Below are 71,762 nucleotides of genomic sequence, written 5' to 3'. Positions count from 1 at the left end.
TTTTACAGAGCTAGATGCAGAAAAAAATTATTTTCTTTTGCAACCTGATGGAGGTTAGTAGTATAAATGGACTACTAGAATAAGTCCCAGACACTGCTACAAGCCCCAAATTTTTTACAGAGCTAGATGCATAAAAAAATTATTTTTCTTTTGCAACCTGATGGAGGTTAGTAGTATAGATGGACTACTAGAATAAGTCCCAGAGACTGCTACAAGCCCCAAATTTTTTACAGAGCTAGATGCAGAAAAAAATTATTTTCTTTTGCAACCTGATGGAGGTTAGTAGTATAAATGGACTACTAGAATAAGTCCCAGACACTGCTACAAGCCCCAAATTTTTTACAGAGCTAGATGCAGAAAAATATTATTTTGTTTTGCAACCTGATGGAGGTTAGTAGCATAGATGGACTACTAGAATAAGTCCCACACACTGCTACAAGCCCCAAATTTTTTACAGAGCTAGATGCAGAAAAACATTATTTTTCTTTTGCAACCTGATGGAGGTTAGTGTAGATGGACTACTAGAATGATGCTATGCCCAAAAGGTTTTAGTTGCCTAGGTGCAGTGAAAAAATTTATATTCTATACACAGGTGGTGTAGCTTGCATCACAGATAGGCTACTCCACTGACTAACACACACTGCAAGAGGCAAAAAAGGATTTGCTTAGCTAGATTTAGCCAAATGCTGTGAAAAAAACTTGCACAGCACCGGTACAGACCTGCCTGGCAAAAAGTGATAGGAACTGCTGTAACCTAGCCCTCAAAAGGACTGCAATTACAAGGAGACCCTACTCTCAACCTATCTGTTTAACAGCACAGACCTGCCTGATAAAAGTCGTAGGAAATGATGTAACCTAGTCCTGAAAAGGACTGAAATCACAACTGTTCCCTACTCCCAAGCTATCGGTAGATTGAAGAGAAAACTGGCTTCAAATTAACACAAAGTATAGCGCACACAGCAGCAGCGGTGCCGTCTAACACTCAGCTGCAGCAGTGAGAAAATGGTGGCGATGGTGAACATGGCTGGGTCTTATAGGGCAAGGACATGTGACATATACAGCCAATTACACATGCCCTTGCTTGTGTGAAAATAAGCAGTTTGCTCCGTGTGTGCGCTGCTGATAGGCTGACAGACTGCACCTCCCCACTGTAAATGCGGGAAAGAGAAAAAAAATGGAGATCTTCTTCATTACTTATGCAGAGATCCATCCCCTGCCCCTCCCCCCTCCCCGCTGTACACTCAAACTCCGTAATAACATTAATTTTCAGCATTTCTGTGAAAAAATCCAGTTATGATTTTGGTGCACGAACAGTTATCGAACATAACCTCGAACAGCCGAATGTTTTGCAAATCGTTCGCGTTCGCCGATCGGCTCGAACAACGCCCAAAACAGCTCGAATTTGAGATTGGCGAACACTTCGACTCGAACACCGCTCATCTCTAATTATAAGCTAAATACTGTAACATCCCTGGCGGCGTGTTTGCATAGTGCACCACCTCCCAGCCTGCAAACCTTGCTCCAGTTCATGCTGTGTGCATGTCTCTTGTCTGACTGCTTAGGGCGGAGGCCCGGTTACTTCCTGATTCTTATAGCTGCTGTGGGCACACTCCTAATGTGTCCCCAGCCTATTGCTGTGAGTCACTGGATATTTAAACCCCCTCCACCCAGAAGGAGGTGCCTGAGCAACACTAACTTTCAGTGTGCTCCTTGCCTCTGAGTTGCCAGGTCTTGTCTTGTATCTTGTCTCTTGTCTGTTTCTGCCACCCTGGGGGCTGTATACCCAGGCCTGTTATTTCTGACTTCTAGTCTGTTTCCGCCACTCAGGGGGCTGCATACCCAGGCCTGTTATCTCTGACTTCTATTCTGTTTCCGCCTCTCTGGGGACTGTATACCCAGGCTCGTTCTTGTATCTCATTGCAGTAGCTGTTCCTGTCTGAACTGTATCCTAGCCTGTTACCTGTTTGTCTCTATATCCGTACCTTCTCTTTTCCTGCAATGTCTGAACCTGCACCTAACTCCAACTCGTTGTCTCTGTACTTCTGTTTGTGAGTTTTGTGTCCACTCGCTACTTCATAGTAAGTACCTTGTGTGTATCTGGTTCTGCTTGTCCCTTTTCCCTTCCTTTGTATCTTCCTCCTGTGTTCTAGCCATCTTCCTGTATTTTCCAGTTTGTTCCATGTGAACAGTGCCCTGTCCTCTCTGCCTGCACCTTCAGCCCTGTTTGGCTCTGCTTGCTCACCGCGCCAGCGGTTTCTCTCTGCTCTGACTTGCCCACGGCTCCGGCGGCTTCCCTATGCTCTGCCTTACCCACCGCTCCGGCGGCTTCCCTCTGCTCTGACTTGCCCACCGCTCTGGCGGCTTCCCTCTGCTCTGCCTTACCCACTGCTCCGGCGGCTTCTCTCTGCTCTGCCTTGCTCACCGCTCCGGCGGTTCCGCTCTGCTCTGCCTTGTCCACAGCACCTGCGGTTTCGCACTGCTCTGCCTTTTCCACCGCACCTGCGGTTTCGCTCTGCTCTGCCTCGTCCACCGCACCTGCGGTTTCGCTCTGCTCTGCCTTGTCCACCACTCCGGCGGTTCCGCTCTGCTCTGCCTTGCCCACCGCACCTGTGGTTTTCGCTCCGCTCTGCTTGCTCACCGCACCAGCAGTTGCTCTCTGCTCTGCCTTGTCCTCCGCTCCGGCAGTTTCGCTTTACTCTGCTTGTCTACCGCATCTGCGGTTCTGTACCTGTCTCAAAGTCTGTACTGGACCCTATCCAGCCTGCGCTCCAACCTGCTAGTACCTCCCTGTCTGTTCTCCAGCCGTGCTTGCCAGTGCCCACCTGTCTGCATACCAGCGCCCACGTGTCTGCATACCAGCCGTACTTGCCAGTACCCACCTGTCTGCATACCAGCCGTACTTGCCAGTACCCACCTGTCTGCATACCGGCCGTTTTTTTTGATTTTATGATTTTTTCCCCGGACCTTCAGGAGGGGAATACATGGCATTATCTGGTGCCTTGTATCCCTCCGGTACTGAAGGGGTTAAATGGAGGGAAGATGTTTTCCCGCTATTTTTCTTAGGTCACGTCAACAAGATGATAGGGTGATGTGATTGGTGAGTGGGTCCGGCCACTCAGGGGTCAGTAGTAGGGCAGACAGTATTTTTTTTTGCCCTGGTGACTGCCCCTGATTGGTCTGGGCTTTGGTTACTGGGGAAGTGCAGGGTGATATAAGTGGGCAGCGCCGGAGGTGTGTGTCTGTTCTCCGGCGCTGTCATACCTGGGAGCTGCAGGACATCTGGACATGGAAGCCCTCCTGGACGAGCTGCGGGTGAAGATGGGAGAAGAAGGAGCGCGGGCTGTAATCCAGCGGTGCCTTGCCGAAGCAAGCGGTGATGTTGCTGTGCCTGCGGTCGGAGCGTGAGTGAGCAGGGACCAGGAAGTGAGCGGGGACGTCACGGATGATGCGACGCCTGGTGAGGAAGCGTCACCAGGACCCGCCGGTGTGCGCGCTGGAGCGCGCATGAAGAAGAGGAGGATTGCCTTTTCACCACCACAGGGAACCGTGGCCAGACGGTCTGATAGGAGGAGGAAGCGGAGGGCTCCAGGAGAAAGTGCAGAGTGTCTGCGGGCTGGCGAGGACTCGGTTGACCTCCGGCTGCCTAAAGCCGTTGATGGTCCCGGGTCAGGCAGTGTGCAGGCTGGAGGTGCTGGCGGTTACAGCTGCAGGATCCAGGACAGCACAGCGGGTGGTGAGTACGACACTGCTCATCCCCAACTCCCCACTACCTTGTCTCAGCTAGCTAGTTTATTGGGGTCGCTGAAGGGTATGCTCCCCTGTCAGTCTGATATGTCAGCCTCTGCGAGCCGGTCTTCTCAGCTTCAGGATGCTGCTGAAGTATGGAGGTATTTGGATGAGGGTCTGGATGGGCCAGTGAAGGGTCATGACTCGGTAGTGACACCCATAGCATCAGGAGCCAAGGGGGTGGGGGAGACATGTTATAAAGAGGCACTAACGTGCGCAGTTTCGCCATTAGGTTATCATTTGCCTATGGCTATTAAAGAAAAAATATGGCGCAGTGAGTTTATAGATGTATTGTCATTACTACCAGCATCTAAAGAAGTGTTAGCACGTATAGAGAGGAAGCATGAGGAGGATAGGAGGAGACCTATTGCGAGGTCTTTAATAACTGGTTGCAGGCGTTTTGTATATACGCTAGCATAATGGGGGAAAGGTTCCCTGGCAGATGTTCAGGCTTATTCCAGCATGTAGATATTGTCCTTGAAGCATATAAAAATTTTAATGGATTAAGTTGGTTCTTCTATGATGAGAATTTCAGGCAAAAATTAGCTGTGTACCCGTCTTTGAAATGGGGGGTTAAAGATGTGGGGTTGTGGTTAAATTTAATGACACCTACTAAGGTTAATAAATTTCAGAAGCCACAAACCCAGGGGGTGAGTTCGGATACACGGAGTGCTTATCTGCTGAGAAAAGGGACGTGTTTTGCATTTATTGAAAATCAGTGTAAATGGCCTAACTAGAGATGAGCGTTGTTCGACTCGAACTGTTCGCCAATCTCAAATTCGAGCTGTTTTAGGCGGTGTTCGAGCTGTTCGGCGAACACGAACGATTTGAGAAAAATTCAGCTGTTCGAGGTTATGTTCGATAACTGTTCGTGCACCAAAATCATAGCTGGATTTTTTCTCAGTAATGATGAAAATTAATGTTAATACGCAGTTTGAGTGTATAGCGGGGTGGGGGGAGGGGCAGGGGATGGATCTCTGCAGGAATAAAGAAGATCTCCATTTTTTTTTCTCTTTCCCGCATTTACAGTGGGGAGGTGCAATCTGTCAGCCTATCAGCAGCGCACACACGGAGCGAAGTGCTTTTTTTCATACAAGCAAGGGCATGTGTCATTGGCCGTGTATGTCACATGTCCTTGCCCTATAAGACCAAGCCATTTTCCCCGTCGCCACCATTTTCTCACTGCTGCAGCTGCGTGTTAGACGGCACCGCTGTTGCTGTGTGCGCTATACCTTGTTAATTTCAAGCCAATTTTCGCACAAATCTACAGATAGCTTGGGAGTAGGGAATAGTTGTGATTGCAGTCCTTTTAAGGACTAGGTTACAGCATTTCCTACGACTTTTATCAGGCAGGTCTGTGCTCTTAAATAGATAGGTTGTGGGAGTAAAGACTAATTGTAATTGCAGTCCTTTTCAGGACTAGGTTACATGAGTTCCTATCAGTTTTTGCCAGGCAGGTCTGTGCCAGTGCTGTGCAAGTTTTTTTCACAGCATTTGGCTGAATCTAGCAAAGCTAATCCTTTTTGGCCTATTGCAGAGTGTGTTAGTCAGTGGAGTAGCCTATCTGTGTTGCAAGATATACCACCTGTGTATAGAATACCAATTTTTTTACTGCACCTAGTGAAGTAAAATCTTTTGGGCATAGCATCATTCTATTAGTCCATCTATACTGACCTCCATAAGGTTGCAAATGCAATATAATTTTTTTCTGCATCGAGCTCTGAAAAAATATTTGGGCTTCTAGCAGTGTGTGGGACTTGGTCTATTAGTCCATCTATACTAACCTCCATCAGGTTGCAAATTAAAAATAATTTTTATCTCCATCTAGCTCTGAAAAAATATTTGGCCTTCTAGCAGTGTGTGGGACTTGGTCTATTAGTCCATCTATACTGACCTCCATCAGGTTGCAAATTGAATATAATTTTTTTTCTGCATCTAACCCAGCCAATAGTTTTGGCCTAATACCACAGTTTGGCCACTCAGCTCTGCTCGGTTCCCATCCATTGTTTTTTTTGTGCAAACAACTCCAGAGTTGTGAATTAGTTAACCACCAAAATGAGTGGAAAAAGGCCTGCTGCTGGTGGAAAGGGGAATAGGCGTGTTGGGAAGGGGAAAAAAGGTTGTGTCCGTGGGGTAGGTGTTAAAGCAACAGTAACATCTGCAGAAGAAAGACCATCTTCCAGCCAAACTAAAATGTCTACTTCTTTTAGCGGACAATGTGATAAGATCCCTTTCTTACGGCCACGCCAATCGCTACAAATTCCAGATGAGGCACAAAAACAGCAGGTGCTTCAACGGATATCAAGTGCTCCTTTAAGTGGGCTCTCCTCCACATCAACTTCAACATCACAAATACTCCAGTCCTCAGAGGTGTCACCCCAATCGCACTTGCTTCCTCACAGCTCCCAAATCTCCAGCTGTCCGTCTGAGTATGGGGTAGAACAGATGGTTGAGTCTGCAGAGCTGTTTACTCATACTATAGCCTGGGAATCAGAGGTCGACTCCAGCGCTTCTGTGAATCCAGACGAGGAAATGATCTGCACTGATGCCCAGAATCTTTATGAGTCGGATCCAGGACCAGACGCAGAAGGTTCTGACCATAATGTAGACCCTCATTCCCAAACTGTATCTACTGTTGGTGGAGACAATGAGGAAGACGATGATGAGACTCAAATACCTGATTGGAGCGACAACTTTAGTTTTTTGTCAGGGCAGGAACAGGTTGGCTCTGAGGACGACGGGTGTGATAACGCACAGGGTGATGATGATGAGGTTGGAGATCCCACTTGCTGTCAACCCACAGTCAGCCAGTCGATGAGGTCAGCAGAGGAGGTGGAGGAGGATGCTAGTGACGACGAGGTCAGGTTGCGCCTTCCTGGACAGAGACGTAGTACTGGAAGCACGTCAACAACTGCATCCTCAAACACAACTCTGCCTCTCACCACAAGTCGTGGTGGCTCTTCAGGTCGCATGGGTGCTAAGCCTTGCATAGCCTGGGCATTTTTTCAGATCGATAAAGATGACCCAACTCGTGTTATCTGTAACATTTGTCAGCAAAAGCCAAGTAGAGGCCAAAAAATACATAGTTTGAGTACTTCATGTGACTCGCCCCCCGGGCTATAGGGGAACGATGGGGGTAGTAGTGGCTACCCGGTTCCGTGGCTCAGGGTGGTCAGGCCAGTGGTAGTCCGTTATGTGCTGTTGATTATGTCCGACTACGCCACCCGTGGATTGTGGTTATTAGGAACCGCCGCTGCATGCAGACTGCTGGGGCTGATGAGGTGTGCCACACTTCCTCTTAGGTGCAATACAACTGTCTGTCCCTGCTCTGCTCTGGGACAAGTCTCAGTCCTGAGACAGGCCGTCAAGTTCTCTCTAACCCTGCCCCCAGTACCAGCTTTTATAGGGGCAGCCAGCTCCTCCTACTGGCCTGAGACAGGAGGCATTGCATGCTAATGTTCCCCTGACTAGAGAACCTCCCCCTTGCTCTCAGACACAGCTTTATTACATTTTGTGGCATCCAGGCCAGGGTGACACATTCCCCCCTAGTGAAATTTAGTACTCCGGGACTAAACAGTAAACAAAGACAATATGCATAACCATAAAACAATAACAGACAGACGATGCACAGATTGAGTTCTTAAGCTCACAGTGTGGCCTGTGACCGGGTGTCCATATCACCAGCACAACGGGGAGCCTTAACCAGGTGGGGGTCTGTCCTACCCCAAGTCCTTTACAGTCTTAGTTCATTCCTGGGTTAGGCTCCGAACGCAGTCCATACAAGGTCCCGGTTATTAAAAGTCCATAACCTTCGAGTCTGTACGGCAACTGTAAGGAACTGAAACACACAATTACTAATCTCGCATGTAACTTGGCAAACAATTCAACATTAGGCAACAGGGTCATTTACAATTTTAGTACACTCTATATTCTCCAGCGAGCGGGTATCTGCCCCTTTGTGCTCCTGGTTGACCTCCTTAACCCACTGTCTGGTGGTGGACCAACCTGGCTTTCCCCACTAGCGTTAGGGGTGCAGCTACCAGCTGGGTGTACAGGTAGGGCAGGCAGCTGTCTGCGGGTTCTTTGGCTTACCGCAGGCATGGCAGGCTCACTGTCAGCAGAGGATTGACTCTCCTGGGCTGCTGGTACAGGCTCTTCTGCCTCTGGAACCGCTTGCTCCTCTTCACCTTCCGGCTCTGGTGTTGGTTGTTGCTGTGCCGGTTGCAGGAAATGCAGGACAGGTACCACTATGGCATCATTTATGCGAGTCCAGGACTGAGGGAACTCTCCGAGAACGGTGCTGATCATTTCTTCCTTGTCCTCTGCGGGTTCAAGGTCACTCTGATCCTCTTCTGCACTACGGAGTTGCTCGGGGCACCTTTTGAGGTGGTCTCTGGAGACGACACTAGTGGTTTCTCCTCCGTCCTTGGTGATTACGCACACCTTTGGGTTGTCGTGGTCAGACTGCAGTACGGTGTAGGGTTCCCTTTCCCACTGGTCGTCCAACTTATGTAGCCTTCTCTTCCGCTTCAGGACTTGCTCACCAGGTTCTAGGGGACCAGCAGGGGCGTGTTGGTTGAAGAGTTTTTCTTGCCTCTGACGCGCCCCCTGGGCCTGTGCTGTGCAAGGAGATACCCGGAGCCGGATCGCTGGGGGTTGTAGTTCTCCGTGGCGGTGACCCGGTCCGTGCCCAGGGCGGTCAAACCAGTGGCAGTCTTAAGTACTAACAATGTCCGACTACACCACCCGTGGATTGCGGTCAGTGGGGACCGCCGCTGCGCTGCCGACCGCTGAGGCTGATGTTGTTTGCGCAGCTGAGTATGGGATGACTCCCCACGGGAGAAGTATTGCCTCAGGGCAGCTAATGTGGATGATGGTGGTGATGGTGTGAGTGTCCCAGTACTGATGGTGCTGGTGCGGCGAGGAACCACAGAGACGTGCAGTTGCAGTTTTCAATGCTTTACTCACAGTTCTTTATCAGGTCACTTGTGCGCAGTTGGGACCGCCCGAGTCATGCTGCGTCCACCAGGTGAGGGACTCGGTCAACTCCCAGGCAATTCCGGAGTGTGGTTCAGAGCTCCCTTCTCTTTCCTTTCTCTGGCCGTCCCCACCAGTGACCCACCTTTGTCCAGCTTCCTCGGGCCTTCTGTTGGCGAAACCTCTCTCCGGTTTCCCTGACCCTATACGGTATGCCTTTCTGGTGGATGTAGTGAGGGGTCGCACCAAGATGTGGTAACAACCTCCGGTCTTTGGCTAAGGAATCTGTTGCCTCCACCAATTTGGGTTCCGGTACCCTGTTCTGCCAACCCTTCACCCTGTATCTCCTCTGGGCATATGGGGTTCCTTCTGTCCTCGTGTCTCTGGGCCTTTCTCTGTGTTCCTTGCTTTCTTTCTCCTCTGTTCCAGTTCCTTTCCTACTTTCCTTTCTGTTCCTTCTTCTCTCTCTCTCTCTCAGGCTCCAGCCTCCTGACAAGGCCTGCCTGCAGAGCAGAGCCCATGCAGGGGCTCTGCTTCCTGTCTTCTCCTCAGACTGTCTCCACTGAACTGAACTGGACTGAACCCTGTTCTAAGATGGTGCCCACCTTTTATACCTCCTTCTGACACCCGAGCCCAGGTGACTAGCAACCAATGGGCTCCTATCTATGCCCAGAGTCCCACCCCTATCTGCTCCTACACCACTGGGTATTCCTTTCCCCGCCCCACTCCAGCCAGGGACAGAAGCTGTCGTGCCTGCACTTCTGTGGGAGCACCGTTGAGCTGTCCCTCGGAAATGGGGTGTGTGTGGTGCATGCAGCTAAACGAGTCCTGGTCCACACTCCATCCTTACCCGGGAGTGGAATATCACACCTCTGGTCTGAGGTGCAATACCCCTGTAGCAGCCTAGCCCTCGGGGTGCTACATTCCCCCCTGGTAAATCACAGCACGTCCTCGGGCTGGAAGAGAGCAAAGACAATTCAAAAACATGCAATACTTTTTCAAAACTTTTCACATTAGAAACCGGCCGGCATTATTCAACTTCCCTTTATGGGAAACACTTTCTCTTTACTAGACATTATACTGCACTTTTAATATTACTGGAACTCTTTTGTCATATAACAATTTCTTGCAGCATATAAAACTATTCAGCATATCAAACTTTTTCTGGTAAAACATTTTAATAGATTCTCTTCTTGACTGGCCACTGTGCAACTTGCGACCAGGTAAAGGTGCAACAGTCCATTTAATTCCGAGGTAGGCGTTGCAGTTTTTGTATAAAACCAGTAGGGGGCGCTTTAAGAAGCGCAACTATATACAAGGGATGGCCGCTCTCAGTCCTCGGGCAGTGGGGATAAGGGAGTGGCTGCTCACAGTCCTCAGCCTGGTTAGGGATTAGGGGCACACAGGTAACAGTTCTTTAACAGTTCCATACTAGTCCCAACGGGGACCACACTTCAATCAGCAACAGTTCTTGTACCCTGACGGGTAACTATATACAGTTCCACTTTACCGTTCACTGGTAACGGTGTCCTCCTCGCTCGTCCGGGTAATCTTCTGGTCCGTCCGGGCTGGTATGTTGCGCAAAGAGGTCTGCGCCCAGGGGTGGCACCACGGGCCTCGGTCGGGGAGCAGGGCCCGGGGGCACTCGGCCTTGCGACCAGGCCGGGGAATTTCCGGTTGGGTCTGGGGGTGGCACTGTTGAGGAAGAGGGCGCTGGAGGGGCAGCGGCGCCCGGGTTCACCAGGCCTTGCGACCAGGCCGGTGGTACTTCCTCTTTTGCCGCGCCCGGGGTCGAGGGGCGTGGCGCGTAACGGGGCGTGACCGCGGCTCCTGCCGCTTGAGGCCTAATTGGGAGAAGTGGCGGCGCGGCAACGGGTGTGGTGAGTAGGGCTTCGGGCTCTGCGACGGGAGGCTGGGGCAAGCTTACAGCTGCTGGGCTCGGGGTGATGACGCCCCCATTGCCTGCCTCAATCCTCGCGGCTCCCTCCGCGGCGTCGTCTCCGGCCTTCGTCCCTCCTGCACCATCCTCAGAGGCAGGCGTGCTCCAGGTTGCGGGTGGCGCCTCCTGCTGGCGGGTTCCAGCCTGCCGGGCCATCTCCCTTCTCCACTCGGCCAGCGCATCCTGCTGTGCCCGGACCATCCTCCAGTCCAAGTCCTCCAGCGCAGCCTGTGCACGCTCCGGGTCTCTGGGGAGCTGCGCCAGGATCTCCACCAGGCTGTCCGGCGGTGCGGCCTGCAGCAGGCTCCGGACCAAGGTGTTGGCACTGCTGGACGCTTCCTCCATTTCCGGGTGCGGTCTGTCCAGACTGATCCAGACCGCGCCCTGCCCCACAGTTTTCTTCACTTCCCGCCCCCATTGGGGGTGGTCCTGGGGCAACTTGGTGACAGTCAGTTTCAAGGGCAGCCCTCCCACGCTGATGGACATCTCCACTGCTGCATTCATGGCTGGTGGGGGCGGGCTCCTTCTTTGGCGCCACTCTGGGACCTGGCCCACGATGGGAGGTGGCTTCCTGCTGTCCTTTGGTGCGCACATAATGGCGTCCGCTCTGCCAGGGCGGGAAAAACGGATGAAGATGGCGGGAAACGGTCCAAGATGGCGTCCGATGGCGGGAATCGGCTCCGGATGGCGGGAAATGACTCCGGACGGCGGGAAACTTCTGGAAATGGCGGGAGACTTCTTTTTAAGGTACATGTGCAGTTTTCTTCAGGCACGCAATACCCGCTTGTGGCGGGTTGGTAATGATCCTGCCGACTACGCCAAAGTTGACGCGCCCCCTGGGCCTGTGCTGTGCAAGGGGATACCCGGAGCCGGATCGCTGGGGGTTGTAGTTCTCCGTGGCGGTGACCCGGTCCGTGCCCAGGGCGGTCAAACCAGTGGCAGTCTTAAGTACTAACAATGTCCGACTACGCCACCCGTGGATTGCGGTCAGTGGGGACCGCCGCTGCGCTGCCGACCGCTGAAGCTGATGTTGTTTGCGCAGCTGAGTATGGGATGACTCCCCACGGGAGAAGTATTGCCTCAGGGCAGCTAATGTGGATGATGGTGGTGATGGTGTGAGTGTCCCAGTACTGATGGTGCTGGTGCGGCGAGGAACCACAGAGACGTGCAGTTGCAGTTTTCAATGCTTTACTCACAGTTCTTTATCAGGTCACTTGTGCGCAGTTGGGACTGCCCGAGTCATGCTGCGTCCACCAGGTGAGGGACTCGGTCAACTCCCAGGCAATTCCGGAGTGTGGTTCAGAGCTCCCTTCTCTTTCCTTTCTCTGGCCGTCCCCACCAGTGACCCACCTTTGTCCAGCTTCCTCGGGCCTTCTGTTGGCGAAACCTCTCTCCGGTTTCCCTGACCCTATACGGTATGCCTTTCTGGTGGATGTAGTGAGGGGTCGCACCAAGATGTGGTAACAACCTCCGGTCTTTGGCTGAGGAATCTGTTGCCTCCACCAATTTGGGTTCCGGTACCCTGTTCTGCCAACCCTTCACCCTGTATCTCCTCTGGGCATATGGGGTTCCTTCTGTCCTCGTGTCTCTGGGCCTTTCTCTGTGTTCCTTGCTTCCTTTCTCCTCTGTTCCAGTTCCTTTCCTACTTTCCTTTCTGTTCCTTCTTCTCTCTCTCTCTCTCAGGCTCCAGCCTCCTGACAAGGCCTGCCTGCAGAGCAGAGCCCATGCAGGGGCTCTGCTTCCTGTCTTCTCCTCAGACTGTCTCCACTGAACTGAACTGGACTGAACCCTGTTCTAAGATGGTACCCACCTTTTATACCTCCTTCTGACACCCGAGCCCAGGTGACTAGCAACCAATGGGCTCCTATCTATGCCCAGAGTCCCACCCCTATCTGCTCCTACACCACTGGGTATTCCTTTCCCCGCCCCACTCCAGCCAGGGACAGAAGCTGTCGTGCCTGCACTTCTGTGGGAGCACCGTTGAGCTGTCCCTCGGAAATGGGGTGTGTGTGGTGCATGCAGCTAAACGAGTCCTGGTCCACACTCCATCCTTACCCGGGAGTGGAATATCACACCTCTGGTCTGAGGTGCAATACCCCTGTAGCAGCCAAGCCCTCGGGGTGCTACACCTCTCTCTCGCCTGGGCTAGGCTCTTCTCCACACTCTCCTGTACCTTCTTGTACTGCAGTTGCCTTTCCGTATCCCAGTCCGCATCTGGGGAGGTGTCCTCAGGTATTAGGACTCCCATCTCCAGGTCTACGGGCAGCTTACCTGGTCTGGCTCGCATCAGGTAAGCCGGGGTGCAGTTTGTAGCATTCACCGGGATATTGTTGTATAGGTCTATCAGGTCCGGCAGTTTTTCTGGCCACAGGCTGCGTTCTTCCAGGGGCAACGTCTTCAGGAGATCAATGACTATATTGTTCATTTTCTCACACATCCCGTTGGTTTGGGGGTGGTAAGGCGTTGTCCGAATCTTCTTACAGCCATAGAGGTTGCAGAACTCCTGGAAGATTTCAGCCTCGAACGCTGGACCCTGGTCTGTCAGGACCTGTTCCGGATACCCGTGTGGACGACAGAAGTATTGCTGGAAGGCTCTGGCCACTGTTTGGGCTGTCAAGTCTTTTACCGGGACCACCACTAGAAAACAGGAATAGTGGTCCACGATTGTCAGGGCATAGATGTATCCTGACCGGCTTGGAGCCAATTTGACATGGTCCAGAGCTACCAGCTCAAGAGGCTGCGTGGTGACGATGGGCCTCAAGGGTGTCTTCTGGCTGGTGCGGTCCTTCCTCCTCAGGTGACAAGGGCCACAGTCTCTGCACCACTTTTCTACAGCTCCTCTCATGCCGACCCAAAAGAACCTTCCTCTTAGCAGGAACTCCAGTTTCTTCCAACCGAAGTGCCCCGCTCTGTCATGGTAAGCCCCCAGGACCATAGCTGCATCCCGCCTTGGAACCACGACTTGCCAGGTCAGCTCGTGCGTCCGGTGGTTGACAATCCTTCTGCACAACTTGCCTTCGTAGAGGAATAGCTTGCTCTTCTCTTTCCATAGCTGCTTGGCTTCCTCTGGAGCATCCGGATCTATGCGGGCATCTTCCTGGGTCAGCAGATCTTTCACCAGGCGGATGGCAGGGTCACTATCTTGGGTCTCGGCCCAGCTGTGGTGAGGTAGGGGATTTATCATCACGGTTGTTAGATCCTCCTCCTTCACGCGGTGGGAGTATTGAGCGGCTCCATACCGGTGAAACGCGGGGAGTTCTACCTCCTCCAGCTCTTCAGGGTCTTCGTCACCTTCAAGTAAGTGAGGCATTCTTGATAGGGCGTCCGCGTTGGCATTGGTTTTGCCTGCCCGGTACTTGATCACGAAGTCATAGTTGGAGAGACGGGCCATCCACCGCTGTTCCAGGGCACCCAGTCTTGCATTGTCCAGGTGTGTCAACGGGTTGTTGTCCGTGTACACGGTGAACTTTGCGGAGGCCAGGTAATGCTTGAAGCGTTCCGTCACGGCCCACACCACTGCCAAGAATTCTAGCTTGAAGGAGCTGTAATTCTCCGGGTTCCTCTCGGTGGGCCTCAGCTTCCGACTGGCGTACGCGATCACCCATTCTCTGCCCTGTTGGTTTTGGGACAGTACGGCTCCCAGTCCCACATTACTGGCGTCTGTGTGGAGGATAAAAGGCTGGCCATAGTCAGGGTAGGCCAGGATCTCATCCCCCGTGAGGGCCATCTTCAACTGGCGGAAGGACTCCTCTTCCGGTTTATCCCACTTGAAGGGTGGCTTTTGACTCCTGGACTTAGACTGTCCGATCAGGAGGTCCTGCATAGGAGCTGCCATCTTAGTGAACCCGGGGATGAACCTTCGGTAGTAGCCTACCAACCCGAGGAACTGTCTCACCTCTTTGATGTTCGAGGGGCTTGGCCAGCTCTTGATTGCCATGACCTTGTCAGGGTTGGGGGCCACTCCTTCCGCGCTTACCACGTGCCCTAGGTACTGGACCTTTGGTTTCAACAGGTGACACTTCGATGGTTTCACCTTCAGGCCATAGCCTGCCAGGGCTTCGAACACCTCGGCCAGGTGCTTGAGATGGTCCTCGTAGGTCTTCGAATAGACGATCACGTCGTCCAGGTAAAGGAGGACCGTCTCGAAGTTTCGGTGCCCTAGACAGTATTCCATCAGCCGCTGGAAGGTCCCTGGTGCGTTGCAGAGCCCGAAAGGCATACAGTTGAATTCGCTCAGTCCCATCGGGGTGGTGAAGGCGGTCTTCTTGTCAGCCTCTGCCACAGGAACCTGCCAGTACCCGCTAGTAAGGTCCAAAGTAGAAAAGAAGTTAGCTGATTTTAGTGCGGCTAAAGACTCCTCTATTCTGGGCAGCGGGTATGCGTCTTTGTGGGTGATACGGTTGATTTGTCTATAGTCTACGCACATTCTCATGGTGCCGTCTTTCTTTTTGACCAGAACCAAGGGGGCTGCCCAGGGGCTACAGCTGTCTCTAATAACCCCAGCTTCTTTCATCTCTCTTAGCATACCCTTGGCATTCTGATAATGTGCAGGGGGTACAGGTCTGTGTCTTTCTTTTATCGGTGGGTGGCTCCCTGTGGGGATGTGGTGTTCTATCCCCTTTACTCTGCCGAAGAGTAGCGGGTGCTTACTAAAGACTCTCTCGTACTCCTGTACCACCCGGTAGACTCCTTGTTTTTGGTGCAGGGGAGTGGAGTCAGCACCCACATGGAGTTTCTGGCACCAGTCCTCCTTTTGTTTCTGGGAGCCATTACCCTCCACCTGTGGAGATGGAGGCAAGGGTTCCACAGCCCTGATAGCTTGGTGTTCGACAACAAACAGTTTGGCGAGTGTAGCGTACCTGGGTAAGTGTACTTCCCTCTCCCCAATGTTGAGGATGCGGACGGGCACCCTCCCATGACGGACATCAACCACCCCCCGGGCTGTCAAAATGGTGGGCCTGCTGTCTGAGTACACGGGTTCTACTATGGCTTGGTAGTCTCTACCTCTCAACCCGATTGCAGTCCGACACCAGATCATCATTTCACTTTTGGGAGGCATGGAAATGGGGAATTGGTCACTCAGTCTTACGCTACCGATCTCACCACCAGACAGTTCTACCTGCTGCCGTCTCATCAGGGCTTTTATCTCCTTGTTGAGGACTCTCTGTTGGCTGGAACTAGCATTCACTGCCACCTGTTGTAGAATTACAATTACCTCTGAAAGACAATTTTCAATTACGTTAGTACCCACAGTTATTTTAGGGTGACTTTCACGACGGTCAATGTCCACAATAATCACTCCCTGTGCCGGCAGTTCAACTTTACCAATTTTAATGGTCATCTCCTTGAACCCCATCTGCGGCACGGGTAAGCCATTACTGGCGATGATGCTCAAGTTACTGTCTGGATACCGTGTGATATCAGCATCAGTCCAATACTGCTTAAAAAGTACATAAGGGATAGTGGTTACTTGCGACCCAGTATCCAGCAAGGCACTCATGGGGATACCGTCCAGCACCACGGGTAAAACCGGGCGCCCCCCAACGTACTTATCACGCCAATTATAAGGGCCTGGTGATCTTATGCCTGGGGGTTGGCCCTCTGCCCCAGGTTGGACCCGTTTAAATTACAGTACCTGGAAATGTGTCCGGGCTGGTTGCATCGACGGCAAATGGGCTGTCCATCCTCGGCGTAGCGGTCTGTGGGCCTCCCTCGGAACGACGGGATCCTCCTCTGTCGACGCCACGGGACATCCTCCGGACTTGAAGCCAGCTCGATGGGTCTTGACGGGTCCAATTGCAATGCCTGGACGGTCCTGGTCAACGCTGCAACGCTCCTGGTCAGCTCCTGGACTTGGTGGTGCAGGTCTTTCGACGGGGCTTGGTTCAGGGCCTGTGCGTCAGCCTCCACGGAGTCCATAGAGGAGGGCGCCGCCTCCTGGTGGTAGGTGATAGCAGGGCGCCGGGGGTTTATAGCGCCACTGGTTGCGGATTCACGGAGCACCCTTATGGCCCTGTCCTTAAATTGGGCAAAGGTCAGATCAGGGTCCTGAAAGAACATGAGGCGCAGCTGGGCCCTGTGGGCGCTGGACAGCAGTCCTTCTATGAATTGTTCTGTTAGTAACTTATCCGTTTCCTGCACACTGCCAGGGTCAGTTTGTTGAATAGCCCTCAAGGCTTCCTGCAGATTTAGGGCATAGTCTCTGATGCTGTCCTGTGCCCGCTGCTTACATCCATAGAACCTCATTTTAATTTCAGCGGAGGTACGTGTGTCAAAGGTACCCCGCAGCCGGGCCAGAATACCCTTCACAGTCCTTTTCTCCTCAGTGGCCCATGATTTTACCTCCCTTTGGGCTGCGCCAGTTAACAGCCCTGTTAGTATGCTGACCTTCTGTTCCTCTGTCAGGGGGGAGACTTGGAACAAACTGTACAGCCTTTCCTTAAAGTCAGTTAGGGCATGGGGCTCCCCTGAGTACTTGGGCAGCCAGGCCGCTCCAGGGATGTAGGGCAGGGAAAAGGGCATCACCGCCGCTGCAGCTGCGTTGGTGGTAGTGGGCGCCTCTGTATTCGACATCTTCCTCCCCCCCTAGTTAAGCGTGGCCTACCTTCCGACGATCCTCTTCTGTAGGCCGCGGCTCCGCTGCTGCTGCTATGGACGAGGACCTGGCGTCGCGTCCTGATGACATCAGCGTCGCTCTCTCTCCCTTCCAGGACCTTGCGCAGCGTCGGTGCTTGGGGCGGAGCTTCGGATCTCGCGCGGTTTTGACGTCCATGTCCCTCTTCTTCCCGCGCGGCGTCCTGAAGATGGCGTCCGATGGCGGGAAGCAGCTGCGGATGGCGGGAAGACGGCAGAAGACGGCGGGAAACTGTCCAAGATGGCGTCTGATGGCGGGAATCGGCTCCGGATGACGGGAAACGACTCCGGACGGCGGGAAACGGTCCAAGATGGCGTCTGATGGTGGGAATCGGCTCCGGATGGCGGGAAACTTCGCCACAGGTAAGTTACAAAAGTCTTTTTCAGGCACGCAGTACCCGGTGGTTGCGGGCACGAAATCCTGCCGACTACGCCAAAGCTGACTCGCCCCCTGGGCCGTGGGGCACTCGGATCCGGGCAATAGGGGAACGATGGGGGTAGTAGTGGCTACCCGGTTCCGTGGCTCAGGGTGGTCAGGCCAGTGGTAGTCCGTTATGTGCTGTTGATTATGTCCGACTACGCCACCCGTGGATTGCGGTTATTAGGAACCGCCGCTGCATGCAGACCGCTGGGGCTGATGAGGTGTGCAGCTAGGGTAGTGTGACTCCCCACGGGAAGAGTGCGGCCCCAGGACAGTATAATGGATGTTGGGAGTGATGGTAGTGAGAGTCCCAGTGCTGATAGTGCTGGAGGAGCAAGCCTTGTACGGCTTTACTGGTCCCTTCGGTTGTGGCAGGGCCTCCAGGCTTCTTAGGCCAAGGAATATACAGTCCCTTGCGGACTGGTTCTCTGCTGGGGGATGTGGAATCCTCCCAGCCTCAGACACCAAAGTCTGGTAGATTAAGTCCGTTATCTGCCAAGACAGGCTCTCTTCGCCTCTTGTCTCTGACTTGTGGCTCTCCTACTGCCACACTTCCTCTTAGGTGCAATACAACTGTCTGTCCCTGCTCTGCTCTGGGACAAGTCTCAGTCCTGAGACAGGCCGTCAAGTTCTCTCTAACCCTGCCCCCAGTACCAGCTTTTATAGGGGCAGCCAGCTCCCCCTACTGGCCTGAGACAGGAGGCATTGCATGCTAATGTTCCCCTGACTAGAGAACCTCCCCCTTGCTCTCAGACACAGCTTTATTACATTTTGTGGCATCCAGGCCAGGGTGACACACATGCATGAACCGGCACATGGACATGAAGCATAAGTTGCAGTGGGAAGCTCCCTGTGCTACAATGCGACCTAGCCGGCCGGGCCAACCACCGTCTGCCATATCTTGTGCATCCGCGGCCTCTTCATCCTCTGTGACTGGGGGGACAGCAGTCACACCTGTTTTGGGGCGCAGACCTGCCACCTCTTTACCCGCAACAGCCAGCGTGATTGGCAGGTCATCATTTTCTTTGGAGGTGGTAACACCAGCTGGTCTTGAGCGCTGTCCGACATCGATAGCACCACCTTTGGATCAAGGCAACCTAACATGTCCGCCTGCATCTTCCTCACAGACCGGCAGTTTGCCGGGGACACCCTTATCAACCCCATCTAAGCACAATAGCCAGCCCTCGGTCCCTCAGATGTGGACAAGTAAAAGACCATTTCCTCCTAGCCATGAGAAAGCTAAGAGGTTGAATTTCACCATCTGCAAGCTCTTGGCTACAGAAATGCTGCCTTTCCGCCTGGTGGACACAGAGGATTTTCGAGACCTTATGTCCGTCGCAGTGCCCCAGTACCAGATGCCCAGTCGGCACTACTTCTCAAAGAAAGGTGTGCCTGCGCTCCACCAGCATGTCACACACAACATCACCGCTTCTTTGAGAAACTCTGTGTGTGACAGGGTGCATTTCACCACAGACACTTGGACGAGTAGGCATGGACAGGGGTGTTACACGTCGCTGACTGGGCACTGGGTAACTATGGTGACAGCAGGACAAGGGGCTGCTGTCCAAGTCTTGCCGTCCCCACGAGTTGTGCGTCAATCCTCTTTATCTCAAAGTTCCTCCACTGCTTCTGCCTCCTCAACCTCCTCTCGGTCCTCCACCTGCACCCAAAGCCTGTCTGGTCATGCCACAAGCTTTCTAACTGCGCAGAAGGGATCCTGCACACCTCCTTACTATGCTGGCAGCAGGGCTCAACGTCATCAGGCAGTTTTTACTTTGAAATGTCTGGGAAATGTGAGTCACACAGCTGAGGAGTTGTGGTCAGCTCTGGAGAACCAATTTCATTAATGGTTGTCTCCACTGGACCTGAAACCAGGGAAGGCCGTGTGCGACAATGCTGCAAACCTGGGTGCGGCCCTTCGCCAGGGCAATGTCACACACGTGCCTTGTATGGCTCACGTGTTGAACCTGGTTGTCCAGCAATTTTTAGCCCACTATCCCAGACTAGATGGCCTTCTGCAGAGTGCACGGTCGCTGTGTGCTCACTTCCGCCGTTCGCATCCCGCAGCTCAGCGACTTACATCTCTACAGAAGTCGTTGGGCCTGCCACTTCACCGGCTAAAATGCGATGTGCCTACCCGGTGGAATTCAACTCTGCACATGTTGCAGCGACTGTGGCAGCACCGACAAGCCCTGGTGCAATTACATAGTTACATATGTAAAAAAAGACAAGCGTCCATCCAGTTCAGCCTATTTCTTGTGCACTGCAGCTATTCCGCAGCGTTGATCCAGGGGAAGGCAGCAAAAAAACATGCGGTATAGGCCAATTTACATCATTGAGGAAAAATTCACTTCCCGACACCAATCTGGCAGTCAGATTAAATCCCTGGATTAATTAACTAAGCATAAGATGTAATTTTATTGTTCTCAAGAAAGGCGTCCAGGCCTCTCTTGAACTCATTAAGTGAGTTGGACATCACCACTTCCTCTCCCAGAGAGTTCCAGAGTCTCACGGCTCTGACCGTAAAGAATCCCCTTCTATGCTGGTGCAGGAACCTCCTTTCCTCCAGACGCATAGTGTGCCCCCTCGTCTTTGTCACCATCCTTGGTACAAACAGGTCATGGGAGAGATCTCTGTACTGCCCCCTGATGTATTTATACATGTTTATGAGGTCTCCCCTAAGCCTTCTTTTCTCCAACGTAAATATGCCTAATTTTGACAACCTCTCTGGGTATTCTAGTCCCTCCATTCCCTTTATTACCTTAGTCGCCCTCCTTTGTACCCTCTCTAGCTCCAATATGTCTTTTCTGAGCACCGGAGCCCAGAACTGTGCACAATATTCTAAGTGCGGCCTTACCAGCGCTTTATACAGAGGAAGAACAATGTTCTCATCATATGCCCCTATTCCTCTTCTGATGCATGCCATGACTCTATTTGCCTTCGCAGCTGCTGCCTGACACTGGGCACTCCAATTTAATTTGCTATTAACCAAGACGCCCAGGTCCTTCTCCATGTCAGATTTCCCCAACGGTTTCCCATTTAATATGTATGGGTGACTGCTGTTTTTCTTTCCCATGTGCATGACCTTACATTTATCGGCATTGAACCCCATTTGCCATTTTTTGGCCCAACTCCCCAATTTATCTAAATCCTCCTGTAGCTGTGCCCTATCCTCATCTGTATTAACTACTTTACAAAGTTTAGTATCATCTGCAAATATTGCTATTTTACTATGCAACCCTTCCACTAGATCATTAATAAATATATTAATATATTACGTTCTGACGTATAGCCTGGGCCAACGAGATCCAGAGGTGGGGAAAATCACGCTGGAGGAGTGGTCTCAGATCAGGGACCTATGCACCCTTCTGCACAGTTTTGAAATGGCGACGAAGATGTTTAGTGCTGACGATGCCATTATCAGCATGACTATTCCAGTGATTTACATGCTGGAGCACATGTTAAACAGAATTCGGAGTCAGGTGGTGGCACAAGAGGAGGTGGAGGAAGTAGAGGAGGAGGAGTTGTATGCGGAAGGGCTAACATCTGCAAGGTCCAGACGGTCGGCAGCACCAAGGCAGCAGGCATGTGAGGGTGGGGGAGATGGTTTTACCAGGGCGCATGGTGGCAGCCAAACTAGTGAGGAAGGTGCAGGAGCCCAGGAAGAAGTGGAGGACGGACTGATGGAAGACTCATCAGATGAGGGAGACCATGATCACATTTCTGTTGTGCGAGGTTGGGGGGAGAGGACAGAGGAAGGAAGCATGATTGTTACCTCGCCACCAACACAACAGGGACTTGGTGCTCCTGGATGCGCAACACACATGAGTGCCTTCTTGCTGCACTACCTGCAACATGACCCTCGAATTGTGAGAATTAGAAATAATCCTGACTACTGGGTTGCCACACTGTTAGATCCCCGGTACAAAAGTAAATTTGCAGAAATTATTCCTGCCATAGAAAGGGATGCACGCATGCAGGAGTATCAGCAGAGACTGTTGCAGAATCTTACATGTGCTTTTCCACAAAACACCAGTAGTGCACGTAGTGAATCTCACGGTTCCAACTTGCCAACCGTGGGACCGTCGAGTGTTCAGCACTCAAACCGTAACAGAACCACAGTATCTGCTGGTAACATCAATTTTGCGGAATCATTTCACCACTTTTTTAGCCCATCCTTTGCAAGGCCACAGGAGACAAGAAGTCTGACACATAGTCAACGCCTAGAGACGATGGTACAGGAGTATCTCCAAGTAAACATTGAAGCCATGACTGTGTCACTGGACCCTTGCTCTTTTTGGGCTTCCAATCTGGATAAATGGCCGGAGCTAGCCACTTACGCCTTGGAGATCTTGTCATGCCCCGCAGCCAGCATTCTGTCTGAACGTGTGTTCAGCGCTGCTGGTGGTGTGCTGACAGATAAGCGCACGCGGCTCTCCACTGATAATGTAGATAGACTCACGTTCATAAAGATGAACAAATCATGGATCCGAAACGACTTTTCTACCCCTGTGTCATCCTGGGGAGAGTAAAAGCTTGATGATTGGTTAAAATCACCTCACCAACCGTTTTAAGCTTTCAAATTACTAATCATGTTTATCTGTATCTTGGCTGGAAAATAATTTGGGCTTTGTAGCAGTGTGCAGTACTGATTCTATTAGGCCATCTATACTAAGCTCCACCAGATTTAAAATTAATAATAATTTTTAGCTGCATCTAGCCTGGAAAATAATTTTGGGGCTCCGAGATGCGCAAGACACATAAGTGCCTTCTTGCTGCACTACCTGCAACATGACCCTCAGATTGTCAGAATTCGAAGTAATCCTGACTACTGGGTTGCCACACTCTTAGATCCCCCACACTCTTCGATCAACCTTTTCATTTTAATAAAGACCAAAAAAATGGTCATTTTTGAAATTATAAGCATTAGCAGGTTATTAGAAACTGAAATCAAACAGTTTTCAACTCAAAACTTTATTCTAGGTGATGTTACATTTGCACATAGGACCCCTTGTTCGAAAGGAGCTTCTGAACTCTCTCGTCCATTGAATTTGTCAGGTTTTGGATGGTTTCTGCTTCAATTGTTTTGCATGAGGACAGAATACCCTCCCAGAGCTGTTGCTTAGATGTGAACTGCCTACCGCCATCATAGACACTCCTTTTGATGATACTCCAGAGGTTCTGAATGGGGTAGAGGTCAGGGGAGCATGGGGGTCACACCATAAGTTTGTCCCCTTTTATGCCCATATCAGCCAGAGATGCAGATGTGTTATGTGCAGCATGAGACGGTGCATTATCATGCATAAAAATGATCTTGCTGTGGAATACACGGTTCTTCTTCTTGAACCATGGCAGGAAGTGCTGTTTGAGAAACTCCACATACATTATGGAGTTCATCTTTACCCCTTCAGGGATCCTAAAGGGGCCGACAATCTCTCTCCCCATGATTCCAGCCCAAAACATTACTCCACCTCCTCCTTGTTGGCGCTGTAGCCGTGTTTGCGTGGGGTGTCCATCAACCAGCCATCCTCCACTCCATCCATCTGGACCATCGAGCGTTGCACGGCACTCATCCGTGAACAAAACAGTTTTGAAATCAGTCTTCATGTAATGTTTGGCCCACTGGAGCCGTTTCTGCTTGTGTGAAGTGGATAGAGGAGGTCGACAGGATGGCGTATGCACAGCTGCAAACCTCTGAAGGACCCTGCATCTTGTTGTTCGGGGGATGTTGGAGGCACCAGCAGCTTCAAAAACTTGTCTGCTGCTATGACAAGGCTTTTTTGCCGCTGCTCTTTTAACCTGACGTAATTGCCTGTAGGAAAGAGTCCTCAATTTGCCCTTATCAGCACGCACACGTGTGTACTGTGAATCAGCTACATACTTCTTGATTGCCAAGACACTTCATCCTGATCATCGCACAATGTTGATTGTAGTCATGCCTTGACCTAAACACTCCACAATTTGTTGCTTCTCAGCAGCCGACACATCCTTTTTCTTTCCCATTTTGGCAGAAAATGTAGGCTGCTTAATAATGTGGGACAGCCTTCTTAAGTAGTCTTGCCTTTCATTGGACACACCTGCCAAACTAATTAGCACAGGTGTCTGCAATTGCTTACAGTGATATAAAGAGCCCTGACACACATCACCATCAATGAGTTTAACTGACAAACAAACAAATTCTTCCCTTATCACTCCTAAACACTTTTTGCATAATAATTTGGAACACAATGTACATGTGCTTTTCCACAAAACACCAGTGGTTCACGTAGTGAATCTTACAGTTCTAACTTGCCAACCATGGTCTGTATGGAGTTGTTCAATAAAGGGTCCAAAATTAAGATAACATAGACGGGAGAGGTCTCTATGAATACGAATTCCTAAGTATTTGATACCCTGTGAGGGCCAGGCAAAGGGAAAGTTGGACTGGTTGGAATCCTGTATGGATTTGGAGAGAGAGACATCGAGGGCCTCAGACTTCACTGCATTGATTTTAAAATTTGACCATGTAACAAAGTGATCTATTTCAGCCATAACAGCAGGGATGGATATATGTGATTGAGTGATATATACTAGGACATCATCAGCAAATAGAGAGCATTTGTACTCGGTGCCTCCCACCTCAATCCACCTAATATTGGGGTTATGGCGAATTGATGAGAGCAGGTGCTCCGTCACTAGGATGTATAAGAGAGGGGACAGAGGACATCCCTGCCTTGTCCCATTGGTGATTATGAAAGGTGATGAAAATGTTCTGACGCGCCCCCTGGGCCTTGGGACACCCGGAGCCGGACCCTTTTTGGTGGATGCTGGTGGTTGTAGTCTCCGTGGCGGGGACCCGGTTCCATGGCTCAGGGCGGTCAAACCAGTGGCGGAACTATTTATGTGGTTTTGATGTTTAAATGTCCGACTACGCCACCCGTGGATTGCGGTCAGAGTGAACCGCCGCTGCAGGGCAGACCGCTGAGTCTGGTATTGTGGGTGCAGCAGAGCGTAGCATAACTCCCCACGGGAGGAGTATAGCCTCAGGGCAGTGTATGCGGAGGATGGGGGTGATGGTGCAGGTCAGCAGCAGTAACGACATGGAGTCAGTGATGCAGTCCAGGGCTTTTACTCATAGTTCTTATTATCCAGACCACGTCTGCAGGTAACGGCTGCCCACGTCGTACTCTGCTCACCAGGTGAGGGGCTCAGACAACTCCCAGATAACTTTGGAGCGCTTCACAGGACCCCCTTTGTGTGTCCTTTGTCTGGCCTTTCTTACCAACCCTTCTGTCCGGCTGCCTCGGGCCTCCTCTTGGTAAACTTGGCGCCAGTTTCCCTGACCCTATGTGGTGCCTTCCTAGCGGGTGTAGCGAGGGGCTGCGCCACATAAAATGTCACAGCCTCTGGTTTCTAGCTGAGGGTCGTTTCCTGCCTCCACTAGTTTCGGGGACCGGTCTCCCCCTTTGGCCTGACCCCTCCATGCAGGTGGATTCGGGCGTGCGGTGGCGACTCACCCATCCGCATCCCTGGGATCCCTTCGTTCCTCGTTCCTGGAGCCTTCTCCGCTCCTCTTCCTTCCTTCTCCCTCTTCCAGGCCTGGGCCTCTGTTACTAGGCCCGCCTCCGGAGCAGACCTCATGCAGAGCCAATGCTCCCTGTCACTTCTGCTCAGACTTCTCTGCACTGAACTAAGATGGTGCCCACCTTTTATACTCCCTTCTCAATGCACCCAGGAACTGCTTCCTCCCTGCTCCTGCACTACAGGGTTCCCCTTCCTCAGTGTTCCCTCCCCCCACTCCAGCCAGGGACAGAGACTGTCGTGCCCATCTCAGGGGCATATTGGTCGCCCTGCCCCACGGCAATGTGGTGTAATGCATGCAGGTGTCGGGTCCTGATCCACACTCCATCCTTACCTGAGAGTGAGATATCACACCTCTGGGTGAGGTGCAATACCTCTGTAGCAACCGAGCCCTCAGGGTGCTACAGTTCCATTTATCTTCAGCCTAGGTGACGTATTGCGATACAGGGCCGTGATTTTGGCTATAAAAGGGTCCCCTAGACCCCTACCCCAAGCTTTTTAAGAGAATAATATATGGCGTGCCAGGAGACTCTATGGAATGCTTTCTCAGCATCCAACGAGAGTATTTAATTACAAATTTTTAACTGCATCTAGCCCAGGAAATACTTTGTGCCTAGTAGCAGTGTCTGCTAGTCAGCGGATTATCCCGGCTGTTAAGCAAGCTACACCACCTGTAGTTTGGACACTTAATTTTTTCAAAGGAAATGCTTCGGGACCACGGGATACTCAGTGAAGAGCATCAGGAGGCACCCCAAGGCATAGGGGCTGGGACTGGCAGTAGGATGCCTTGCGGTGAACAGCCGAGCTCGATCCTTATAAAAGCTTTTTAACTGCAGCAGCTTTAGTGGACACTACTGGAGCTGGAATTACGCAGCTGCTGGCATGAGACTTGCCCTCCAATAGATCCTTGTAAATGGATTTAAAGTGTACTCATTCAAATTAGAGAGACAATTTAAATTAAAAAGCTTAGAGCTGCCTCCACCACAGGGGGGCTCGCTCGACCCACCAGCGGACAGGCACCAGTATTGGGAGAGGGGGGCTGGCCGTCAGGGTTCACCGCGGCTCTGGCACAAACCCGGCGACACGGAGGTGGCACGGGCAGGAGCGGACTGGCCGTGTCGGCTTCTCACTTTTTGGATTTTAGAAGGGCATGACATGCCTATATCTGTGTCTCCCCCTCCTTTTACTCCTCCACCTCTTTTCTTTTCGTATGACTATATGTACTTGTCACTTTTCCATGTGTTAGTTATGTCTTCTGAGCAGTTTGTCAGCTTTTGGACACCTTTGAAGGTGTTTTCTATGTGTTTATATGTGTTTTTGTTTGCCTGCCATTGGTTTTAATGGTGTTCGAAGGTGTTCGACGAACAGTTCGACGAACAGTTTGGCGAACACACGGGTGTTCGACGAACCGAACCGAACCCGAACACTACGGGGGTGGCTCAACACTAGGCCTAACACCTGCAGATATAGGCACGAGTGCTCCTTTTGTGGAGGGGCGCACCCAATGGTGAGATGCTTTAAAAAAGCCAGCTTGCCAGGGCAGCCCTCCTCAAGGGAGTACCTTAACAAGGGCATTGACGCCGGTAAAGGTGGAGAACATGCGGGTATGGTTAAATCAGTACCCAAATCACAGGACAGCCAGGCTGTTAATTGATGGGTTTACAAATGGTTTTGTTATACTCTCTTTTGGTGGTACTGCTTGTCAATGGGTAAATAATTTAAAGTCTGTAGCTTTACACCCGGAGGTGGTGAAGGCGAAAATTGATAAGGAAATTACGGCAGGTAGAGTGGCGGGACCATTTGATGTTCCACCTTTTGTCAGTTTTCGTTTATCACCGCTTGGGGTTGTACCCAAGAAAGAAGCTAATGCTTTCAGACTTATTCATCATTTGTCTTTTCCTTATGGTACATCCCTTAATGACAGTATTGATGAGAATCTAAAGACAGTGTGTTATACTTCATTGATCCTGCAGTGGAGATAGTGAAGGGGTTTGGGACTGGTGCGCTGATGGCTAAGGTGGATGTGGAAGCTGCGTTCAGATTGTTGCCTATTCATCCCGATAGTTTTAACTCTTTAGGTTTTCAGTTTGACGGGTCATTTTATGTTGATAAATGTCTTCCCATGGGTTGTGCGCTGTCATGTTCTTATTTTGAGGCTTTTTCTACTTTTATAGAATGGGTTGTTGCCATGCAATGTGGTAAAGGTGGCGTGGCCCATTATTTAGATGATGTCTTGTTTGTAGGGTCTAAGGAGAGTGCGGTCTGTTCTGAATTGTTGAGGACATTTGAGGATATTTCTCAGGATTTCGGTATACCTCTAGCATTGGAAAAGACAGTTTATCCACCTTGTTGTATGGAGTTTTTAGGAATTGTCATTGATTCATTGAGAGGTGAGCTCACCTTACCAACTAATAAGGTGGAGAAATGTAAGACGCCAATTTTAGAGCTGTATGTCAAGAAGAAAACTAAAGTGAAGGAAATTGAATCTGTTCTTGGCCTATTAGCTTTTGCTTCTGGAGTGATTCCTATGGGTCGAGTGTTTTGTAGAAGATTATCATTGCATATAGCAGGTATTAGGAATTCATCACTTCATGTCCGTGTTACAAGGAGATTAAGGAGGACCTTGAAGTACGGTTGGGATTTTTACAGGATTTTAGTGGAAGGTCAGTTTGGCCGGAGCCGTTTATAACAAGTGATGAGTTGGATTTGTGTATAGACGCTTCAAGTGCAGTAGATTTTGGGGTATATTATAACAGTAATTGGTGGCAGAGGGTTGGTGGCATCTGTGGGCAGCTAATAAGGTTGCAAAGAATAAGGTGTTGTTGGAGGTTTTTTTTCAGTGGTAGTCACTTTGGTTTTATGGAGGCAGAGTTTGGCTAATAGATGTATTTTGTTACAGTCAGACAGCAAAGGGTTAGTTTTTGCTATTAATTGTGTGTCCTCTAAATGCTCAATGGTGGTGAAGTTGTTGCGTCATTTACTCCTTATTTGCCTGAAGCGTAATATTTGGGTGAAGGCGGTGCATGGTGAAGGGAAGGTGAATTTAATTGCCAATGCACTTTCTCATTTGCAGTTCGGGAAGTTTTTCGAGCTGGTGCCGGAGGCCAGAGCAACAGGAGAAAGGTGTGCGGATTACTTATGGGGTTAATATGGTCCTAGTGATGGAATTGTTGGAGCGTTCGGTGCAGCGTCCACATGGAAAGGCTATTTAGCGGCGTGGGAATTGTGGGTGTCATTTTGTAGTAGTAGAGGTGGGGATAGGTTTAGGAGCACTAGAACAAGCGCTTTGTCTTTTTGCAGGTCTATCTGTGAGAAAGGTTTGGCATATAGTACGTTAGTGAAACAGTTGGCAGGGGTTTCATTTTTCCTGAAAATAGCAGGTAAGCGTCCTTTGAATAGTTATTTTGTAGTTAAACAGGTATTGAAAGGGTGTAGAAAGGATCATTGTGTGAGAGATGTCGGTGTCCTGTCACTCCGGGCATGCTGGGGGATTTATGTAAAGCAGCCCAGTCCTGTTCTTATAAGGCTTTTGAAGCAGTGCTTTTTTCCACAGCAGCATCTTTGTTATTTTTTGGGGCCCTTAGAATTGGGGAATTGTTGCCTAGGGGGAAGAGAGGAGGAGACGGTTTGAAGTTGGGGTGCATATCAGTTGGATCGGGCTGTATGTTAATTAATATTGCTAGATCCAAAACTGATCAGTTAGGCAAAGGGGTTTGTTAAAAGTTGATATGTTTCCCAGAAAGCAATATATGTCCAGTATGTTTAACACGTAAGTATTTGGATATACGCCCTAACAAGGGTGGGCTTTTACTGTGACCCCAGTCTGGCATGCCTGTGACGCAGGGTCAGTTTAGAAGCCTCTGGTGTATGGCTGATATAGGTTTACCTCATAAATAGTGTTGAGCCACCCCCGTAGTGTTCGAGTTCGGTTCGGTTCGTCGAACACCCGTGTGTTCGCCGAACTGTTCGTCGAACTGTTCGTCGAACACCTTCGAACACCGTTAAAACCAATGGCAGGCAAACAAAAACACATAGAAACACATAGAAAACACCTTCAAAGGTGTCCAAAAGCTGACAAACTGCTCAGAAGACACAACTAACACATGGAAAAGTGACAAGTACATATAGTCATGCGAAAAGAAAAGAGGTGGAGGAGTAAAAGGAGGGGGAGACACAGATATAGGCATGTCATGCCCTTCTAAAATCCAAAAAGTGAGAAGCCGAGACGGCCAGTCCGCTCCTGCCCGTGCCACCTCCGTGTCGCCGGGTTTGTGCCAGAGCCGCGGTGAGCCCTGACGGCCAGCCCCCCTCTCCCAATACTGGTGCCTGTCCGCTGGTGGGTCGAGAGAGCCCCCCTGTGGTGGAGGCAGCTCTAAGCTTTTTAATTTAAATTGTCCCTCTAATTTGAATGAATACACTTTAAATCCATTTACAAGGATCTATTGGAGGGCAAGTCTCATGCCAGCAGCCGCGTAATTCCAGCTCCAGTAGCGTCCACTAAAGCTGCTGCAGTTAAAAAGCTTTTATAAGGATCGAGCTCGGCTGTCCACCGCAAGGCATCCTAGTGCCAGTCCCAGCCCCTATGCCTTGGGGTGCCTCCTGATGCTCTTCACTAAGTATCCCGTGGTCCCGAAGCATTTCCTTTGAAAAAATTAAGTGTCCAAACTACAGGTGGTGTAGCTTGCTTAACAGCCGGGATAATCCGCTGACTAGCAGACACTGCTACTAGGCACAAAGTATTTCCTGGGCTAGATGCAGTTAAAAATTTGTAAGTAGATACTCTCGTTGGATGCTGAGAAAGCATTCCATAGAGTCTCCTGGCACGCCATATATGATTCTTTAAAAAGCTTGGGGTAGGGGTCTAGGGGACCCTTTTATAGCCAAAATCACGGCCCTGTATCACAATACGTCACCTAGGCTGAAGATAAATGGAACTGTAGCACCGAGGGCTCGGTTGCTACAGACGTATTGCACCTCACCCAGAGGTGTGATATCTCACTCTCAGATAAGGATGGAGTGTGGATCAGGACCCGACACCTGCATGCATTACACCACATTGCCGTGGGGCAGGGCGACCAATATGCCCCTGAGATGGGCACGACAGTCCCTGTCCCTGGCTGGAGTGGGGGGAGGGAACACTGAGGAAGGGGAACCCTGCAGTGCAGGAGCAGGGAGGAAGCAGTTCCTGGGTGCATTGAGAAGGGAGTATAAAAGGTGGGCACCATCTTAGTTCAGTGCAGAGAAGTCTGAGCAGAAGTGGCAGGGAGCAGGGGCTCTGCATGAGCTCTGCTCCGGAGGCGGGCCTAGTAACAGAGGCCCAGGCCTGGAAGAGGGAGAAGGAAGGAAGAGGAGCGGAGAAGGCTCCAGGAACGAGGAATGAAGGGATCCCAGGGGTGCGGACGGGCGAGTCGCCACCGCACGCCCGAATCCACCTGCGTGGAGGGGTCAGGCCAAAGGGGGAGACCGGTCCCCGAACTAGTGGAGGCAGGAAACGACCCTCAGCTAGAAACCGGAGGCTCTGACATTTTATGTGGCGCAGCCCCTTGCTCCACCCGCTAGGAAGGCACCACATAGGGTCAGGGAAACTGGCGCCAAGTTTACCAAGAGGAGGCCCGAGGCAGCCGGACAGAAGTGTTGGTAAGAAAGGCCAGACAAAGGACACACAAAGGGGGTCCTGTGAAGCGCTCCAAAGTTATCTGGGAGTTGTCTGAGCCCCTCACCTGGTGAGCACAGTACGACGTGGGCAGCCGTTACCTGCAGACGTGGTCTGGATAATAAGAACTGTGAGTAAAGGCCCTGAACTGCATCACTGACTCCGTGTCGTTACTGCTGCTGCCCTGCACCATCACCCCCATCCTCCGCATACACTGCCCTGAGGCTATACTCCTCCCGTGGGGAGTTATGCTACGCTCTGCTGCACCCACAACACCAGCCTTAGCGGTCTGCCCTGTAGCGGCGGTTCACTCTGACCGCAATCCACGGGTGGCGTAGTCGGACATTTAAACATCAAAACCACATAAATAGTTCCGCCACTGGTTTGACCGCCCTGAGCCACGGAACCGGATCGCCGCCACGAAGACTACAACCACCAGCATCCACCAAAAAGGGTCCGGCTCCGGGTGTCCCAAGGCCCAGGGGGTGCGTCAGAACATTTTCATCACCTTTCACAATCACCAATGGGACAAGGCAGGGATGTCCTCTGTCCCCTCTCTTATACATCCTAGTGACGGAGCACCTGCTCTCATCAATTCGCCATAACCCCAATATTAGGTGGATTGAGGTGGGAGGCACCGAGTACAAGTGCTCTCTATTTGCTGATGATGTCCTAGTATATATCACTCAATCACATATATCCATCCCTGCTGTTATGGCTGAAATAGATCACTTTGTTACATGGTAAAATTTTAAAATCAATGCAGCGAAGTCTGAGGCCCTCGATGTCTCCCTCCCTAAATCCATATAGGATTCCATCCAGTCCAACTTTCCCTTTGCCTGGCCCTCACAGGGTATCAAATACTTAGGAATTCCTATTCATAGAGACCTCTCCCATCTATGTTATCTTAATTTTGGGCCCTTTATTGAACAATTCCATACAGACCACGGTTGGCAAGTTAGAACTGTAAGATTCACTACGTGAACCACTGGTGTTTTGTGGAAAAGCACATGTACACCGCGTTCCAAATTATTATGCAAAAAGTGTTTAGGAGTGATAAGGGAAGAATTTGTTTGTTTGTCAGTTAAACTCATTGATGGTGATGTGTGTCAGGGCTCTTTATATCACTGTAAGCAATTGCAGACACCTGTGCTAATTAGTTTGGCAGGTGTGTCCAATGAAAGGCAAGACTACTTAAGAAGGCTCTCTCACATTATTAAGCAGCCTACATTTTCTGCCAAAATGGGAAAGAAAAAGGATGTGTCGGCTGCTGAGAAGCAACAAATTGTGGAGTGTTTAGGTCAAGGCATGACTACAATCAACATTGTGCGATGATCAGGATGAAGTGTCTTGGCAATCAAGAAGTATGTAGCTGATTCACAGTACACACGTGTGCGTGCTGATAAGGGCAAATTGAGGACTCTTTCCTACAGGCAATTACGTCAGGTTGAAAGAGCAGCGGCAAAAAAGCCTTGTCATAGCAGCAGACAAGTTTTTGAAGCTGCTTGTGCCTCCAACGTCCCCCGAACAACAAGATGCAGGGTCCTTCAGAGGTTTGCAGCTGTGCATACGCCATCCTGTCGACCTCCTCTATCCACTTCACACAAGCAGAAACGGCTCCAGTGGGCCAAACATTACATGAAGACTGATTTCAAAACTGTTTTGTTCACGGATGAGTGCCGTGCAGCGCTCGATGGTCCAGATGAATGGAGTGGAGGATGGCTGGTTGATGGACACCCCACGCAAACACGGCTACAGCGCCAACAAGGAGGAGGTGGAGTAATGTTTTGGGCTGGAATCATGGGGAGAGAGATTGTCGGCCCCTTTAGGATCCCTGAAGGCGCTAAAGATGAACTCCATAATGTATGTGGATTTTCTCAAACAGCACTTCCTGCCATGGTTCAAGAAGAAGAACCGTGTATTTCACAGCAAGATCATTTTTCTGCATGATAATGCACCATCTCATGCTGCACATAAAACATCTGCATCTCTGGCTGATATGGGCATAAAAGGGGACAAACTTATGGTGTGACCCCCATGCTCCCCTGACCTCTACCCCATTCAGAACCTTTGGAGCATCATTAAAAGGAGTGTCTATGATGGCGGGAGGCAGTTCACATCTAAGCAACAGCTCTGGGAGGGTATTCTGTCCTCATGCAAAACAATTGAAGCAGAAACCATCCAAAACCTGACAAATTCAATGGACGAGAGAGTTCAGAAGCTCCTTTCGAACAAGGGGTCCTATGTGAAAATGTAACATCACCTAGAATAAAGTTTTGAGTTGAAAACTGTTTGATTTCAGTTTCTAACAACCTGCTAATGCTTATAATTTCAAAAATGACCATTTTTTTGGTCTTTATTAAAATGAAAAGGTTGATCGAAAAGTTTGGGGGATCTAAGAGTGTGGCAACCCAGTAGTCATGATTACTTCGAATTCTGACAATATGAGGGTCATGCTGCAGGTAGTGCAGCAAGAAGGCACTTATGTGTCTTGCACATCTCGGAGCCCCAAAATTATTTTCCGGGCTAGATGCAGCTAAAAATTATTTTTAATTTTAAATCTGGTGAAGCTTATTATAGATGGCCTAATAGGATCAGTGCTGCACACTGCTACAAAGCCCAAATTATTTTCCAGTCAAGATACAGATAAACATGATTAGTAATTTGAAAGCTTAAAACGGTTGGTAGGGTGATTTTAACCAATCATCAAGCTTTTACTCTCCCCAGGATGACACAGGGGTAGAAAAGTCGTTTCGGATCCATGATTTGTTCATCTTTATGAACGTGAGTCTGTCTACATTATCAGTGGAGAGCCGCGTGCGCTTATCTGTCAGCACACCACCAGCAGCGCTGAACACACGTTCAGACAGAACGCTGGCTGCGGGGCATGACAAGATCTCCAAGGCGTAAGTGGCTAGCTCCGGCCATTTATCCAGATTGGAAGCCCAAAAAGAGCAAGGGTCCAGTGACACAGTCGTGGCTTCAATGTTTACTTGGAGATACTCCTGTACCATCGTCTCTAGGCGTTGACTATGTGTCAGACTTCTTGTCTCCTGTGGCCTTGCAAAGGATGGGCTAAAAAAGTGGTGAAATGATTCCGCAAAATTGATGTTACCAGCAGATACTGTGGTTCTGTTACGGTTTGAGTGCTGAACACTTGACGGTCCCACGGTTGGCAAGTTGGAACTGTGAGATTCACTACGTGCACCACTGGTATTTTGTGGAAAAGCACATGTAAGATTCTGCAACAGTCTCTGCTGATACTCCTGCATGCGTGCATCCCTTTCTATGGCAGGAATAATTTCTGCAAATTTACTTTTGTACCGGGGATCTAACAGTGTGGCAACCCAGTAGTCAGGATTATTTCTAATTCTCACAATTCGAGGGTCATGTTGCAGGTAGTGCAGCAAGAAGGCACTCATGTGTGTTGCGCATCCAGGAGCACCAAGTCCCTGTTGTGTTGGTGGCGAGGTAACAATCATGCTTCCTTCCTCTGTCCTCTCCCCCCAACCTCGCACAACAGAAATGTGATCAAGGTCTCCCTCATCTGATGAGTCTTCCATCAGTTCGTCCTCCACTTCTTCCTGGGCTCCTGCACCTTCCTCACTAGTTTGGCTGCTACCATGCGCCCTGGTAAAATCATCTCCCCCACCCTCACATGCCTGCCGCCCTGGTGCTGCCGACCGTCTGGACCTTGCAGATGTTAGCCCTTCCGCATACAACTCCTCCTCCTCTACTTCCTCCACCTCCTCTTGTGCCACCACCTGACTCCGAATTCTGTTTAACATGTGCTCCAGCATGTAAATCACCGGAATAGTCATGCTGATAATGGCATCGTCAGCACTAAACATCTTCGTCGCCATTTCAAAACTGTGCAGAAGGGTGCATAGGTCCCTGATCTGAGACCACTCCTCCAGCGTGATTTGCCCCACCTCTGAATCTCGTTGGCCCAGGCTATACGTCAGAACGTATTGCACCAGGGCTTGTCGGTGCTGCCACAGTCGCTGCAACATGTGCAGAGTTGAATTCCACCGGGTAGGCACATCGCATTTTAGCCGGTGAAGTGGCAGGCCCAACGACTTCTGTAGAGATGTAAGTCGCTGAGCTGCGGGATGCGAACGGCGGAAGTGAGCACACAGCGACCGTGCCCTCTGCAGAAGGCCATCTAGTCTGGGATAGTGGGCTAAAAATTGCTGGACAACCAGGTTCAACACGTGAGCCATACAAGGCACGTGTGTGACATTGCCCCGGCGAAGGGCCGCACCCAGGTTTGCAGCATTGTCGCACACGGCCTTCCCTGGTTTCAGGTCCAGTGGAGACAACCATTCATGAAATTGGTTCTCCAGAGCTGACCACAACTCCTCAGCTGTGTGACTCACATTTCCCAGACATTTCAATGTAAAAACCGCCTGATGACGTTGAGCCCTACTGCCAGCATAGTAAGGAGGTGTGCAGGATCCCTTCTGCGCAGTTAGAAAGCTTGTGGCATGACCAGACAGGCTTTGGGTGCAGGTGGAAGACCGAGAGGAGGTTGAGGAGGCAGAAGCAGTGGAGGAAAAATGACATAAAGAGGATTGACGCACAACTCGTGGGGACGGCAAGACTTGGATAGCAGCCCCTTGTCCTGCTGTCACCATAGTTACCCAGTGCCCAGTCAGCGACATGTAACGCCCCTGTCCATGCCTACTCGTCCAAGTGTCTGTGGTGAAATGCACCCTGTCACACACAGAGTTTCTCAAAGAAGCGGTGATGTTGTGTGCGACATGCTGGTGGAGCGCAGGCACACCTTTCTTTGAGAAGTAGTGCCGACTGGGCATCTGGTACTGGGGCACTGCGACGGACATAAGGTCTCGAAAATCCTCTGTGTCCACCAGGCGGAAAGGCAGCATTTCTGTAGCCAAGAGCTTGCAGATGGTGAAATTCAACCTCTTAGCTTTCTCATGGCTAGGAGGAAATGGTCTTTTACTTGTCCACATCTGAGGGACCGAGGGCTGGCTATTGTGCTTAGACGGGGTTGATAAGGGTGTCCCCGGCAAACTGCCGGTCTGTGAGGAAGATGCAGGCGGACATGTTAGGTTGCCTTGATCCAAAGGTGGTGCTATCGATGTCGGACAGCGCTCAAGACCAGCTGGTGTTACCACCTCCAAAGAAAATGATGACCTGCCAATCACGCTGGCTGTTGCGGGTAAAGAGGTGGCAGGTCTGCGCCCCAAAACAGGTGTGACTGCTGTCCCCCCAGTCACAGAGGATGAAGAGGCCGCGGATGCACAAGATATGGCAGACGGTGGTTGGCCCGGCCGGCTAGACCGCATTGTAGCACACTGAGCTTCCCACTGCAACTTATGCTTCATGTCCATGTGCCGGTTCATGCATGAAGTACTCAAACTATGTATTTTTTGGCCTCTACTTAGCTTTTGCTGACAAATGTTACAGATAACACGAGTTGGGTCATCTTTATCGATCTGAAAAAATGCCCAGGCTATGCAAGGCTTAGCACCCATGCGACCTGAAGAGCCACCACGACTTGTGGTGAGAGGCAGAGTTGTGTTTGAGGATGCAGTTGTTGACGTGCTTCCAGTACTACGTCTCTGTCCAGGAAGGCGCAACCTGACCTCGTCGTCACTAGCATCTTCCTCCACCTCCTCTGCTGACCTCATCTCTTGGCTGACTGTGGGTTGACAGTAAGTGGGATCTCCGACCTCATCATCATCACCCTGTGCGTTATCACACCCGTCGTCCTCAGAGCCAACCTGTTCCTGCCCTGACAAAAAACTAAAGTTGTCGCTCCAATCAGGTATTTGAGTCTTATCATCGTCTTCCTCATTGTCTCCACCAACAGGAGTTACAGTTTGGGAATGAGGGTCTACATTATGGTCAGAACCTTCTGCGTCTGGTCCTGGATCCGACTCATAAAGATTCTGGGCATCAGTGCAGATCATTTCCTCGTCTGGATTCACAGAAGCGCTGGAGTCGACCTCTGATTCCCAGGCTATAGTATGAGTAAACAGCTCTGCAGACTCAACCATCTGTTCTACCTCATACTCAGACGGGCAGCTGGAGATTTGGGAGCTGTGAGGAAGCAAGTGCGATTTGGGTGACACCTTTGAGGACTGGAGTATTTGTGATGTTGAAGTTGATGTGGAGGAGAGCCCACTTAAAGGAGCACTTGATATCCGTTGAAGCACCTGCTGTTTTTGTGCCTCATCTGGAATTTGTAGCGATTGGCGTGGCCGTAAGAAAGGGATCTTATCACATTGTCCGCTAAAAGAAGTAGACATTTTAGTTTGGCTGGAAGATGGTCTTTCTTCTGCACCTACCCCACGGACACAACCTTTTTTCCCCTTCCCAACACGCCTATTCCCCTTTCCACCAGCAGCAGGCCTTTTTCCACTCATTTTGGTGGTTAACTAATTCACAACTCTGGAGTTGTTTGCACAAAAAAACAATGGATGGTAACCGAGCAGAGCTGAGTGGCCAAACTGTGGTATTAGGCCAAAACTATTGGCTGGGTTAGATGCAGAAAAAAATTATTTTTAATTTGCAACCTGATGGAGGTCAGTATAGATGGACTAATAGACCAAGTCCCACACACCGCTAGAAGCCCAAATATTTTTTCAGAGCTAGATGCAGAAAAAAATTATATTCAATTTGCAACCTGCTGGACGTCAGTATAGAAGGACTAATAGAACAAGTCCCACACACTGCTAGAAGCCCAAATATTTTTTCAGAGCTAAATGAAGAAAAAAATTATTTTTAATTTGCAACCTGATGGAGGTCAGTATAGATGGACTAATAGACCAAGTCCCACACACTGCTAGAAGCCCAAATATTTTTTCAGAGCTAAATGAAGAAAAAAATTATTTTTAATTTGCAACCTGATGGAGGTCAGTATAGATGGACTAATAGACCAAGTCCCACACACTGCTAGAAGCCCAAATATTTTTTCAGAGCTAGATGCAGAAAAAAATTATTTTTAATTTGCAACCTGATGGAGGTCAGTATAGATGGACTAATAGACCAAGTCCCACACACCGCTAGAAGCCCAAATATTTTTTCAGAGCTAGATGCAGAAAATTTTTTCATTCAATTTGCAACCTGATGGAGGTCAGTATAGATGGACTAATAGACCAAGTCCCACACACTGCTAGAAGCCCAAATATTTTTTCAGAGCTAGATGCAGAAAAAAATTATTTTTAATTTGCAACCTGATGGAGGTCAGTATAGATGGACTAATAGAACAAGTCCCACACGCTGCTAGAAGCCCAAATATTTTTTCAGAGATAAATGAAGAAAAAAATTATTTTTAATTTGCAACCTGATGGAGGTCAGTATAGATGGACTAATAGACCAAGTCCCACACACTGCTAGAAGCCCAAATATTTTTTCAGAGCTAGATGCAGAAAAAAATTATTTTTAATTTGCAACCTGATTGAGGTCAGTATAGATGGACTAATAGACCAAGTCCCACACACCGCTAGAAGCCCAAATATTTTTTCAGAGCTAGATGCAGAAATTTTTTTTATTCAATTTGCAACCTGATGGAGGTCAGTATAGATGGACTAATAGACCAAGTCCCACACACTGCTAGAAGCCAAAATATTTTTTCAGAGCTAGATGCAGAAAAAAATTATTTTTAATTTGCAACCTGATGGAGGTCAGTATAGATGGACTAATAGACCAAGTCCCACACACTGCTAGGAGCCCAAATATTTTTTCAGAGCTAGATGCAGAAAAAAATTATTTTTAATTTGCAACCTGATGGAGGTCAGTATAGATGGACTAATAGAACAAGTCCCACACGCTGCTAGAAGCCCAAATATTTTTTCAGAGATAAATGAAGAAAAAAATTATTTTTAATTTGCAACCTGATGGAGGTCAGTATAGATGGACTAATAGACCAAGTCCCACACACTGCTAGAAGCCCAAATATTTTTTCAGAGCTAGATGCAGAAAAAAATTATTTTTAATTTGCAACCTGATGGAGGTCAGTATAGATGGACTAATAGACCAAGTCCCACACACCGCTAGAAGCCCAAATATTTTTTCAGAGCTAGATGCAGAAAAAAATTATATTCAATTTGCAACCTGCTGGAGGTCAGTATAGAAGGACTAATAGAACAAGTCCCACACACTGCTAGAAGCCCAAATATTTTTTCAGAGCTAAATGAAGAAAAAAATTATTTTTAATTTGCAACCTGATGGAGGTCAGTATAGATGGACTAATAGACCAAGTCCCACACACTGCTAGAAGCCCAAATATTTTTTCAGAGCTAGATGCAGAAAAAAATTATATTCAGTTTGCAACCTGATGGAGGTCAGTATAGATGGACTAATAGAATGATGCTATGCCCAAAAGATTTTACTTCACTAGGTGCAGTAAAAAAATTGGTATTCTATACACAGGTGGTATATCTTGCAACACAGATAGGCTACTCCACTGACTAACACACTCTGCAATAGGCCAAAAAGGATTAGCTTTGCTAGATTCAGCCAAATGCTGTGAAAAAAACTTGCACAGCACTGGCACAGACCTGCCTGGCAAAAACTGATAGGAACTGATGTAACCTAGTCCTGAAAAGGACTCCAATTACAATTAGTCTTTACTCCCACAATCTATCTATTTAAGAGCACAGACCTGCCTGATAAAAGTCGTAGGAAATGCTGTAACCTAGTCCTTAAAAGGACTGCAATCACAACTATTCCCTACTCCCAAGCTATCTGTATATTTGTGCGAAAATTGGCTTGAAATTAACAAGGTATAGCGCACACAGCAACAGCGGTGCCGTCTAACACGCAGCTGCAGCAGTGAGAAAATGGTGGCGACGGGGAAAATGGCTTGGTCTTATAGGGCAAGGACATGTGACATACACTGCCAATCACACATGCCCTTGCTTGTGTGAAAAAAAGCACTTCGCTCCGTGTGTGCGCTGCTGATAGGCTGACAGATTGCACCTCCCCACTGCAAATGCGGGAAAGAGAAAAAAAAATGGAGATCTTCATTGTTCCTGCAGAGATCCATCCCCTGCCCCTCCCCCCGCCCCGCTGTACACTCAAACTGCGTATTAACATTAATTTTCATCATTACTGAGAAAAAATCCAGTTATGATTTTGGTGCACGAACAGTTATCGAACATAACCTCGAACAGCCGAATTTTTCTCAAATTGTTCGTGTTCGCCGACCGGCTCGAACACCGCCCAAAACAGCTCGAATTTGAGATTGGCGAACAGTTCGAGTAGAACAACGCTCATCTCTACTCATAAATTCTTCTCCACTCATTCTTTTCGCATTGGAGCTGCTACAGAGGCTGCCAGACTGGGTTTGGACGCATCAGTTATTAAGAAGCTTGGGAGGTGGCCGTCAAATTGTTATAAATTGTATATTAGAAGTGATATTTATTGTCTATTTATGTAGCTTTTACAGGTTTCACAGTTTGGATCCTAGGCCATTCATTTGTACATTGGGCGGAGCAGAGAGCACTGGAGAGGTGTTATGGACCCAATCTATCTTTGCCCACGGAGCGGGTAAGAGTGTATTGGATGGGCGTGAGAGGGCAAAAATGGGATGGACTACTGGAGCAAATTTCGGTCATGGGTGATACCTTTCCAGCGCTGGACATTATAATTGTGCATCTTGGGGGTAATGATATTGGAAAATTAGGAACTGTGGACCTTTTGTTTATGACGAAAAAAAGTTTACAGAGAATCAGCAGTTTATTTTCAGGAGTGAAGATCATCTTTCCAGAAATTATCCCAAGATTGGTGTGGTCGGAGTCAAAGGAGCTGCACTTTGTAACAAGATTAGAAAAAGGTTGAATAGATATATGTGTAAATTTTTGCCATCTTTAGGAGGTTTTGCATTTCGACACATTGATTTAGAGGGTGATATCCGCGGCCTGTTTCGGAATGATTTGCTTCATTTATCGGATATCGGTAATGATATTTTTAAATTAAATTTGCAAGTAATGGTGGAAATAGCCCTTGGTGTGACCGTGCTTGTCTGGTTAGGCAAGATGGCCGGTTGGGGTTAGTCGTCCTGGGATCTGGATGGACAGGTAATTTTGGTTAACGGGCTTGAGCCTTATGGCTAAGCTGCGGGTTGATAAAGGTTGGAACTTGGTTTTTAATAAAGTTGAAATATTTATTGGTTTATACTTAAAGTTATGAGTTTTTAATATTTTAAATATTTAAATAAAGGCCGTGGCCAATTGTTTTTCCATCTAATCAATGTGTCGAGTATGTTGTTTTTTGTGCTGTTTAGATAAAGGTTGGAGTAATGTATAATGCCATAAGTATACACAATATTTCCCATAATATGACTGCGCATATCTTTAGGATCTGTTCATGTGGCACCCCAGGGGTCTGGTCTCCACAGTAATAGCAATGTTATGTCTGAGAGCAGGTGGGAGGTCTCTTGGTCAGGAATCCTATTCATGCCACACCTCCTGCCCGGTCCTGGGAGGGGAAGGACTTCCCCTATATAAAACTGGGGCTGAGGCAGGGTTAGAGAGAAGAAGAGGAGCAGCTTAGGAAAGAAAGATCAGGAGCTCAGTGGGAGCAGTGCTAAAAGGAATCAGGGGCTGGCAGCTGAAGAGCTCGCCCTGATTGAAGAGTTACCACCGGACCCGGAGTCCGAGGCTGTGGGGATTAACCCTGACCCAGCAGCAGAAACCGACCGGCAGGGGATTTCAGGTCCTCTGGCCAAGAAACCCGAAGGCACGGTCACACGCGTGGGACCAGCACCGCCGTCGTGGAGCGGAAGCCACTAGAAGGCCCCGAGTCACCGGCCATACGGGTGAGCACCACACGGTACACTCAAGGACGTGGGCTACCTTTACCCGCCTCTAGCAAGGAAGCCAGAAGAGTACAATTAGTTGGGGAGGCCTACAACTCCGCCTGGCCAAGGGGGATCCCATCTGCTCAAGGACTGACCAGGCCCCGACCGCTAGCCAGTACTCCGGGAGGGTCTATCTTTGTCACCAGTAAAGACCCTGAACTACACCGCATCGTCTCTGAGTGGTTCCTGCTACCCCCATCATCCACGTCGGCTGCCCTGAGGCCATACCCCTCCCGTTGGGGGTTTCACCATCCACGCTGCACCATCCTTCCACCGGCCTCAGCGGTCTGCCCTGCAGTGGCAGCTCCATAGCTGTATTCAACGGGTGGCGTAGTCGTCCTACATCTACTGCTAATATACCGCCACTTAGTCTGACTCCCTGGGCACGGACCGGGTCATCGCCACGAGACTACTACCCCTATCCGATCCGGCTCCGGGTAGGCTCCCGCGTGCGCAACGCTGCGCGACTCAGGCCCAGGGGCACGTCAGCTTTTGGCATAGTCGGCAGGATACCGTGCCCGCAACCACCGGGTACTGCGTGCCTGAAAAAAGAGACTTTTAAACTTACCTGTGGCGAAGATTCCCGCCATCCGGCGCCATCTTCAGCCTTCTTCCCGCCATCGGTGAAGATTCCCGCCATCCGGCGCCATTTTCAGCCTTCTTCCCGCCTTCCGTGGAGTTTTCCAGCCGTTGGACGCCATCTTGAAGACGCCGCGCGGGAAGAAGAGGGGCGTGGACTCCAAAAGCGCGCGAGAACTGAAGCCCCGCCTCACGTCCAGACGTCGCGTAAGGTCCTGGAAGGAGCCCAGCAGACGCTGACGTCACAGGAGCGCGACGGAAGGTCCTCAACCCTGACGATCCACTGCGGAGCCGCGGCCTACGGAAGAGGATCATCGCAAGGTAGGCCACGGTCCACTAGGGGGGAGGAAGATGTCGGATACGGAGGAGAGCTTCACTGCCTCAACCCCCGCCAGCGCCAGCGCTGCTGCAGTCATGCCTTTTACCATGCCCTATATCCCGGGAGCAGCCTGGCTACCCCAATACTCAGGGGAGTCACATACCCTGAATGACTTTAGAGAAAAGCTGGATAGCCTCTTCCAGGTGTACCCCCTCACAGAAGAGCAAAAAGTGAGCATCCTGGTGGCCCAACTAACCGGGGCAGCCCAAAGGGAGGTAAAGTCCTGGCCACCTGGGAGGAGGACTGTCGCGGGGATACTAACCCGGCTGAGGGACACCTTTGATACCCGCACCTCAGCCGAGATTAAGCTTAAATTCTATGGGTGCAAGCAGCGAGCACATGAGAGTATAAGGGACTATGCACTAAACCTACAAGAGGCCCTGAGAGCCATTAAGCAGACCGACCCCGACAGCGTGGGAAACGAGGACAGGCTGTTGACCGAACAATTTATAGAGGGACTATATTGCAATGTCCACCGAACCCAGTTGCGGGCCATAGCCTTACAGGATCCTCATCTGGACTTTGCACAGTTCAAGGACAGAGCCATCCGGGTGCTCTGAGAACCGGCACCGGGTGGCGTTGTGACCCACAGGCGCCCAGCTATCACTTACCACCAGGAGGCGGCGCCCTTGTCGGCAGGGCCTGTGGGGGCTGATGCGCAGGCTTTGAACAATGACCCGGCTCCAGACCTGCACCATCAGGTCCAAGAGCTAGCTAAAAGCGTTGCTGCGCTAACCCGAACTGTGCAGTCTTTACAGGTTTCCACTCCAGGGAAGATCCAGCTGGCATCCGGACCAGAGGACATCCCGTGGCGTCGACCAAGGAGGACCCCACCGGCCAGAGGAAGACCCAGCGACCGATACAACGAGGACGGACAACCCATCTGCCGCCGCTGCAATCAACCCGGACATATGGCAAGGTACTGTCCTTTAAACTGGCACAACCTGGGGTAGAGGGCCAACCCCCAGGAAAAAGATCACCAGGCCCATCGAGCTGGCGCGACAAATATGTGGGAGGACGTCCAGTCTTGCCTGTGGTACTGGATGGCATTCCTATGAGTGCCCTACTGGACACCGGGTCACAGGTCACCACCATCCCGTACGTGCTCTTCAAGCAGTACTGGAATGACTCGGATATAACCCGCTACCCTGACGACGACTTGAGTATCATTGCCAGCAATGGTCAACCCGTGCCGCAGATCGGATTTAAAGAAATGACCATTAAAATCGGTAGAGTCGAACTGGCGGCACAGGGACTGATCATTGTGGACATTGACAAGCGCGAGAGTCACCCAAAGATAACTCTAGGAACTAATGTGATTGAAAATTGTCTTGCAGAGGTGATTTTCATTTTACAGCAGGTTGCCAAGAACGCCAGCTCCGGCCAGCAGCGAGTGCTCCAGAAAGAGATCCGGGCACTGATGCGACGGCAACAAGTGGAACTCTCCGGCGGTGAGATTGGTAGCGTAAGAATGTGTGACCCTTTCCCTATTGCCATACCCCCGAAAAGTGAAATGATGATTTGGTGCCGGGCAGCTATTGGTCTGAGAGGTAGAGATTACCAGGCCATGGTAGAGCCAGTCTACTCAGACAGTAGGCCCACCATTTTGACAGCCCGGGGGGTAGTTGATGTACGCCATGGGAGGGTACCCGTTTGCATAATAAATATTGGGAAAAGGGAAGTATACCTGCCCCGGTATGCTACGCTAGCCAAATTATATACTATCAACCAAAATTCTATACAGTCTGTGGAACCCTTGCCTCCATCTCATCCGGAGGAAGGTAACGGCTCTGAGAAAATAATGGAGGATTGGTGTCAGCAACTACATTTGGGTACTAACTCCACTCCCTCCCACCAGAAACAGGGAGTCTACCGGGTGGTTCAAGAGTACGAGAGAGTGTTTAGTAAACACCCGTTAGACTTCGGGCGAGTCAAGGGGGTAGAACACCACATCCCCACGGGAGACCATCCTCCCATAAAAGAGAGGTATCGGCCCGTACCCCCTGCACACTACCAACACGCCAAGGGGATGCTTAGAGACATGAAGGAGGCTGGGGTAATCAGGGATAGCTGTAGCCCCTGGGCAGCTCCACTAGTCTTGGTCAAAAAGAAAGACAACACCATGAGAATGTGTGTAGATTACCGGAAAATTAACCGTATCACACACAAAGATGCGTACCCCTTACCAAGAATAGAGGAGTCTTTGGCTGCTTTAAAATCTGCTAACTTCTTCTCCACCTTGGATCTCACTAGCGGGTACTGGCAGGTTCCTGTAGCAGAGGCGGATCGGGAGAAGACCGCATTCACCACCCCGATGGGACTTAGCGAGTTTACGTGCATGCCGTTTGGACTCTGCAACGCACCAGGAACCTTCCAGCGATTGATGGAGTGCTGTCTGGGACACCGGAACTTTGAGACGGTCCTGTTATACCTGGACGATGTCATCGTCTACTCCAAGACCTACGAGGACCACCTGAAGCACCTGGCGGAAGTGTTTGAAGCTCTGGCAAGTTACGGCCTAAAGGTGAAACCTTCCAAGTGTCACCTCCTGAAGCCAAAGGTGCAGTACCTGGGACACGTGGTGAGTGCTGACGGAGTGGCTCCCGACCCTGATAAGATCACCGCAATTAAGGAATGGCCAAGCCCCTCCAGCGTAAAGGAAGTGAGGCAGTTCCTCGGGTTGGTAGGCTACTACCGAAGGTTCATTCCCGGTTTCACCAAAAAGGCAGCTCCTATGCAGGACCTCCTGACAGGCCAGTCCAGGAAGGCCAAGAACCAGAAGCCGCCCTTCAGATGGGAGAAGTTGGAAGAAGAGTCCTTCCGCCAGCTGAAGATGGCCCTCACGGGGGATGAAATCCTGGTGTACCCTGATTATAGCCAGCCCTTTATCCTCTACACCGACGCCAGTAACATCGGGTTAGGAGCCGTACTATCCCAGATCCAGCAGGGGAAAGAACGGGTAATTGCTTACGCCAGCCGAAAACTGCGACCCACCGAAAGAAACCCTGAGAATTACAGCTCATTTAAGCTAGAGTTCCTGGCAGTGGTGTGGGCAGTCACCGAACGCTTTAAGCACTACCTCGCTTCTTCCCGGTTCACCGTGTACACGGATAACAACCCGTTGACACAACTGGACACTGCAAGACTCGGTGCCTTAGAGCAGAGATGGATGGCCCGCTTGTCCAACTATGAGTTTACAATCAAATACCGGGCAGGACGCTCCAATACCAACGCAGACGCCCTGTCCAGGATGCCAAACCTACCGGACGTAGGGGAAGATTCAGAGGAACTGTAAGAAGTTGAGCTCCCCGCGTTCCACCGTCATGGGACTATCCAGTATTCCCACCGTGTAAGAAGTAAGCAAACCGCTACGTTCAACCCCTTACCTCATTACAACTGGGTGGAGACGCAAGACAGTGACCCTGCCGTCCGTCTGGTAAAGGAGATGCTGACTCGGCCAGATGCACGCCTTGACCCAGACGCTCCGGAGGAAGCCAAGCAACTGTGGGCTGAGAAGAGTTGACTGTTCCTTTACAAGGGAAAGTTGTGCCGCAGAATGGTTAACTCCCGGACGCATGAACTAATCTGGCAAGTAGTGGTGCCAAGAAGAGACGCAGCTATGGTGATGGAGGCATACCACGACGGAGCTAGGCATTTCGGATGGAAGAAGCTGGAGTTCCTGCTGCGCGGGCGGTTCCATTGGGTAGGCATGAGAGGAACCATCGAGAGGTGGTGCAGAGACTGTGGCCCATGCAACTTAAGAAGGAGGGACCGTGCCAGCCAGAAGACTCCCCTGCGGTCCATCATCACCAGACAGCCGTTGGAACTGGTAGCCTTGGATCATGTAAAACTGACCCCAAGCAGAAGTGGCTACGTCTACGCGTTAACCATCGTGGATCACTACTCCCGGTTCTTGGTTTTCATCCCCGTCAAGGACGTAACGGCTCACACAGCAGCTAGAGCCTTCCAGCAGCACTTCTGCCGTCCACATGGATACCCGGAGCAGGTGCTGACGGACCAGGGGCCTGCCTTTGAAGCGGAGGTCTTCCAGGAGTTCTGCACCCTGTATGGATGCCGGAAGATAAGAACAACACCCTATCACCCGCAAACTAATGGACTTTGTGAGAAAATGAACCAGGTGGTGATAGATCTCCTGAAAACATTGCCCCTGGAGGAACGCAGTCTGTGGCCTGAGAAGCTGCCCGACCTGGTGGACCTATACAACCACATCCCTGTAGGTTCCACCAACTGTACCCCGGCTTACCTAATGAGGGCAAGACCTGGTAAGCTTCCTGTTGATCTGGAGATGGGAGTCCTGATACCCGAGGACACTTCACCAGAAGCCAACTGGGACACAGAGAGGCAGCAGCAATACCGAAAAGTACAGGAGAGCGTGGAGCGTAGTCTCTGTCAAGCTAGGGAAAGACAAGAGAAGACTTACAACCAGTATGCTCCCGCTGTTCCCCTGGTGCCCGGAGAGCAGGTCTTGAAGAGGAAAAGACGGCTCCACAAGTTGGACGACCAATGGGAGAAGGACCCGTACACCGTACTGCCCTCAAGCCACGACAACCCAAAGATCTGTACAATCAGTAAAGACGGAGGGGAAACCACAGCCATTGTATCCCGGGATCACCTAAAGAAGTGTCCCGAACAGCTACGGAACCCTGAAGAGGAACAAGAGGACCCTCGACCCGTAGAGGAAAGGGAAGATATGGTTAGTACTGTGCTCGGAGACTTCCCTCGGTCTTGGACTCAAGTCAATGGTGCTGTTGTGGTACCCGTCCTCACGTTCCTCCAACCAGCATCCCAAGTGCCTACGGAGACACAGGTAGAACTGGAAGAACAGCCGGTCCAGGAGGCAGAAGGCCCCACACAAGCAGACCAGGAAAATCAACCCTCTGCTTATAGTGAGCCTGCCATACCCCTAGTGAGCCAAAGAGTCCGTAGACGGCTGCCCAGTTTACCCTTGACAGCTCCTATACCCTGTAGCTCAGGACCAATCAACCAGCTCCGTAGGTCCACTAGGGTCACTAGAGGCCAGCTGCCCATACGGTGGAGGATCTAAATGTTCAAGCTATTTTATTAATGTTTACCTGTTTATTGTTGCTTGTGTATAATTATGTGTTTCTAGTTATTTATAGGAGTCTTTGGTGGATTTACCGGGAATCCTTTGTGCATATAGTTGGAGCGTAACCCAGGACGGACTGAAAGACTGTTAAGGACTCGGGGCAGGACAGACCCCTACCTGGTTACGTCTCCCTGTGTTGGTGAAATGGACACCCTTGTTTTCCTCAAAAGTTACACCCGGTTGCGGACACGCCGTGACCACCTTATGTGTTGTCTCTATTAGAATGTTATTGTTTGCACCTTGTTATGTTTACAAAAGTATGTTTAGTCCCGGAGTACTAACTTTCACTAGGGGGGAATGTGGCACCCCAGGGGTCTGGTCTCCACAGTAATAGCAATGTTATGTCTGAGAGCAGGTGGGAGGTCTCTTGGTCAGGAATCCTATTCATGCCACACCTCCTGCCCGGTTCTGGGAGGGGAAGGACTTCCCCTATATAAAACTGGGGCTGAGGTAGGGTTAGAGAGAAGAAGAGGAGCAGCTTAGGAAAGAAAGATCAGGAGCTCAGTGGGAGCAGTGCTAAAAGGAATCAGGGGCTGGCAGCTGAAGAGCTCGCCCTGATTGAAGAGTTACCACCGGACCCGGAGTCCGAGGCTGTGGGGATTAACCCTGACCCAGCAGCAGAAACCGACCGGCAGGGGATTTCAGGTCCTCTGGCCAAGAAACCCGAAGGCACGGTCACACGCGTGGGACCAGCACCGCCGTCGTGGAGCGGAAGCCACTAGAAGGCCCCGAGTCACCGGCCATACGGGTGAGCACCACACGGTACACTCAGGGACGTGGGCTACCTTTACCCGCCTCTAGCAAGGAAGCCAGAAGAGTACAATTAGTTGGGGAGGCCTACAACTCCGCCTGGCCAAGGGGGATCCCATCTGCTCAAGGACTGACCAGGCCCCGACCGCTAGCCAGTACTACGGGAGGGTCTATCTTTGTCACCAGTAAAGACCCTGAACTACACCGCATCGTCTCTGAGTGGTTCCTGCTACCCCCATCATCCACGTCGGCTGCCCTGAGGCCATACCCCTCCCGTTGGGGGTTACACCATCCACGCTGCACCATCCTTCCACCGGCCTCAGCGGTCTGCCCTGCAGTGGCAGCTCCATAGCTGCATTCAACGGGTGGCGTAGTCGTCCTACATCTACTGCTAATATACCGCCACTTAGTCTGACTCCCTGGGCACGGACCGGGTCATCGCCACGAGACTACTACCCCTATCCGATCCGGCTCCGGGTAGGCTCCCGCGTGCGCAACGCTGCGCGACTCAGGCCCAGGGGCGCGTCATTCACACGTGGAGTTTTTTCAGCATTTTTTTTCACACTATCAGCTTAGTGAAGGAGATTTCTGAAGTCTCAGTTACATGTTGTTGGTATTTTTCTTGCATTTTTTTATATCTGCAGGATGTTCATTCTTTCAGGGGTTTTGCAGAGTTTTTCGCCCCATTCAAATGAATGGAAAAAAAAAATGCATGAAAAGACAGAACAGAAACGTGCGTATTGTACACAGTGATTTTCCTGCCACCACTCTGGTTTATGGTCCAAAAAAAAGTGCTGCAAAAATGCAACTTGTGAACATATTCTTATCCTGCTTGTGTTCTAGTTGGAGATAAAAGAGAACGGCCATGAAAACATGGAGATGTATTTAATTCTATGGTGTTTCCACTGTGAATATTGCCAGGCAGCATCTATTTGTGCAGAGCCGATCCGGAAGATTCCATCACAAGATTCCATGATGACATCACAGGTGATGGTCGGCCATTATGACATCAGAGCCCACAGTCACTACTTATACAATGTACACAGGGTCACAGGTGCCTTTCTTGGCTTCATAGTGACTGAGAGCATTTGCAATTTTTCGCTATGGCTGAATTTCTTTTGAACAGTCTTCAGATAGAAGCATTATCAGAGATTCTTACCACCTATCACCCTGACATTGGGCTTCTACCACCCGATGGCGTCCTCAGCTTCACTCACCGGCTGGTGGTGGGGCTAGTGAAGGACTGCCTGACCAAATACCACCGAGGTCATCTCACCTCAGAGTATGTGACGGATTTACCTCAGAACATCAGGACATTACTACAGCAGGTAAGTGGCGGACGCTCCGCACAGACGTCTCCACAATAATAGATAATAATGGTGGATAGAAGCTTCTTCTGTCCTCCAATATATACAGGACGAGCCCCAGATATGTGGTCATTGTATCTGCAGAGAGGAGCAGACGTCACCTACAATGGCCGCCTCCTGTGTGACCGCTCTCATCTCAGGATTCTCATTTTTGCTTCCTTTCTTCTTTATAGGCTGAAAACAGATCTCAATATGGAGATTTGGCTTTTGTTAAAGAACTGGACGAAAAAGTCCTGTGTGTACTGGAAGGTCCGGCCTGCTCATCAGAACGCCTGGTAAGGAGCCATCATCTTCTCTATCACTCCTCCTTGTTTTCTGATCTTCTCCAGATCACCAGTCAGATATCAGAAGATCTGGTGTTAGATCTTACAGGCCTCCCTGTCAGCCCCCGGGGTCACAGGAGGTAATATGGCCGCCTGTCTCTGCTGCTCCATGTTCTGTGATGGCAGTCTGTATTCTGCTGATGCAGTCACAGCTCAGTGCTGGGAAGTCTGTATTTCCACCTCTGTCTCGCTCTATTATCAGCGTCTTCCTGCTTGTAAAAGCTGCAGCCGAGATAGCAGATGCCATGACAGAAATGTTGTGTACACTGGCGCATGTTGGTCAGATGTATGGGCCCTTGTAGAGTTCAAAATCCTATAATAGCATATGTGTTACCCCATTATGTAGTAATATCCCCAATACTGGTATATATGTCTCCCATCCTGGTATATATGTCTCCCATCCTGGTATGTATGTCCCCATCTCTGTATATATGTGCCCCATCCTGGTATATATATTCCCCATCCTGGTATGAATGTCCCCCATACTGATATATATGTCCCCCATCCTGGTATATATGTCTCCCATCCTGGAATATATGTCCCCCATCCTGGTATATATATTCCCCATCCTGGTATATATGTCCCCCATCCTGGTATATATGTCCCCCATCCTGGTATATATGTCTCCCACCCTGGTATGTATGTCCCCATCTCTGTATATATGTGCCCCATCCTGGTATATATATTCCCCATCCTGGTATGTATGTCCCCCATCCTGGTATATATGTCCCCCATCCTGGAATATATGTCCCCCATCCTGGAATATATATTCCCCATCCTGGTATATATATTCCCCATCCTGGTATATATGTCCCCCATCCTGGTATATATGTCTCCCATCCTGGTATATATATTCCCCATCCTGGTATATATGTCCCCCATCCTGATATATATTCCCCATCCTGGTATATATATTTCCCATCCTGGTATATATGACCCCATCCTGGTATTTATGTCCCCCATCCTGGTATATACTGTATGTCCCCTATCCTGGTATATGTCACCCATCCTGGTATGTATGTCTCCCATCCTGGTATGTATGTCCCCCATTCTGGTATATATGTTCCCCATCCTGGTATATATGTCTCCCATCCTGGTATATATGTCCCCATCCTGGTATGTATGTCTCCCATCTTGGTATGTATGCCCCCCATCCTGGTATATATGCCCCCATCACATGTTAATTCTATACATTCTATCTATCAGGAGACACCAGAAGGCGATGACAAAGATGAGCAAAACCCAGAAACCCCTGACCCTGATAGGAGTCAGCCGGGGCCGAGCAGCGATCTGATTACAGGTGAGCCGATCACACAACCTTCTACAGGAAATATCTGGAGATTATACAGAACAGGGGATAATGTCACATTTACTCTTTCCACTCTGTGTAATGGGAACCTGGCAGCACATGTTACATATTGGAGTAGTGGGAGGACTGGACAGGATTTTTTCTGCCATTTTTTGTAGAAATTCAATGTCCTAGTCAGGAGAAATCTAACGTAGAAGTCATATACAAATCAAGATGGAAGTGCACTGGGGGTGTGGAAGAAGAAATCTGCGTGCAGGGACACGCCCCCAGTGCACTTCCAGGCTAATTTGCATATGCCTGCTCTCTCTCTCCCCATCACTCCCATGTACAGCGAGGGTGATGGGTTCCTCATTCATGTGGTGATTGGGGTCCTCCATCATTTACATGACATTTATCTATGCGCCGTACGTTCTCGTATTTAGGTCACGTTCACATGTTGAGTATTTGGTCAGTATTTGTAAGCCAAAATCAGGAGAGGAACAATCAAAGGAAAAGTATAATAGAAACACGCGCAACAATTCTGCATTTTTCACCCACTCCTCGGTTTGGCTTACAAATACTGATGTAAAATACTGATAAAATACTGACCGTGTGAACGTGGCCTTAGAGTCCCCATATAACGAGTATTAATCCCATTTACAGACGTCTCGTCATTTCCCCGTTATATTGCTGTATTATGTATGTAGGATTCATGTCGTCTAATACATTTTATTTCTTCATCATTTTATCACTATTGTAGAAACATCTGATCTGGCGGATCCTGACAGTGTGATCTTAGAGATCCCGGAGATCCAAGAACCTGCCGGTGTAAGTATCATAGAGGGAGATGTCTGTGCGTCACTGATCATGGGGTGTGAATGACCCATCCAGTATTCCCCCATATAACCAGGGGACGTCTCTATTCTAAGAGGAGATGACACTATTCTTCTGATTCCGGGGTATGGCGGAGCCCCTGATATCACATCCGTGTCTGCGGAGCGTCCGGCTTGTATCGTCCCTACATCGGATCAGTGACATCAGCTGGGACATAATATCGGAGGAGACGTTTCTGGATCTGGAGCTTTTCTCCAGCAGCTTCTAGATCTTAATATCATTTCTTCTTCTTTTATAGAACTTGATGGAATCATTGATCCCGGCGAGAAAGCCGCATATGAGCGACTACGAAACCTCCAAACTGATCAGCAGCGGAGATTTTGGGTGAGATTTCTGTTGGCATAATCCCCATTTCTCAGGGTTCCCTATGACAACATTTCAGCCTCTGTGCTCTGCCATTCAGTGTTGTCATAGGGACATGATCTGAGTCCACTGTCCACATCTAATTGTAACTATTCAGCTCAGTCATAAACAGTTGAGCAAACTGATCTGTAACAAATCAAACTGCTAAGGAAAGAGATTAAAATAATGTCATGTATTCCACTTGTCTGTCCTAGACCCTCATCTGTCCTTACGCCGCCTCCTCCATCAGAGCTTCCCTGACCTGGGTGAGGGTCTGGCAGACGTGGCAATGTGCAGACCTCCCATAGGTGATAATGTGACCTGGGTGAGGGTCTGGCAGACATGGCATTGTGCAGACCTCCCATAGGTGATAATGTTACCTGGGTCAGAGTCTGGCAGGTGCGGCATTACGCAGACCTCCCATAGGTGATAATGTGACCTGAGTGAAGGTCTGGCAGACGTGGCATTGTGCAGACCTCCCATAGGTGATAATGTTACCTGGGTCAGAGTCTGGCAGGTGCTCCATTACGCAGACCTCCCATAGGTGATAATGTTACCTGGGTGAGGGTCTGGCAGATGCGGCATTGTGCAGACCTCCCATAGGTGATAATGTGACCTGGGTGAGAGTCTGGCAGACGTGGCATTGTGCAGACTTTCCATAGATGATAATATGACCTGGGTAAGGGTCTGGCAGACGTGGCATTGTGCAGACCTCCCATAGGTGACAATGTTACCTGGGTCAGGGTCTGGCAGGTGCGGCATTACGCAGACCTCCCATAGGTGATAATGTTACCTGGGTGAGGGTCTGGCAGACGTGGCATTGTGCAGACTCCCATAGGTGATAATGTGACCTGGGTAAGGGTCTGACAGACGTGACATTGTGCAGACCTCCCATATGTGATAATGTGACCTGGGTGAGGGTCTGGCAGATGTGGCATTGTGCAGACCTCCCATAGGTAATAATGTGACCTAGGTAAGGTTCTGGCAGGTGCGACATTACGCAGACCTCCCATAGGTGATAATGTTACCTTGGTGAGGGTCTGGCAGACGTGGCATTGTGCAGACCTCCCATAGGTGATAATGTTACCTGGGTGAGGGTCTGACAGACGTGGCATTGTGCAGACCTCCCATATGTGATAATGTGATCTGGGTGAGGGTCTGGCAGACGTGGCATTGTGCAGACCTCCCATAGGTGATAATGTGACCTGGGTAAGGGTCTGGCAGACGTGGCATTGTGCAGACCTCCCATACATGATAATGTGACCTGGATGAGGGTCTGGCAGACGCGGCACTGTGCAGACCTCCCATAGGTGATAATGTGACCTGGGTCAGGGTCTGGCAGGTGCGGCATTGTGCAGACCTCCCATAGGTAATAATGTGACCTGGGTGAGGGTCTGGCAGATGTGGCATTACGCAGACCTCCCATAGGTAATAATGTGACCTGGGTGAGGGTCTGGCAGACGTGGCATTGTGCATACCTCCCATAGGTGATAATGTGACCTGGGTGAGGGTCTGGCGGACGTGGCATTGTGCAGACCTCCCATAGGTAATAATGTGACCTGGGTGAGGGTCTGGCAGACGTGGCATTGTGCAGACCTCCCATAGGTGATAATGTGACCTGGGTGAGGGTCTGGCAGATTCGGCATTACGCAGACCTCCCATAGGTAATAATGTGACCTGGGTAAGGGTCTGGCAGACGTGGCATTGTGCAGACCTCCCATAGGTGATAATGTGACCTGGGTGAGGGTCTGGCGGATGTGGCATTGTGCAGACCTCCCATAGTTGATAATGTGACCTGCGTGAGGGTCTGGCAGACGTGGCATTGTGCAGACCTCCCATAGGTGATAATGTGACCTGGGTCAGGGTCTGGCAGACGTGGCATTGTGCAGACCTCCCATAGGTGATAGTGTGACCTGGGTGAGGGTCTGGCGGATGTGGCATTACGCAGACCTCCCATAGGTGATAATGTGACCTGGGTGAGGGTCTGGCAGATGCGGCATTACGCAGACCTCCCATAGGTAATAATGTGACCTGGGTAAGGGTCTGGCAGACGTGGCATTGTGCAGACCTCCCATAGGTGATAATGTGACCTGGGTGAGGGTCTGGCGGATGTGGCATTGTGCAGACCTCCCATAGGTGATAATGTGACCTGCGTGAGAGTCTGGCAGACGTGGCATTGTGTAGACCTCCCATAGGTGATAATGTGACCTGGGTCAGGGTCTGGCGGATGTGGCATTACGCAGACCTCCTATAGGTGATAATGTTACCTGGGTGAGGGTCTGGCAGACGTGGCATTGTGCAGACCTCCCATAGGTGATAATGTGACCTGGGTCAGGGTCTGGCAGACGTGGCATTGTGCAGACCTCCCATAGTTGATAATGTTACCTGGGTGAGGGTCTGGCAGACGTGGCATTGTGCAGACCTCGCATAGGTGATAATGTGACCTGGGTCAGGGTCTGGCAGACGTGGCATTGTGCAGACCTCCCATAGGTGATAATGTGACCTGGTTGAGGGTCTGGCAGACGTGGCATTGTGCAGACCTCCCATAGGTGATAATGTGACCTGGGTCAGGGTCTGGCAGACGTGGCATTGTGCAGACCTCCCATAGGTGATCTATGTAGTGTTTTTTCATGGATGTTTAGATGTGGATTTCTAGTGATGGCTGGACTTGTATTAAACATTAGTACAGAAGATCATTTAATGACTTCTATAGACGGACTGTTAATAAGGATTTATTATAAACCATGGATTCTTCCTTTTTCCAGGGCCGTCTACTTAGTGCACCACAAAGACTCACAGCTGATCTTCGCTATGAAGAAAATAGCCAAGAAGAACCTGGACACTCCAAAAGAAGTGGAAGGGGCCTATCTGGAGAGGGACATCCTGACATTCGCTGATTGTCTCTTTGTGACCTCCATGCTCTGCTCCTTCCCTACGAGATCTCACCTGTGTATGGTCATGGAGTATGTAGGAGGTAGGACATGTCCATGTATTATATTCAGCCCATGTCTGCTGACAGCTTATCATTAGGATTGTCCAGGTGGACGGTTACATCCCCGCAGAGCATTTACTATAGATATTAGGGAAAGTCATTGATGGTGGTCTCCCTGTATGTCCGCACTGAGCCCGTCAGTATCTCCAGCTGGAGACGAGACGTGACATCACTTTATTAGTGATATGGACGACATCTCACCATGACTTCAGACTAATATTCTGTGCACTATACATTATGTCTGTATATATTCTCTCCTGCCCCAATATCTCCGCTCACTTCTCATGATACATGGTGGTGATCTGCTGTATAAACCCCTCACCGGCCATATTTCCTTTCTCCTATAGGTGGAGACTGTAGGACCCTCCTGACCAGGTATGGTCCTTTTCCTGTCCTCATGGCCCGCTTGTACTTTGCAGAAGCGGTTCTTGCTGTGGAATACCTGCACAGCTATGGTGTGGTGCACAGAGACCTGAAACCGGACAAGTAAGTGCCCCCTGTAGTATAATAAAGGGGGGAAAGTTATCATTTATTATCACACGGACTGTGCAGCTAAAACCATCTTCTCTTTCACAGCCTCTTGATTACATCTGCTGGACACATAAAAGTCACCGATTTTGGGCTTTCAAAAGTTGGTCTCATGATACCAAAATCCAACACGCACAAGGAATCAATGGAGGACATCACCAGAGAGTTCATGGACACTGGGGTAGGCATCGCTTACAGGAACTCAGCTGGTTCTTTACAAATCTCTTCACACCATTGTCTCTTCTCTACGTTCTTCATTTGTAGAGAACTTTTCCTCTGATATTTTATCTTCTGTTATTGTATTTTTATGGCGAGAACTTGTCATAATAATGGTTTCATTAGTTCTCATCTCGATCTTCTGTTTATTTCCAGGACTGTGGCACCCCGAATTACAAGGCCCCAGAGATCATCCTGAACAAAGGCTGTGGAAGACCTGTTGACTGGTGGTCAATGGGGACAATCCTACATGAATTTCTGCTGGGATCTGTACCATTTGATGGGGATTCCCTAACTGATGTTTATAAAAGTATTGTCACTGGTAGGTAGAATAATCCGATCGTTGCTGTGACTGGTTACATTAGTTTGCTTATTCCCTTTGCTTTATCTTATAGTCCAATACAGAGCTTTTATTTTCTGCAATTTTCTATATAACAGGAGACATCATTTGGGATTTTGATCACGCTCCTCACCCCAATGCTCAGGACCTCATCACTGACCTGCTCAGAACAAATCCTGCACATAGACTTGGGACAGGTAACAGAAATATCACTCATGTCCAGGAGGATCAGCACATCTCTATCTGCCTATTTCTAGTTCTCCAAACTATGACTTTCAGTCTGTTTCCTTCCTGTCAGCTTGGTTATGTTATTAGATTAGTTCAGATTAAGATTAACCATTCAGATATGGAGTAGTCTCTGACAAGGTCTTCATCACCTTTGTTTTTCTTTTTCCAGGAGGAGCATGTGAGATCAAGAGTTGTTCATTCCTGTGTGAATTAGACTTCGACAACCTTCTAAGTCAGAAGCCAGAGTACGTTCCTCCGCTTTTGTCAGAAGTGGACACCAGCCTCTTTATCAGTAAGTAGAAGGAGACATCATCTAGACTAAGCAGCTGTTTGTCTCGTCTTCCCAGTAATGTTAGTGATAAATGGCAACTGTGTTATACTGACAACCGATTATAACACTTCATTACCTATATCTTGTAGATCACGCTGACATAGAGAAGCATGTAGACTCAGAGGATGAGGAAGACACAATTGAGAAGAATGAGAGTCCTGACTTCCAGAATTTTACATCATCTTCTGAAAGGCTTTCTAAAGTAAGTATGTGATCAATCAATCCAGAATATGCAAAAAAATGACCTTTCTAAGTAAAAAAAAAAATTCATATCTTATTTTTGTCCGTTTTTAGCTCTGTACCATCGCTACCAGGACGATGAACAATGAGGATCCTAAGTCTCCTCCAGAGTGTACTCCAGGATCTGGTACAAACATCTCAGAAATGTGAGTAGATTATGGGGTCATTACTGGGAGCTCCAGGCTGATATATGTGCACAACACCAAATATAGGACATAAGTACCCTAATATAAAATGCAGCATCCACCGCCCCATGATCAGCGGTCATTGTGCTATTGTATTTAGAAACCTCTGGTGATAACAGCCTATAATTACAGCCGGTCATGCATTGTTAGTGCTGCCCACTGCAGGAGGGATGTAGTATTACATGCCGGCCATTCTTAGTAGTTGTTTTCCGCTCTGCTCCATACATGGTAGATATAAGCTGCAGACCTTCCCCACTATGACTTTCATATGTCCTATTAGATGCTACAGTCGGTGTTCTTCTAGTGAGACAATCCTTTTATATGAAGTTTACTTGTGATTTACACGTGTTTCTTCTTCCAAACAGGCAGAAAGAATCTTTTCCTGAATCTGACAGAGACGATGCTATAAGCTGCTTGCCATCCTCGTCCCCATTGTCAGGTATGTACGGGCCTATAACACCAGAAGCGTGAATGTTGCCATCAAGGGTCAAATATTTGCACATGGTTTTCCTGTAATAGGTCTCCTATGTTACCCATGTTCCATGGATCCCAATTATGTTGCCCATGGGCCCATACTGGATCTATTTCCTCACATTTTGTACAGTTTTCTCATGGATTCTGTCATTATAATGAGACATCGGCTCCTATAGTAGAATATCGCTCATTAGGGGTTCACCACATGGCGGCACACAGTGACCGCCCAGTAGTATCATGTCATATGGAGTCCCATCACTTACACTAGATTTCCTTCTCCTCTCATAGGTTCCATCTTCCGCCGGATCTTATCATCCTGCCGGCGAGGATTATCCAGGGCTGCGCGCGTATTTGCGTGCTGTCACTGTACCCCTAGTGTCATCTAAAGGACATGAAACCTCCGCATCCAGCGCCCTGAAGTCCAGCAGATCCACCATCACTGCTGGAGCTGTACAGAAGGTCCTTCACCATCCACCTGTGGCCTTCTGACTGTCACATCTCCACCCGGACATGTACGGCCTCTGTCACCTTCTATCCTATTATTAATAAAAAAACATTTCCATCATAGTTTTCTCTGCAGTTTGGTAATTGCTAAAAAAATATATATATAGCTGCTGTATATAAAACTGTAATCATTATTTCTATAGAAATAATAACTCTGACTAATGTTATTCACTGATTCAGTGTTAATCTGCGATTTTTTTCTCAGCTCGGATCGGACTGAAAATAAATCCCAGCATGCTGCGAGTGGCCGCATATATCGGACAAGACTCAGCAATGCAATTCAATGGGTGCGAGAAAAAAAATTGCACGGCACACGGACCATGTGTGTGATTTTTACACACCCCTTTTCATAGGAAACCCGACATTTCATCAGCCGAGTACAGTAAATTCACAGCGTGAACTGTCAGAATAGAATAGATAGAAAAATGTCAGTGAGATACATAATTAGTTCAGGGGGTGTGTAGCTTATTGTGCATGTTGTGATAAAGTCACTGGCAAGATACTGCAGGGGAGATATGTTTTATTGAGGCTGTTAGCTTCAGTGATGTGAAATGTGGAAGTCTTCTCCTGCATAGTAGGTGCAGAGAGGGTTAATCAGCCATATTTTATAGACCATGTTTTATAGGTGAATGGCCATAGTGCGGGCGGGAGGCCATTCACCATATCTCCACCCCAGGGTGTGGTCTGGGATTTAAATAGCCTGTCTTGTGACTCAGGTGTGGTTCAGTATCTGGAGATACCTGTCAACTCAGAGGCAAGGAGCACACTGAAAGTTAGTGTTGCTCAGGCACCTCCTTCTGGGTGGAGGGGGTTTAAATATCCAGTGACTCACAGCAATAGGCTGGGGACACATTAGGAGTGCACCCACAGCAGTTATAGGAATCAGGAAGTAACCGGGCCGCCGCCCTAAGCAGTCAGTCAAGAGACATGCACACAGCATGAACTGGAGCAAGGTTTGCAGGCTGGACTGACAGGTAAGATTGCGGTCTTGCATAGTAGGAGGTGGTGCACTATGCAAGCACGCCGCCAGGGATGTTACAGTATTTAGCTTATAATTAAAGAAATAAAAGAAAATAATGGCATGTGGTCCCTTTTATTTTTAATACCCAGCTCAGGGGAAGTAGACAGCTGGGGGCTGGTGTTATTATTCTGGGAAGAGGCCAATATCTATGAATCTTCCAAGGCTATTCATATCAGCTCACAGCTGTCTGCATAGCCTTTTACTGGTTATTAAAAAAAGTGGACCCCCAAAAAATGATGTGGGTCCCCCCTATTTTTAATAACCAGCAAAGGCTAAGCAGACAGCTGTGAGCTGATATTAATAGGCTGGGAAGGGGTCATGAATATTGGTCTCCTCCCAGATTTATAACACCAGCTCTCAGCCACCCCAGAAATGGCGTATCCATTAAATGCGTCAATTCTGGCGCTTGGCCTCGCTTCTTCCCGCTTGCCCTGATTGCCCTGGTGCGTGGGCAAGCCGGGTAATGGTTTTGGGGTTGATGTCAGCTGTGTAATGTCTGGAGAGATGTCTATAAGAAACCCCCATTAGTAACCGTGTAGTCAAAAGCAGTGAACACACACACACAGAAAAGTCTTTTATTTGTAAAAAGCAGTCCCTGTCCCTTTTTTACCCATTTGTTACTTATAAAAAATAAAATAATTCAAAGGGGTCTGCCGTAAATTCATCTCACGTCCCACGACAATCACCAACTTTGCTCCATCTGGATAGTGTGTTGAGTGGTGACATTAGTAATTTGACCACACACACGCCAGCTGGAATACACTGACAGGAGCTGTCCCCGCCTGTGTACAGATTGAACATGAAGAGGACGTCAGAGAGCAACTGCAGCGCTGGCTTCCTCTTCATGTTTAATTCATATGATGGCGGGGAAGGTGACGCCAGTGCTGATTGGGTGTCATTCCACTGCTCCAGAGCTCCGCCACCAATACGGGAGGTGAATGGAGGTTTTTTTATTTTATTTTTTTACTAGGAGTTGTTGTTACCAGCCATCATCAGAGTGTGGACCATGCAGGAACCACAGTACTGAGGTGCAGGCAGTAGCACTATTAAACAAGGTACTTTTTAACTTTTGGGAGGTATTATGTTTTAACTCCATTAATTCTGAGCACATTGGTGTGGGTCTGGGTCCTGAGTAGCGATGAGCGAATATGTTTGAAATCCGATCTCAAAACTCAAATTTGACACAAATGTGGCACATTCGGATTCGTGATCGGAAAGGCGAGCAAAATTTGTTAAAATTCGGGAAAATCGATAACGTTCGGTGAATTTACGTGGTTACGTGATTGCGGGGCAACTACAGCATTTGTAACAGTTTTGCTAGCATAGTGCTTGTGTATGATGAGCGGGGGGACGTGGTAGATGAGTGGGGGGGCTGGTGATAGCTCAGAACAGGTCAGATCAGCGGCGCGCTGTGTTTTTTTTTCTTCCTGTAGGAGGGAACTTTAATTTAGGAAAGTGCGGCTAGCCAATCAGAGCGCAGGAAGCATCCACAGTGTCCCAGACACAAGGGCTTCTGCAATTGGCTGCTGAAATCACAAGTTCTTTCGATATAAAAACCGACCATGTTCCCCATTTTATGCATGTCGCTGGTGTGAGATGCTGCACCTGCACCCAGCTCCTGTGTGATGATGGGTATTAGCTAGATAGATGGGCGCTTCTGTGGAAGTCAGATAATGTAGATAAGTCCTGTGCTGTGTACCTCTTCTATCAACCTTGCAGCACTTTTTTTGTTTTTGTGCAATTACTGAGATTCTGACAGAAAGAGCAGGGTCTATGGCATAGAGCAGTGTTGTGCACAGGTTGTACTGTCTGTGCTCCATGCAGGAGTATAACTTCAATCTAATTTTGCACTTGCTAATGTGATAAAGCAAGCAACCCTTGTAGGCCACTTTTTGATTTTGTGGGGTTGAAATTCAGTGATCTGCAGAGCTTGTCAGTGCAGGGCTTCTGAGTGCAGAGCTTGTCAGTGCAGGGCTTCTGAGTGCAGTGCACAAAAACCTTTTTTTTTCCATTTTCTAATGTGATAGTGCACGCTGTGTTAACCCATTTTGTCATTTGTTTGATGGGTGAACTTCAGCTGGATGCACAGTAAAACAAATAGATTTTTACTGTTACTAGCCACAGTCCACAAAGATTTTTTTGTGTGGCAAACGTTATACAGTCTGCTAAAAGCCACCTACTGTCTTAGTGGCGGTGAACCGCAGCTGTTTTCAAAGTATAAAAATAGATTTTTTTGCCTTGCTAGGCAGAGTCCAGAAAAGATTTTTTTGTGTGGCAAACGTTATACAGCAGGCTAGATCTGAGTATGAAATAGTTTGGAGAATATCTCTTACTGTATGTTATACAGGCCTCAGCCACAGGAAAAAAATACTTTGTTCGGTTCCAAACTTTATACAGAAGGGACATCTCAGTATGAAATAGTTTGGAGAATATCTCTTATGTTATACAGGTGTCATCACAGTAGTGATGAGCGAGCATACTCGCAAGTACTCGGTACTCACCGGAGCATCTCAGTACTCGAGATGCTCGGAGCTCGATGAGTACTTGCGAGATGCTCAGGCGGATGCTCAGGTCCCTCCGTCACATGGATTTCATATAACTTCGCTCCAAATTCAGCCATTTGTAGTGAGCGTGGAAAACATTGTCCTCCATTTAAAATGGGCAAGACGCGTGGCAAGTGACGGGGAACTGGACGTGATGGTGATGGTGCATGCAGAGGCCGAGGCCGTGGGCAAGCTGAAATTGTGCCACAACAAACACCCACATCTTCTCGCCCGACCTTCCTGTCCCAATTCCTAGGGGACCGCGGCACACCACTATTGAACCCAGAGCAGTGTCAAAAGGTTGTTGGTTGGATAGTGGATAATGCTTCCAGTCACTTTGCCACCATCACCCCCACCACCCTGTCTTCCACACGGTCAAGTCTCTGTAGCCGTGAGTCTGGACTGCATATTCCTCACCCTGATCCTCCTTCCTCCCACCATGCCGAGTGCCCGGAGACAACTGATCCCACACTTGGACACTCCGAAGAGCTGTTCACTTTTCCATTTATAGATTTGGGTCTCTCGCCCGGTCCACTTGAAGCGGGGCTAGAGGAGATCGCATGTAGCGATGCCAAAGTATTTGAGCAGCCACAGTCACACTAAGGCGACGGTGGGAAAGTGTCACAAGAGGTGGAAGATGATGAGACACAATTGCCAGAAAGTCAGGAGGAGGACCAGGGTGCGGAAGTGGAAGACGAGGTGGTGGATGATATAGTAACTGAGCCAACCTGGCAGGGGAACATGCAGAGCGAGGACAGCAACACACAGGGGGAGGGAGGCAGAGCACCCCAAGAGGCAGGAAGAAGCAGTGTGGTGGCCACAGACAGAAGGCAGGCAACCGTTCCCCGTAACACCAACACGATGTAAGTTGCCAGTACATCTGTTAGTTCTTCCTGAGTCTGGTTGTTTTTTAAAGACTCTGCCGATAACCCCAAAAAGGCCATTTGCTCCACCTGCCAGGTCAGCATCAGCAGGGGTGGCAAAACTAGCAGCCTGACCACCACCAGCATGATCAGGCACATGGCAGCAAAGCACCCGACTTTGTGGGCTGAACCCCAGGGTCCAGGAACAATGTCTGCGGGTGGCACCACTGCTTCTTCCGCTGTTGTGCATGCAAGTCAATCCCCTGTCCATGGTGCATGCGAAGATGCCTCCTGCCCTGCACCTGTCGTTGCACACTCTCAAGTAGCAGCACATCCTTGTCCCAGTGCAGCGTTCAGTTGTTCATACCCCATTCCTTGGAACGCAAGCGCAAGTACGCAGCCAACGCCCCACAGGCCACACTACTAAATTCCCACATTTCACGACTGCTTGCGCTCAAAATGTTGCCTTTTAGGCTCATGGAGACGGAAGCATTCCGCAACATGATGGCGGCGGCCATTCTTTGGTACTCGGTCCCCAACTGCCACTATTTCTCCCGGTGTGCCGTCCCCGCATTACCCAAGCACGTGTCCCAATACATTAACCGTGCCCTCAACAACGCAGTAACCGGGAAAGTACACCTAACCACGGACAGGTGGACAAGCGCTTGTGGGCAGGGATGGTACATCTCGCTGACGGCACACTGGGTTATCATAGTGGAAGCCGGGACCCAGTCAGACCTTGGGACGGAACACGTCCTCCCGACGCCAAGGATTGCGGGCCCTAGGTCAATCAGGGTTGCCCCCACAGTCTACAGCTCCTGCACCTCAGCCTCCTCCTCCTCTTCAGCCTTCATCTCCGAAATGACCATATCAGTCACAAGCTGGAAGCACTGCACCACTTCCTCGGCCAAGCGGCAACAGGCTGTGTTGAAGCTAATATGCTTAAGTAACAAACTGCACAATGCTGAAGAGTTGTAGACAGCTCTGAAAGAGCAGGCAGATCTGTGGCTGACACCGCTGAACCTACAGCCAGGCATGGTCGTGTGTGACAATGGCCGGAACCTGGTGGCGGCTCTGAGGCGAGCTCACACACGTACCATGCCTGGCCCATGTGCTTAACCTCGTGGTTCAGCAATTTCTCAAAACCGCTGAAGCTGCCGTATCTGCTTGTTAGAGTACGCCACCTGTGTGCCCATTTTATAAAGTCACATGCAGTTTCCACCGCCCTTGCCGTGTTTCAGCAGCGTTTGCAGCTTCTGGCTCACAGACAGGTGTGTGATGTCCCCACATGTTGGAACTCTACACTGCAGATGTTGGGAAGGATTTGTGAGCACAAGAGGACAGTTGCTGAGTACCAGCATCAACAAGGCCGTCGGTATTCAGTTCAGACTCCACACATAAGACCTCAGGAGTGGAAATGGATGTCAGACATATGTACCATCCTCCAAAACTTTGAGGACTCCACCAAGATGGTGAGCTGCGATAACGCTGACGCGCCCCCTGAGCCGTGTGTATTTGTGTGGATACCAGGAGCCGGATCTCTGTAATGCTGGGGGTTGTAGTCTCCGTGGCGGCGACCCGGTCCCGTTGCTCAGGGTGGTCAAACCAGTGGCGGACCTGTTTGGTGGGTTTTGTATAGCTAAATGTCCGACTACGCCACCCATGGATTGCGGTCACTGAGTACCGCCACTGCGGGGCAGACCGCTGAGGCTGGTGTTGTGTGCACAGCAGTGAATAGTATAACTCCCCACGGGAGGAGTGTAGCCTCAGGGCAGTGTGTTTAGATGATGGGGGTGCTGGTGCAGGAGCGCAGCAGAAATGACTCAGAGTCCGTGCAGTGCAGTTCACGGTCTTTACTGATGGTAATAAGGCAGACCCTCTCGGGAGTACTGGCTAGCATTAGAAGCCTGGTCAGTCTGTGAGCAAACAGGAATCCCTCTGGCCATGCGGAGTTGTAGGCCTCCCCGTCTAGCTGCACTCTTTCTGGCTACCTTGCTGTAGGCGAGTAGAAGTAGCCCAAGTCCCTGAGTGTACCGTGTGGTGCTCACCCGTATGGCTGGTGACTTGGGACCTTCTGGTAGCCTCCGCTCCACGATGGCGGTGCTGGTCCCTTGCTTGTGACTGAGCCTCCGGGCTTTCTATGGCCAGAGGACCTGGAATCCCCTGCCGGTTGGTTTCTGCTGCTAGATATAGAGATCCTCACAGCCTCGGACTCCTGTGTCCAGTTCGTAGCGTCTTCAGCCAGGATGAGCTCTATCCAGCTCCAGTCCCAGGCACTCAGCTCCTGCTCCTACAGAGCTCCTAGCTGCTTCTTTCCCTGTGTCTGCTTGTTCTCCAGGCTAGACTGAACTGACTAACCCCGCCCCAGACCCAGTTTATAAAGGGCAGATTCCTCCCCTCCCTGGACCGGGGCAGGAGGTGTTGCATGCTTAAGGGCTCCTGACCAGGAAACTCCCACTTGCTCTCAGACATGATATTTCTATCACTGTGGCAACCGGACCCCTGGGGTGCCACAATGGCATAAGTAGCGTCACCAGCCCGCTTCTCTGTCTTCTGAAACGCTCTCTGCTCACAATCAAAGAGGATGCATTGCAAGCAGAGCACGATGAGATGGAGCAAGGAACCATACAGGGTGATTACACACAGCCCAGCCTCATCTCATTGTGGCGCCCCTGAGGGTTCGGTCACCACAGAGGTATTGCATCTCTTTAATGGGATGTGGTATCTCCCTCCAGGGTAAGGATGGTGCTGCTGTCGGGACCACACCACTACACCCAATACTACACTTCTCCCACCTGTAGAGGGCTCTCTTGCAGTCAGGATAAGAAAAGAGGGGAACCAATAGTTGGGGGGAACCCAGTGGTGGGTGGAGGGTGTAGGACACACTTTAGGTTACACATTCATCTTCTAGTATATATTAGTCTGCCATCTTGGTCTCATGGTCTTTTGATTGTGATCTGCACAACTGAATGTGGCTGTGTGATCCTGCAGTTGGTGTGGACACGGTCCTCGTTCTCTGGCCTTGAGACGAGGAGCGGGTGTGAGTTAACTGTGTCCTCAGCCCAGTCAAGGACCCTTGCTCAAGAAGGCCAGGAGGGGAGCAGAGTAGTAAGCTCCACAGGCAAAAGGATCCCAGGGGGTGGTGGACGGAGCGGCTGACGCCACCTGCTGCCCTTATTCTGGCCAAGTCAGAGGGACTCCTGCTGCAAGAGGGGTACCGGCCCCCGATACTCGGATCCCGACGGGTAGTGGGTGAAGTGGAGTTTCCACCCGTGCCCTGGTTCTGTGCATGGACCAGGAGGGAGATCCGGCCTTTCTACACACTCACATGGACAGTAGTGGACTCGGTAAAGAGTTTAGGAACACTCTGGTGCGAGGTCCTGATCTAGCAACTGAAAGACCCTGGAGGTTGCCGGACCCCCGGACCTGGTGGCCGCAGAACGCCGTGAGGAGCAGGAAGAAGCCTGGCCGCTGCTCATCCTAATACCGTGAGTAAAAGCCTGAAAGACAAAACCCTATGGCCTCCGGACTCTTCTTGCTGCACCACACCGGGTAATTCCCTAGAGACACTACCACCTCCATCATCCGTGTGTCCTGCCCTGAGGCCTAGCTCCGCCTGCGGGGAGTTATACTACCTATGCTGCCATTCTATCCCTGCCTCAGTGGACTGCTGCAGCGCTGGTGGCCCTTCACCAGACACCACGGGTGGCGTAGTCGACATTAACATCAGTCACCACTCTACACCCCGACAGCGCCTTATTTTTATGTGACGGCCCTGGGCACGGGACGGGTCCAGGCCACGACTGCATTCCCCAAAGTCATCTGAGGACCCGGCTCCGAGTACCCCAACGCTCAGGGAGGGCTGTGGGCGAGTCACAACCTGGCGTAGTCGGCAGGATATAGTGCCCGCAGCAACGGAAGGAAGTGCCCATTGCTACCGGGTACTGCGTGCTTTTTTAAACAGACTGTCGTTTTCATCAAAGATGGCGCCCACCCAAGAAGAACGGACGCCATAGTGCGCAGAAAAGACAGAGTTTTAGTGCCTCCCATCGTGGGCCTGGCTGCCCAATGGCGCCAAAAATGCAGACCGCCCATTCCATTAAAGACTGTCCGCAGGGTAGTGTCTGTCACCCCAGAAGGGACGTCCGTGGGAGTGTTTGCTGGCCTGCCGCCCAGGAAACGCCCAGATGGAGGTGGAGCCGCAAAAGAAGGAAGACAAGTTGCGACACACGAGCGGGAGCCTGGCAGACCTCGGGAGTGAAGATGGATGCTCCTGAAGTGAGTCAGGTGTCGCCTGCCGAACCCGGTTCGGAGTCTGCTGTGTCTAGAGAGCGGAGCGGCACAGCTCTCACCCAGGGTGAGATCGCGTTTCTGTACCAGGAGGCCCCGGAGCTGCTGAGGAGACAGAGAGAGGCCCAGGGAGCGGCGACCGCTGCGTGGAGGGAAGAAATGCTCCTGCGTATGCGGACCCGCCGCCAAAGAGCAGCTGCGGAGGTCGTGAGCGGCCCTGAAGAGGGTGAGTCCGCTACCCTAGCCCCGGCTGCTGTGCCCACTGCGCCCATCCTCGATCTAATGACGAGTATCTGTTGCCCCGTGCAGTTACCTGGGAGCAGGTCTTCGCTCCGGAAGTGGGAGCTTCTTCCAGCGGCGGGGACCTTCACTTCCGCCCGGCCCCCGACGCAGAGAACTCTGGACCTGCTGGGGTTTCTACGGACCCCAACCCGGACTGGTCCATCCTCGTAGAGGATCCGCAGACAACCATGCTGACACCGTTACCTGCACCTGCAGTCCCCTGGCAGGCGGCTGAAGAGTTGGCTTGGGATAACCAGGGGGGGATCTGATGGGCTTCCCCCAGGAGACCCGGGCTGAAGCGCGCAGGCGGACTGAGCAGTGCCGTCAGCAAATCCTCCAGCTTCAGTGGGAGCAACAGCAGAGGGAGGTCCGCTGCGAGAGCCTCGAGGTGAGGACCAAGGCTGCCAAGACCCGGGCCCGTCAGAGAGAGGTCACCCGTCCAGGCCCCCGTCTGGAGGGACAAGTAGTCCGCTTCAACCAGGAAGCGGGATGGGGCTTCATCTGGAGCTCCCAACACCAGGATGACGTCTTTGTCAGCCGGCGGGACGTTGAATCCCGGCTAAAGAAGGGACATCCCGGCAGGAACCTCATCCCGGGTGACATAGTCACCTACTCCCGCCATCACAGGGAGCGGAGATGGTACGCCCTGGACGTCCACAAGGTGTCCGGGGGTGGTGCCTCCTCGCGTCAGGCCATGGAGGGCCCGCCAGCCTCTGTCAGGAGGAATGAGCCCTTTCCCAGGAGGAAGCCCGCGCCTTGAGCAGCCCAGGCTGCTGTAAATACTTTCTTGTTTACGTTTAACCCGTTATTTCTTGAGACATTAGTCCCTGCGGACTTGCAGTAGACAGACTCCAACTTTGTAAATAGTTTGCATCTCTTAAGGTGCTCTCCATTGGTTTTATACTAAAACCGTATTTCCTCTACCTCATGACCTCAGAAGAAAAACCTGTCTGGAATGGCTCACCCAGAGGTCCTACTTGGGAGCTCATGCCCTGCAGCACCCACCCAGGGCCTACGTTGAGGGTTTGCTTTGGACAGGTCCCTCACTCTTCAGAACTGACTTTCCCGTCGTAGCACTTTAAACCAGTCTGTCTCTGTAATAATGTCTCTAGTAGTTTTATATTTTCAAACTTTTATATTTTTGTATATTTATACTGTTAGTAACGTTCAAGAAAAGTGCCTCCCTTAAAGGGAAGATCGTTATTATGTTTGTTTAATATAAAAATGTCTTTCTGTGCTTTGCTCTCTTTGCAGCCCGCGGACGTGCTGTGTTTTACCAGGGAGGAATGTGGCGCCCCTGAGGGTTCGGTCACCACAGAGGTATTTCATCTCTTTAATGGGATGTGGTATCTCCCTCCAGGGTAAGGATGGTGCTGCTGTCGGGACCACACCACTACACCCAACACTACACTTCTCCCACCAGTAGAGGGCTCTCTTGCACTACTGTGCTGCCCCAGTCAGGATAAGAGGAGAGGGGAACCAATAGTTGGGGGGAACCCAGTGGTGGGTGGAGGGTGTAGGACACACTTTAGGTTACACATTCATCTTCTAGTATATATTAGTCTGCCATTTGGTCTCATGGTCTTTTTATTGTGATCTGCACCACTGAATTTGGCTGTGTGATCCTGCAGTTAGTGTGGACATGGTCCTCGTGCTCTGGCCTTGAGACGAGGATCGGGTGTGAGATTAACTGTGACCTCAGCACGGTCAAGGACCCTTGCTCAAGAAGGCCAGGAGGGGAGCAGAGTAGTAAGCTCCACAGGCAAAAGGATCCCAGGGGGTGGTGGACGGAGCGGCTGAAGCCACATGCTGCCCTTATTCTGGCCAAGTCAGAGGGACTCCTTCTCCAAGAGGGGAACCGGCCCCCGATACCCGACCTTGAACTCCAAGTCCTGGTCAGGAAAGCCCAGAAGGCCCTGCGGATCCCGACGGGTAGTGGGTGAAGTGGAGTTTCCACCCGTGCCCTGGTTCTGTGCATAGACCAGGAGGGAGATCCGGCCTTTCTACACACTCACATGGACAGTAGTGGACTTGGTAGTGAGTTTAGGAACACTCTGGTGCGAGGTCCTGATCTAGCAACTGAAAGACCCTGGAGGTTGCCGGACCCCCGGACCTGGTGGCCGCAGAACGCCGTGAGGAGCAGGGAGAAGCCTGGCCGCTGCTCATCCTAATACCGTGAGTAAAAGCTTGAAAGACAAAACCCTATGGCCTCCGGACTCTTCTTGCTGCACCACATCGGGTAATTCCCCAGAAACACTACCACCTCCATCATCTGTGTGTCCTGCCCTGAGGCCTAGCTCCGCCTGTGGGGAGTTATACTACCTTTGATGCCATTCTATCCCTGCCTCAGTGGACTGCTGCAGCGCTGGTGGCCTTCACCAGATACCACGGGTGGCGTAGTCGACATTAACATCAGTCACCACTCTACACCCTGACAGCCCCTTATTTTTATGTGACGGCCCTGGGCACGGGACGGGTCCAGGCCACGACTGCATTCCCCAAAGTCATCTGAGGACCCGGCTCCGAGTACCCCAACGCTCAGGGAGGGCTGTGGGCGAGTCATCATCCCAACGTGGATTGGGTGGCAACGAGGAAGAGCAGGAGGAAGAAAAGGAGCTAGTTTCATGCGCTACAGACGGTACTACCTGCACAACTGTCATACCGTCTGTTCGGCTTGAATGGCCTGAGGACAGAGAGGAGGAGGAGGAGGAGAGCATGGTCAATCGTCCTCTTGGTGAGGACACGGAAGTCTTGCCTGTTAGAAGTCTGGCACTGAGTTTATGTTACGCTGCCTTTCCCATGACCCTCGCTTACTCAAAATTTTGGGTGACAGTCATTACTGGTTGGTGACACTTCTACACCCACGCTACCAGGAGAACTTTCTATCTCTTATTCCTGAGGCGGACAGGTCTGCAAAAATGGGGCAGTACCAGAAAGCCCTTGTTGCGGAACTATTAAAAAAATTCACATCTGAAAACGTTGGCGGCAGAGGTCACAGTTCGTTGGACAACCAAGGAGTACAGCCGAGAGAGACACAACTTCAATCCAGCAGAGGCAGGGGAACACTGTCAAAGTTCCTCTGGTTACACTTTCCGGATTATAACCGCCCACGTCGTTCTGTGTTCACCAAGGAAGGGGTTCAGCAATCCCTCAGGTAATTCAAGAGCACTTAACGGGACCCCTTTCTGTGTGCCTTTCTCAGTCGTCTTCCTGCGCTGGCTCTCACCCTCCTGCCCTGCACCTCACAATCAGTGTCCCAAGCCGGTAGCCTCGGATCTTGTTGGGCGACCTGCAGTCCCCTGGACCCTCTGTGGCCACCTTTTCGGCGATGTAATTGTGGCTGTGGCACCTGCACCCTAAAAGTACAGAAGCCTCCGGTTTCTAGCTGAGCCTTGTAGTTCTCCACTAGTTTAGGGGCCGGTCCCCTCTGCGGCCTGATCCCTCCATGTCCTGGTAGATTCGGGCGTACGGGTGGCCTCCAGCACTTCCCATAGCCCTAGGATCCCCTCGTTCCTTCTGGAGCTTTCCTTCCTGCTCCTCTCCTCTCCTCAGTCAGTCTCACCTCCTGGGCCTCTCAGACTAGGCCCGCTCCTCCTGAGCAGAGCTCCTGTAGAGCTCCTGCTCCCACTCACTGTCCACTCTCTGTTCTCATCTGACTAAACACACCACACCCAAGATGGCTTCCCTCTTTTATATTCCTCCTGAAGTGCTCCCTTAAACTACTTCCTCCACCCACACCCACTACATGGTTCCACCCTCCAGCTTGGGACCAGGGACTGTGCTCTCCCTTAGGAGCAATCTCGCCCTGCCCTCTGAAGTGAAGTGTAATGAATGCAGGTGTCTCGGTCCCGGGCAGTACTCCATCCTTACCT

At 50.3% G+C, this 71,762-nt stretch overlaps 1 protein-coding gene across 1 annotated transcript; it reads left to right on the top strand.

Moving 5' to 3' along the window:
* The first annotated feature begins 27,324 nt into the window (after positions 1-27,324).
* LOC141247876 (microtubule-associated serine/threonine-protein kinase 4-like) lies at positions 27,325-58,903 on the top strand. Its single transcript, XM_073669286.1, has 16 exons — positions 27,325-27,979; positions 40,382-40,491; positions 50,180-50,281; positions 51,536-51,629; positions 52,378-52,445; positions 52,750-52,835; positions 55,619-55,827; positions 56,193-56,331; positions 56,422-56,554; positions 56,746-56,911; positions 57,028-57,126; positions 57,327-57,449; positions 57,578-57,690; positions 57,783-57,874; positions 58,279-58,352; positions 58,676-58,903. The coding sequence occupies exons 1-16, from the start codon at positions 27,325-27,327 to the stop codon at positions 58,771-58,773; spliced, it is 2,361 nt and encodes a 786-aa protein (XP_073525387.1). The 3' UTR covers positions 58,774-58,903.
* The last annotated feature ends 12,859 nt before the right edge of the window (positions 58,904-71,762 follow it).

Source organism: Phyllobates terribilis, unplaced genomic scaffold, assembly GCF_046119375.1.
Source record: "Phyllobates terribilis strain yellow unplaced genomic scaffold, ASM4611937v1 Scaffold_2__4_contigs__length_985480577, whole genome shotgun sequence".
NCBI classification, from domain to species: Eukaryota; Metazoa; Chordata; class Amphibia; order Anura; family Dendrobatidae; genus Phyllobates; species Phyllobates terribilis.
This window is presented reverse-complemented; position numbering and strand designations above follow the sequence as displayed.

Bases quoted from the DNA above. Each gene is read 5' to 3' on its own strand.
- LOC141247876 (XM_073669286.1), top strand. From the start codon at position 27,325: ATGGCTAAGGTGGATGTGGAAGCTGCGTTCAGATTGTTGCCTATTCAT. The intron at 52,446-52,749 runs GTAAGTATCATA...CTTCTTTTATAG, and splicing joins AGATCCAAGAACCTGCCGGT to AACTTGATGGAATCATTGAT. The intron at 58,353-58,675 runs GTATGTACGGGC...CTCCTCTCATAG, and splicing joins ATCCTCGTCCCCATTGTCAG to GTTCCATCTTCCGCCGGATC.